This window comes from Lampetra fluviatilis, chromosome 45 (assembly GCF_964198595.1).
Source record: "Lampetra fluviatilis chromosome 45, kcLamFluv1.1, whole genome shotgun sequence".
NCBI classification, from domain to species: domain Eukaryota; kingdom Metazoa; phylum Chordata; class Hyperoartia; order Petromyzontiformes; family Petromyzontidae; genus Lampetra; species Lampetra fluviatilis.
This window is the reverse complement of record NC_136319.1, coordinates 4,880,474-4,941,421: the sequence shown is the minus strand read 5'-3', so window position 1 is coordinate 4,941,421 and position 60,948 is coordinate 4,880,474. Positions and strand designations below refer to the sequence as shown.

At 49.3% G+C, this 60,948-nt stretch overlaps 2 protein-coding genes across 5 annotated transcripts; both read left to right on the top strand.

Moving 5' to 3' along the window:
- The first annotated feature begins 1,172 nt into the window (after positions 1 to 1,172).
- Positions 1,173 to 16,940, top strand: LOC144947433 (E3 ubiquitin/ISG15 ligase TRIM25-like). The gene is made up of 6 exons (XM_078876679.1): positions 1,173 to 1,730; positions 13,004 to 13,099; positions 14,403 to 14,636; positions 15,674 to 15,696; positions 15,931 to 16,034; positions 16,396 to 16,940. Exons 1-6 carry the CDS (start codon positions 1,173 to 1,175, stop codon positions 16,938 to 16,940), a joined length of 1,560 nt encoding a protein of 519 aa, XP_078732805.1.
- A 10,679-nt stretch (positions 16,941 to 27,619) lies between these two features.
- Positions 27,620 to 50,859, top strand: LOC144947540 (uncharacterized). 4 transcript variants are annotated; one of them, XM_078876763.1, is made up of 9 exons: positions 27,621 to 28,219; positions 30,013 to 30,388; positions 31,529 to 31,625; positions 33,105 to 33,238; positions 36,816 to 36,936; positions 40,832 to 40,987; positions 41,680 to 41,840; positions 48,218 to 48,491; positions 49,018 to 50,858. In XM_078876763.1, the coding sequence occupies exons 1-8, from the start codon at positions 28,089 to 28,091 to the stop codon at positions 48,473 to 48,475; spliced, it is 1,434 nt and encodes a 477-aa protein (XP_078732889.1). In that variant the 5' UTR covers positions 27,621 to 28,088; the 3' UTR covers positions 48,476 to 48,491; positions 49,018 to 50,858. The 4 variants fall into 4 exon arrangements, with proteins under 4 accessions (XP_078732891.1, XP_078732889.1, XP_078732890.1 ...); XM_078876764.1 differs by having other exon boundaries at positions 48,218 to 48,495; XM_078876765.1 differs by having other exon boundaries at positions 27,620 to 28,219; positions 30,016 to 30,388; positions 48,218 to 50,859.
- The last annotated feature ends 10,089 nt before the right edge of the window (positions 50,860 to 60,948 follow it).

Genomic DNA, 60,948 nt, shown 5'->3' with positions numbered 1-60,948 from the left:
AAAACACCCGGCCATCCAGTTCACCATAGAAATGGAGGTAAATAACACACTCCGGTTCCTAGATATTTTGCTTGGACATGGTCTAAATGGCAAAATAACACACAGCGTTTACCGCAAGCGAACGCACACTGATGCCTATCTGAATGCAGATTTACATCATCACCCAGCTCAAAAATCCTCCTTTATCAAGACACTCATACATCGGGCTAGAACAGTCTCAGATAGTGAAAGTCTAGTGAGAAAGATTAAACATGTTAATGAAGCACTAAGGCAGAATGGCTACAATAATGCTCAATTAACAGAGCACTAAATGCCAAATCACGATCGCAAAGCAACACTGCTGAAAGCGATCAGAGTGGTAAAACAATTAAAATGCCATCTTTCTCAGGAGTAACTGACAAATTAGCCCGTGTTTAACAAAAGCAAAACATTAAAGTAAGATTGGGTACAGTACACAAAATAAAAATAAACTAGTATCTTGCACTATAGACGAATTGCCTAAATTACTAACAGAAGGTATATATCGGATTGATTGTTTATGTGACAGATGCTATATTGGTCAGCCTAGACGTAAGATCAGCGTAAGACTAAAAGAACACCAAATAAATATTACATGATTTCAAACACAACTGTTGGCAGTGGCAGAACATGATTGTCAACTCAATTTATTTTGACAACGTTGAAGTGTTGTGTAAAACATAATGATGCATGAAGACAAAAGTTTAAATATTAGTTGATAAAGATTGAAAACAATTAAAAACGATGCTGCTTTAAACATACTTTGAAATAAAAACAGATACACATGAGAAAAACAAGTTTATCTTTAAATCAGAATGTTTCTACAAGGTGCGTTTCCGCTCTGGAAATGCGCACAGCCTCACCCTACTCTGTGGGACAAACCAGCATTGCTGTCTCCCTCGGTGCTGCTGGGTTTGTATGAATGTGATACAACTTGAGAACTGGTAAAACTTAACAAAGTGCGTGACTGTGTCGCTACACCCACACAGGTGATTACGGCCGTCTTGTGGAACATTCCAGGGCGTGTCTCGTGGCGTTTATACCTCAACTGCAGGAAAAGTCAGTTCATTGCCTTGTTCGTCATTGCTGTATGAGCTGCTCACACAGCGTCTCCAAACCAGTGAACGACTGACTCCGAGGTTGAGCTCTAGATAATGGCGAGCGCGTCTCCCGGCGATGGTGTAGATAGTGAGTTGACCTGCTCCATCTGCCTGGGCACGTTTGACCGCCCCTCTACGCTGAGCTGCGGACATTCGTTCTGCCTCCAGTGCCTGGAAGCCACCTGGAAGCTGGCCGTCTCCTACTCCTGCCCACAGTGTCGAGTGACCTTTCCTCAACGACCCCAGCTGACCAGGAACGTGACGCTCGCCAACCTCATAGATCAGCTGCGAGTGACCGAGACCATGGCTGCTGCTGCTGTTATTTTCTGTGACCACTGCCCAGAAGGCAAGACTCCTGCAGTGAAGACCTGCCTCAAGTGTGAGACGTCCTTCTGCACGGAGCACCTCGCGCCTCACCTCGAAAGGGAGAAGTTTAAGGAGCACGTCCTCGTTCCGCCAGATGTGAACCCCGAACGCAAGTGCAAGAGGCATAACAAAGAGCTCGGGTTCTACTGCAAGCAGGACGCGAGTTTGGTTTGCAGGGACTGCACCATCGCCGAACACAAAGTGCACAATGTCAGCACGCTGGAGCAAGAGCACGAGACGCAGAAGGTGAGGACTTCTGTGAAGTCACTCAAAGGAAAACCACGCAGCGACACGAGCTAATAAAATCTTGAACTGGGCTCACAACAATGTCTTGGAATTAATGGGCGTGGATTGGTTTCTCTCTCCACCGTTGCTTCCCTTTCAGACTTTTCAGTCGGCACAGGTGAAATCGCTGGCCTCGTTTGTGATCGGCAGTTTTTGTTGTATGGTCGGGTGTTTGTGCGTGCCTGTAATCCAGCACTGTAGGGGGGCAGTGAGTGTTGGTGGTGGATTGCACAAATGTCGTGAAACTCCCTTCCCCAGGGTTGGGGTAGTCAAGGTGCCATAACCCTGGTTCGCGTGTGGATTAATCAAAATTTGTTTCCATCTGTATGATAATTGATTGTCCCCACTGCATCCCCCTAACCCTAAACTTTCTTCGTCTATTGTGTTTTTACCTTTACTTTCCTTTCCCAGATAAAAAATATAATCATTGATTAATGGCGTTTTGCAAACATCCCAATCATCGGGGCCACAGAGGCTGGGAAAATGTTGACGCCAGTTTTGGCTGCCTTCTCGCTTTTCTGTGGTTTCCTCAATGTTCAAAGCCACAGCTTGCAGAGATTAAGTACATGTATGAGGTTGGAACCTGCAATTTATTATCACCTCCTAGCATGGGTCATAATAATGATAATGTTTTGCATTTATTAGGCACCCTTCTTCACAATGTCGCAAGGTGCCATGCGTGAAGAGAACCAAAATAAAACTAGAGAATTGGGTGACGAGCCCGATAGGGACAAAGCAATTTCACAAACGTTGGCTGTTAAAAAGTTAATCGGTTGATGAATCTGCATTGAGTAAAGATACTTAATTCGGTTATCAGATTCACCGAGTCTATATTTATATGTTTAGCATGTGGCGGTGGCATACTATATTGGAGTTTGTCGCAATAATTATTCAATTCCTGCGATTCGCAACCCCGGTCAGAAAATCCGATGGGTTACGTCAAAGTCACTTCTCGTGATGTCGAAGCAGTCGGAACGACGAATGTTATGAGCGGCTTAACACGAAGTTTCACAGTCTGTTGCCGTATAGCACCACCCAGCCTGATGACGCTCGGCTGTCCATGTTCCAAAGGCAGATTTGACTTGTGCTCTATAGACTTGGTAAGATGGTGCCTCAGTTCGTTTCGGGAATCGTTTTTTGGCGGACGGTGGCATCACGAAGATTACGATTCATGTCACACGTTTCAATGAGAAAGCGACTGCTGAATCTAAGGCAATTTCTGATGGAGAGATTCTGCAGCAGCTCACCCAAGGGCAACTGCTACATCGTCAGAGTGTCTTATGAGGACTGGTGTGCTATGCTACCGCCAATTGGTCCATATGTAAAGATCTTTTTTTTCAGCATAGTGTGGGCAGAGACCATGTATGGGGCTTCTCAGATACCCAGGTTTCTATGTCGACATTAAAGGAGTTGACACAATGGCCGTTGCTGTAGCTTCCATGGGGAAAAGGTTGTTTCACGTAAGGCATCGACCTCTTGACAGGGCGAGAGTCATCATGGCCCCATGTCCACTAAATGTGCTCGTGTGAGAATGTTTGTCGAAGTTGTCGCTATAATTACAATTAAATATCACGAGGTTTATAATGCTGTGGATTCCGCGTATATTGAAAGCTATTTTTAACACGCAGAGATTGACACTTTTTTTTACAGGGTATTCAAAATTGGCAGCTGCAGCAATGTTAACCATGGAAACGCTACACACGGAACATAAACAAGGGACTTTCCCCAGCAATAGCGCCATTGGGGTATTAACGTCATCAAAATTATATATTTAAAATATATATAGTTTTTTTTATTGAGGTATGCGCACACAAGTCTGGAATAATGCAAGGGGGGTGGGGTAAGGGTGGCATTTTCCAGCACTTGCAGAAAGTCTAGGAATGGGGATAACAACATTCTCGGTGCCCAACACATCGGCGGCATGATGGTCAGAGTTCATGAGTTTGTGCTCTTTGCTGGGTGGTGAGAGGGGGGGGGGTTAAGGGAGGTGGGAAAAACAGTAACCAACGTTCTCGGGGTAGATCGGGGTGTAGGGAGGGGGTGACGAAGGGCCACACACACATTACAAATCATATAACATACACGCGGCTTTTGTGAGATGGGGTTACATCCTCTCCTCCATCTTGGGCCCATGCGCTTCATCCCGTCTCCGGGGCGTCTCCACCCCTCTGTCGTTTTAAACTTCCGAGGAAGGTGGGCGGGGGTTCCATCTGGCCTCAATATCCCTTTCTTTCCCTTTGTAATGCGGGCGTAAGCGACCTTCCGGATGTGACGTCACGGGGGGTGGAGTCATGTGACGTGGGGGGAAGGTTCGGGGCCTTAAGCGGGTAAACCGGAAGGGGAAGGCAGTCGGGGTGTGAGCGGAAAAGAGTGAGGCCACGCGGGCGAGTGTGGAGAGGGGGGGCGCCGACGGCCATCGGGAGCCAACCCCGAAGATAAGAGGAAGCTGCGGAGTGGTGTGCAGCTGCAGAGGAGACAGCCAGGAGGGCTGCGTGTTAGAGGCAGCGGTGTGGCTGCCAAGAGGAGCTGCGGAGAGAGAGAGAGAGGGGGCTGCTTGTTAGAGGCAGCGGTGTGACTGCCAGGAGGAGCTGCGGAGAGAGAGAGAGAGAGCAGAGGGAGAAGAGCAGCAGCGAGTACAGCCAAGGGGGGCTGTGTGAGAGAAACAGCAGCGGAGCTGCTGTTGTGGATCGGGCCGACATTGGAGTCAGCACCGTGGAGAAGCTACAGAGTAAAGACAGCCGTGTGGGTGTACAGCACGAACCGAATAATAAAGGACACTGAGCCAGACATCGTGGTCCAGTCGTTTATTACACTGGTGTCGGAAGTGCAACGGCATGTCGAAACAAGTGAGGAAGAAAGTTAATCCGGCGCCTGCATCGGCTTCTTCGTCCGACGACGACGAACTCCCTCCAACCACGGATCCTGTTGGGGTGGTGGAGGAGAGCCCGGCTGAGGCGACCACGGGAACGGGAGTGGAGGATGTTGGCGCGGTGGCGGGTCCGTCGACATCATCAGACGCGGATCAACGATGGCAAGCGATGGCGGTACAACTGGAGGCACTTAAGGACGTCCTGGCGCATCTATGCCATCTCGTCGCGCCAGGGACGATGGATGATGCAAGTGGTGCTCCGCGGGCCGCCACGTTGCCTGTCCTGCCGCCGCCATTGCCCACGCGGCAAGAGGCCGCCATTTTGCGCGCTCCGTGGCGCCAAACCGCCATCTTGGCCACGCCGCGGGCCGACGCCATTTTGAATTTGCCATCACAACCACCACCATTGGAAGACGGCGGGAAGAGGAGTCGGAGTCGCCACCTTACAACGGTTAAAGAATTTTCCGTCGGTGGGGACTGGAGCGCGTTCGCCTGCCGCTTCTTGGCGGCGGTACGCACAGCAAGATGGACCGATGCGGAGGCTTTGGAGGTGTTGCCGACTCTCCTGGACGACGAATCTGTCCGATTCTTCCGTTCCATAACGACCGATAAGAAGGCAACTTTATGTGGTGTTTTTCAAGAAATGGCCGATGCTTATGAGCCACCAGATGATGCGCATCGGCGATTCGCTCAACGACAACGAGCACCAGAGGAGTCGCCCGTGGCGTTCAGGGGTGCGGTGCTGGAGCTGGCCATGGCAGCTTATCCTGAGACGCCACAGGACCTGCTCGAGCCTCTCATATTAGGGAAAATGTTGGAGCTGTCTCGGGATCTAGGGATCCCCATGCCTGTGTGTGGGCATGAGAAGCTAACTTCCCGGACGGCTGCTAAGTGTCTCGATGCGCAATTCAACCTCCGTCGCTGGAAACAAGTGACGGCGTGGACGGGGGGGCCCGTCAAAGAAGGGGATGCGCTGGGGTGGAACCCTGCGCAGGCCGTCTATGTTCCGGATGACCGGGGCCCTCAACAACTGACGGCCGCCTCCGCTCCATGGACGGGACGCGGCGGGCCGAGACCGCGCGCGGTGCTACCAGAACGGGGCCGTCAGGAGGCGAGGCCTGCGTTTCGGCGCAACGAGGCCGAATGTTTCCGCTGCGGGCGTAGGGGCCACTACGCCAGAGACTGCTGGGCCCGCTTCCCGGCTCCGCCGCAGCAGGAGGCCTCGGCACCGGTCAAGTCGGCTAAAGATCCTCCGAAACAGGCATGTCGGCACGCACCAGACACTCGGCAAGGCTTTCCACCTCACCCACCACCTGTGTTGCGCGATCCTATTGTTGTTGTTAAAGAAAGGCCATCGACGGGGCCTTGTCATTCAGTTACGCAGTGGCGCAAATTGGCACGGAGAGTTGTCGCGGCCGCTACGGGTTCGTCCACTGTACCGGGGTCCATACAAGGTGTGGACGTGCGCATTTTGGTCGACTCGGGGGCGTCTGCGACTATTATATCGGATGTCATTTTCCATCTGTTGGGCATTCCGTCGGGGGCTGTGCGTCCGGTTTATGGGTCGTGCGTCGCTGCGAACGGGGGTAGCATGGGTATCGTGGGTCAGGTGGATGCTAAGATATCTATTGGGGATGTGTCGGCCTCGGGTGTTGTGTTGATATCGAGATCTTTGGCGGTTCCTTGTTTGTTAGGCACCGATTTTTTGGCTAAGATGCCCATTTTGATCAAAATCAATGAGAATTGTATTGAACTGCCGGGGGGCCGTCAAATCTCGTTTTTGCCGTCGCCCTGGGGGCGACCTGCTTCGGCCGTACAAGTGCAGGCGCTGTCCGTCGCATCTGTGGACATCCCACCTGGTACACAGATGCTTATACCCTTGCGGTATCGGAAGCCCCTGCCTGATCGGCTAGGAGCAGTAGGGGTCTTGTTGTCACCGTCCGCCACGATAACAACCGGGTTGGCGTTAGTGGGGGCACAGACCATCGTCCGGCCGGATCAATTACCGTTTTTACAGGTGCTTAATGCGGGGGGAGAAAACGTCCGTGTCCCGGCCGGTACGGTTGTGGCACATGCCACTACGGCGTTTGCGACCCATGATTGTCCACATAGCCGGGGAGTTGTTGCTGGGGTTTCCGAGCCAAGGAGTTCGGATGATCGTTGGGTTGCTCATTTATGTGACGAAAATTCTTCCCTGTCCATGGAGCAACGTGGTGCGCTGCGTAAATTGTTGTTGACATATTCCGATGTGTTCAGCTCCGATGATTTGGATTTGGGCCGCACTTCCTTGCTTTACCATCACATTGAGACGGGCGATGCTGCCCCTATTCGATTAAATTCGCATCGGATGAGTCCTGCGGTGCGAGAACACGTACGGGGGGCAGTGGAAGACATGTTGGCTGCGGACATTATATCGCCATCTAACAGCCCATGGGGCGCTCCAGTCGTCTTGGTTAAGAAGAAGGATGGCAAATTGCGATTTTGTGTTGATTTCCGCAAATTGAATAAGATATCGGTGGCAGATGCGTACCCCCTGCCGCGTATGGATGACTCCCTCGACGCATTGTCGGGGGCTAAGTTCTTTTCCACACTGGACCTCTCTTCGGGATTTTGGCAGCTTCCCCTTGACGAGTCCTCACGGGAGAAAACCGCATTCCGTACGCCGCAGGGGTTATTTCAATTCAACTGTCTCCCGATGGGATTGAATGCGGCCCCTGCTACATTTCAAAGATTGATGGAGCTCGTTTTGACGGGGTTGCAGTGGGAGACATGTCTTATATATTTGGACGATATCATTGTCTTCAGCCGCACATTCGATGAACATTTGACGCGGCTGGAGACAGTGTTCACGAGGATGCGTTCTGCCAAATTGAAATTCAAACCAAAGAAATGTCACCTACTGCAACGGTCCGTCCGCTATTTGGGGCACATTGTGAGCGCTGAGGGAGTGTCCACGGATCCGGAAAAAACGGCGTGCGTCCGGGATTGGCCGACTCCGGCCACCGTGGGGGATGTTCGGCGGTTTTTGGGATTTGCCTCGTATTACCGAAGATTCGTGCCGGGTTTTGCGACGATTGCGAGGCCTTTGCATCTCCTTACGGGTAAAGGACGGAAGTTTGTTTGGGGACAGCCGGAGGAGGCGGCCTTTCGGAGTCTGCGTGATCTATTGGCCACGGCCCCAACATTGGATTATCCCGATTTCGATCACCCATTCATTCTTGATACGGACGCGAGTGACACAGGTATTGGGGCGGTGTTATCACAGTCTAAAGGGGGTGTAGAGCGTGTCGTGGCGTATGGTAGCCGAGTCTTATCTCCTGCGGAAACACGCTACTGTGTCACTCGCAGAGAACTATTGGCGGTTGTTTTTTTCCTACGGCAATTTCGACCATACCTCTACGGTCGTTCTTTTATTGTGCGTACGGATCATGCGGCCTTGCAATATGCCCTTAAAATTGACCAGCCATCCGGACAGTTGGCACGTTGGTTGGACACGCTACAGGAATTTTCCTTCCAAATTCAACATCGGAAGGGAGTGCGCCATGCGAACGCTGACGCACTTTCCAGATTACCGCGGCGCGCCCCTTGTAAATGTGAGTCGGGGACGCATAGGTGTTCGCCGATTCCAAACCCCCCTCAGCCGCTCACGTTGGCCGTCGAGAAGTCGGACACTCCGATGGAACCGGGACCGGCTGACGGGGTTTTGAATCTGCCGCGGTCTGTCTGGATCCGGGAACAGATGATGGATGAGTCATTGGTGTCCTTGCGGAAGCGGTCTGCTAAGGACAATGGGAGTCCGAGTACGGCTGTGGGGCCGCAAACCGCTCTCCGAGATGGTCTGCTTATGTGGCGGGAGGGGTTCCAGGAACGTTGGCGCCTGGTGGTACCAACGTCCTTGCGGTTCGAGTTGATTAGAACCCTCCATTGTGACACTCTCTTACATTTAGGGGTGCAGAAGACCTTGTTGACGTTGCAACGTCATTATTTTTGGCACGGCATGGCGACAGATGTCGTAGGGCACGTGCGCGCGTGCCCTGCGTGTGCACAACGTAAGCCGCCGAAACATCCTTACGTGCCGCCTCTCCAGTCGATTCAGGTGTCTCGAGTCAATGAATTGGTGGCACTGGACATATTGGGACCTTTTCCACCATCGGCGAGGGGTAATAAATATTTGCTGGTAGGGGTTGAGTACCTCTCCCGTTGGCCGATGGCCTGGCCGTTGCCCGATCAGTCGGCCGCGGCCATTACCGACGCCTTTTTGTTTGGGTATATTATGGATAAGGGGGCGCCTGAGAGACTCCTCACGGACCAGGGCAGGAATTTCTCTTCTAAATTATTGGCGGAAGTGTGCGCGGGCCTTGGGACTAAGAAAGTACGGACATCCCCATACCATCCGCAGACGGATGGTATGGTTGAACGGCTGAACAGGACATTGTCTGCCATGCTTTGCCATACCGTGAGTGAACAACAATCAGATTGGGATCTGCACATCCCCGGGGTGCTTTCGGCGTACAGGATGACGCCTCATGCGGCTACAGGATATTCGCCGTTTTACCTTATGTATGGTCGGGAAAACGTGCCGCCGGTGGATGTGCAATTGGGAACTGGGGTGAAGGGACCTCGGAAACCACTTCCTGAATACATTCAGGACACGGTTCGCCGAGTCACGGAGGCGCGGGAGAATGCCCGCGTGGCTACGGCCAAAGCCCAGGCCCGGAATGAGCGATATGCGCGACGGTCTGAGGGGGAGTGCCCTTGGAAGGTTGGGGACCTAGCCTGGCTTCATTGTCCACAGGTACGTCCGGGGACCTCGCCGAAATTGCACAAACCCTGGCATGGTCCCGTACGCCTCATTGCGGTTCCCAACCCACAGTCAGCACGCGTCCAGATTGGGTCTCGTCGCTGGGTTGTGCATACGTCGCGCTTGAAACCATATGTTGCTCCCTTACATGATGCGTCATCCCCCAATGTTGCCTTGCCGGGGTCTGTTGCTGCTGACTCTCCCCTGCCTGCGTCCATTGATTTTGCTAGAGCGCCTGTCGTACCTGTTCCAGACAGGCCGGCCGTGACATTGCGGGGGACGAGGGGACCTGCTCGGAGGACGCCTGCCAGGTCTGCAGGACCTTCGAGCCCTGCAGCCCTTCCGACCCGGCTGCGGGCACGGTCACAGGACAAGCCCAAGACTAACTCTTTAGAGACACGGGACGGCGGTGGACTTCCAGCTGCGACAGGGGGTTTACCCCCTGTCGTTCCTCGACTCTCATCGCGTTCCCGTTCTGCGAGTGGGCCGCCGACCGTCCGGGACGGGCCGGCGACCCGCACACGTTCCAAATCGCTTACGTTTCGTTGATTGTTGTTGTCTTGTTATTTTCTTCTTACAGTAGTATTTATTGCATGCTTTTTGTACGTTCGTTGATGTTAATTGCGTTGTTGTTGTTGTTGTTCTTGCTGTTACATTGTATGCTTAGTGTGCTTTAGGGGGGGAAGCTCGGTTCGCCGCATTACGATTTGCTATTGGTCAGCCGAGGTCGGCTGGGATTTTTCTACGGGGGAGGGTGGTGTAATGCGGGCGTAAGCGACCTTCCGGATGTGACGTCACGGGGGGTGGAGTCATGTGACGTGGGGGGAAGGTTCGGGGCCTTAAGCGGGTAAACCGGAAGGGGAAGGCAGTCGGGGTGTGAGCGGAAAAGAGTGAGGCCACGCGGGCGAGTGTGGAGAGGGGGGGCGCCGACGGCCATCGGGAGCCAACCCCGAAGATAAGAGGAAGCTGCGGAGTGGTGTGCAGCTGCAGAGGAGACAGCCAGGAGGGCTGCGTGTTAGAGGCAGCGGTGTGGCTGCCAAGAGGAGCTGCGGAAAGAGAGAGAGAGGGGGCTGCTTGTTAGAGGCAGCGGTGTGACTGCCAGGAGGAGCTGCGGAGAGAGAGAGAGAGAGCAGAGGGAGAAGAGCAGCAGCGAGTACAGCCAAGGGGGGCTGTGTGAGAGAAACAGCAGCGGAGCTGCTGTTGTGGATCGGGCCGACATTGGAGTCAGCACCGTGGAGAAGCTACAGAGTAAAGACAGCCGTGTGGGTGTACAGCACGAACCGAATAATAAAGGACACTGAGCCAGACATCGTGGTCCAGTCGTTTATTACACCTTTAAGCAAGTGGTCGGTACCCGCGTGTGCTGACGGGGTGTTGCGCCATTGTCTCCGCGTAGGGTAGGTTCATGGTCTTTCCAGTTATCAGATCCAGAATATTTATTTATTTTAGAGTAATCCGATGAGCTTTAAAGCTTTTTTTCACAGATGTTCAGTAGGGGCACGGGGTAAGAACGTTACAACAACAAACACAATACCAAAACACGATAGTAGTGCAAAGTACAGGTAAGGTAAACAAATCACCCAAACACAGACAAATACAACACTAAACCATCCCCATCCTACCAGACAAAGTCCACTGAGGTATTAACTTATTGTTCAGAAGCGACATGGTAACAAATGATAGTGCAACAAAATATATTTTCGTTCTGTCTGCTTGTTTAAACCAAAAAAGCCTTAAATTTTGATTTAAAGTTTGTGTGACTGCAGGGATTAATATTCTTGGTTCTTTCGGTAAAGTCACGTAGAAGGGAAATAATAAAATAAAAAATATATAAAACAATATAAATTATCACGACGTTTCGACTGCAACACAAGCAATCATCATCATGTGTGAAATCCACAGCAAGAAAATTCCAAATTTCAAATTTTCTTGCTGTGAATTCACACCTGATGATGATTGCAACACAAGCTATCATCAGGTGTGAAATCCACAGCAAGAAAATTCAAAATTTCAAATTATCTTGCTGTGAATTCACACCTGATGACGATTGCTTGTGTTGCAGTCGAAACGTCGTGAGAATTTTATTGTTTGATATGTTTCTTATTTTATTATTTCCCTTCTACGTGACTTTACCGAAAGAACCAGAAAAGCCTTGCTGAGTCTCAGGACTGTCTTAACCAGGAGGATCCTGCCATGATTTGCCATTAGGGGGTGATGATTGCCGGGTGTAAAAAATCCCGATGGAGAACATTTGCAGGACACTTGGCAAATTTGGACTATGACCCACCAGCACACACATTATATCACGAGATCTTTAGTTTAGGGTGGTGTATAGTAACGCAGTGTGTAATTTAATGTTGGGTTTGTCTATGGCAGTGTATAGTATGGGGTATATCCGTGTGATGTAAGAAAAAAGTTTAGCTGGAGGCATATTTTATTTTTTGCGACATATAAGTGTAATGTATGACTTACTGTTAGTAGCTCAGCTTATTGGAGAGTATATTGAGTATATTGATGATATTGATGTGGTGGTTTGGCTGCTGCAGCTTCTTACTATAAAAATTTCCCTCCCTTTATTACTGCTAATCCTACTTCCTCCCTTTACGACTGCTAATCCGACATAATACACGAGCATAATATGACTTTGAGACCCCCCCACCATCTACACATTCCACAAATAGTGACTAATCCCATATCTGCATTTGCCATAAATATGCTAAATTCCTCTGTTGATATGTAAATTCCTTTGTCAAGGCGCTCTCTTCCTCTAACCCAGCTTAAATATACGCTGCCAAGCTTGGTGGTGTTCATTCGGACGCTGTCTTTCCGACAGCCCTGTTCTTCACCTGAGGACGGCTGCTTGCGTTGTGGCCGAAACGTCGTGAGAATTTTATTATGTTAAATTTTTATTATTTTATTATTATTTCCCTTCTACGTGACTTTGCCGAAAGAACCAAGAAGAGGTATCTTTAGTGTCCACTGTGAGTGAAACAGACGGCGCGTAGCATCATTTAATTTACAGCAGTATTAATCAGGGCAGGCACTGGACTTGAACTGTGAACATCTGCAACGAGGGCAACCATGCTACAGCGAGGCGATGTCACCATCCCGCTGTGGAAGGGGTCTGTGGAGTGGGGTTGAGAGAAGGTAATCAAGGAGCATAAACCGTCATCACGCAAACTCCGGTCATCCTTGCAGTAGTGGCTTTTTGGCTGGCCATCGTTCGAGGACAGTCACTGCATAGCGAGGCGTTTTCGGATGCATTTCTGCGGCCATCTGGAACGCTCTTCCTTCCGATATAGGGAAGCAACTGGAGCCATGCACTTTGAAATCAAAATTAAAAACGAAATTCCTTAAAACTCCTTTTTGCATTTAGTGTGTTGTCATTCCTCTGATTAACACGGTTGTCTACATATGATGCGAAAGAAGTTCTACATACATCCAGAGTTTGGAGTCTCTACTGGTGACGTATGTATGTTACACTTCTTTCGCACCATAAGTTGCCAACCGTGCTAATCGGAGGTGCAAGAGAAGGACTACAAACTAACATCTCGCCTCCTACAGGATCAAGTCGGAGAGGAGACGCGAGCGGTGGAGGAGAAGAGGAGGGAGGCGGAGGCGTCTGTTGGACGCATGGAGGCCACTCGCAAGGACGTGCAGGTTCTGTGACCCCATAACCTCCACCTTGCGTGAGATCTGTGACTCTCTGTTTAAGGACAACTCCGTAGTTTCAAGTGAACTTCGTATAACAAACTTCCCCTCAACATTAACTAATCTCCTTCACTCGCTAGTTTCCGCTCCGCACTCAAAACTCACTTGTTTTCCCGAGCTCACCAGACAACCCCTTATTTTCCACCGCATATCCGCCATCGCGACTTTTCCCTCTTCATTTTCTCATGGCTCTCACTCATTTCCCTTTCATTCAATCCGCTCATCATCACTTAGCGTAATACATTTTGCTTTCACCGATTTCACACATCACAGATTTGCCCATTGCTTTCTATCATCTATTTCAGTAACCTCATCTCCACCATTACATTCATACGTAATATTGTTAATTCTATGTAAAGTGCCTTGTTTAAGGCGCTATTTAAATTATGTTAAGATAAAGCAATACAGTAGTCCAATGGTTAACGTTTTTAATCCACTCCACGAAAACTACGGTTAACCAAAATAACTGTTAATTGAATTCACTTCTGAGTTGAAAAATACGTAAAAATCACAGAGTTTGCAGGAGAGCTGGTTCCACTGGCTAAACAGAAAACGTACAATTGTAAACAAAGGCAGTTGAGGTCTGAACGCTCATAAATGGTGCGTCGCTGATCGGCTGAGGCATGGTCAGAACCGACTTGCGATCACTCAGATTGGCCTAAATTGGCACCCACGTACATAGAACATAAAAATATCGATAGTCAACATTTTACCATTAGTCGAAACCATGGGATCCTATGGAAGCCGAAACATTAATCGAAAACTGGTTAACCGATTTCACTGTTAACTGAGGGACTACTGTATTAGTGTCTCGTTCCGGGCTTCCCCCATTTATCAAAAGAATGACGTTACATCTGAATCCACCACCCAATAATGTGGCTACAAAAATGTTTAGTTTAGCAGATTACATTTTTTGTGCATAAACGTCATATTTATTTCAAGGCTCAGATGTAATGTATATCCCTTTTAAAGAACAATTACATGTTACATCAACTCACACCAGTCTATAATACCAATTAATTAATGGGTAGCTATGAATATTTTGGTAACAATGAGGTTGACATTTTTGCTTATAAATGCATTCAGCAATGATAAATGTCCCGTATGTAAATGCCTCACAACGATTCTTTAAAGTGTCATCACCGACGCAATGATCTGTCCAGGCGTTGTTTATCGGTCAAAGGAGAGCAAATTCGCATGTTTTAGAGCTGTAGGAATAGGGAACGATTTAAATCCACGCTTGTCTCAACAGGGATCAATGACTGGTGTGAAGGAGCAAATCAAAATCAGGTGCACCAGCCTGAGAAAGGCACTGGATGAGGACGAGAGGGCGGCTTTACATCGCGCGGAACTGAAGGAGAAGGGGCTGCTGTCCCAGATCGACAAGAACATCGCTCATTACAAGCACGAGATCAGCGAGCTGCAGGCAGCAGCCGCGCGCTTGCGCACTCTGCAGGAGGAGAGGGACTCGCTCACGTTCCTACAGGTAGAGCGCTCGCGAAGCCAGGGCGAGTGCCCCAGTTTGGCAGAGCTCTCGGAAGTAGAGAGACTCCTGGCTCAAAGGTTCACGTATATTAACAAATGTGTGTGTGTGTGTTCAACTACGGTTGCTGAGCACAGGCCCCCAAGGCGTATTAAAAAGTGGCTTAACACGTATGAGGCTTTTGCGACCAATGTCATTCATAATAGAGGGTTTTTTAGGGTTGGATCGCGTAAATATATAAATGTTGTGTCGTTAAAACCCGCCACCACCCGACACAGCCAACTAGTAAGGGTTGTCAGGTTAATAAAACGTGTCAATTCGTCACTAGTAAAGCACACCGGTGTGTTGGAGAGCCAAGCCACAACATTTACAATCTGAGTAACGTCGTGCTCAGATTGGTGAAACGTCGTACTCAGATTGTAAATGTTGTGGCTTGGCTCTCCAACACACCGGTGTGCTGTACTAGTGACGAACTGACACATTCTGTTTACGTGACGACCCTAATTGGTTGGCTGTGTCGGGTGGTGGCTGGTTTTAACGACACATTTATATTTAAACTCGATCTAACCCCAAAACAACCCCTCTTACGGAAACAACTGGATTGCTGCTGATAGCATTGATAATATGTCAAATTACAACACACGCACAGTTATAGGAACTCTGGATTAGTAAAGGGGGAAATTCAAGGATGAGGAAAGGAAAAAGAGAAATGTGGTATCCTGCAATACGGTGGGTAAACAGGGTACGGAGGAAAGAGTCATTCCTGCATAATGCGTCCTTGACATTGGAGTCATCAAGACATGACGTTTATTGAAACGGTGGCTGTGGTTGTAACAAACTAATTATAATGACACTCCCAGATGAAGGGTTCAGATGATCGGAGCTGGAGAACATAGCTTCACTCTTTAATGAAAGATACGGATTTGTTTGCAATGCAACCGTTGGCTAAAACTTGATATCAATATGCCAGTCATGGGAATCAATTAATTCGAATTATGGAGATAGCATCACACTTACGCTTCTTTCTCTCTATTCCACAGGGGCGTCTGAAGGAGACGTGCAGGTATAGATCATAAATCATCACAGATAACACACGAGGTTGCGCAGTGTGTGGACCGTGGGCTATCTGATGATGTATGTGGTGATGATGCTGTGTGTGCTGACCCTGTGTGTTAGTCATGGGCTGTCCATGGGGGCATGGGTTCTATGTAACGATGCTGTATTTAAAACATCGATTACATGCGGTACTGATATGTGGGGTGATGCTGACCGATTTTCCTAATTGTTGAACACACAGGAAAGATGCTCCGAAGAAAACCCCGCCCTCAACTCCTACTCCACTGGACGCCCCCACGATCCGCTCCCTCGAGAGAGTCATGGGCAAACTCCTGCCCCTCGTCTGTGAGTTTATCACTCTTGCTTCAGTATAGACGGGTGGCCTGTGCTGTGCAAACAGCTGAATCCCAGATACTAGGATCCTGGTTTCAACCTTCAGTTTTAACTCCTATCCAGGATAGTCAATGGCCTGACTGATCAGCATGAAGTACGGTGAAATATTTTACAAGACCCGCATGGCATCAGCAGAACCTTGTCCAGCAGTGTAATTGACAAAGTAATGTACATGTTATGATTTTGACCATTATGTATTAGAATATGTATTACCGAATGCTTTATTACATACTGCGCATGCATTTTAATACACAACAGCTGTTATTATACTTGTGCTGTAATTACACATGCATTGTTATTATCTTTACTACAGATGGATGTTCGCCGGTTCTGGACCCAAACTCCGTCCACAACAAACTCCAGATTTCTCCAGACCTCAGGACGCTGACAAAAACCAGTGTCTCCCAGCGTCGCCCCGATCACCCGCATCGGTTTGATTGGTATTACCAAGCCCTGTGCTCTGACAGCTTCTCGTCAGGTCAGCACTACTGGGAGGTGGATGTGGGAGGCTCGGAAGTGTGTGCAGTTGGAGTCGCGTACGAGGCGGTCTCGCGGACAGGCAGAGAAGCATCCAGCCTGGGAGGGAACGACTCATCCTGGATTTTATTACGTAAAGACAACAGCTACTCAGTACGCCATAGCGGGGTATTTACCTCACTGCCAGTGAGGGATCCTCCCTGGAGAGTCGGGCTTCATTTGAACTGGGAGGCGGGGCTGCTGTCGTTTTACCGTGCCGAATCCATGGAGCCTTTGTACTCAATTCACCACGCGTTCACTCGGCCTCTTTACCCCGCCCTGTACGTGGGGGGTAAAGATGGTGAGACAGTGACGATTTTGGACATTAACCGTGGGTGCTGAGATCGCTGAGTGTAAACAACACAGAGCAGACACACAGCATATAAAAAATACAAAGACGCAACATAACACGTTATATATTATATAGTAGTGGCGGGTCGTTTATTTTACACCTTGGCCTTGAGTGCTATCCTCCCGCAATTAAACCGCCTTCGAATAACCTCACCATGACACTAGGGCTATAGGCTATTGTTATTCGACATAACCACCCAATATTCACAGTGACAGTAACCTTTATCAAATGGTATAACGTTATTTAGCACGAGGCTCAACACCTATGAGAGTTACAATACACTAATTGCAGAGATATGAATACATGGTGACTGAAACCAACAAGGATGTACCACATTTTGTTTCTTTCAGTAAAGTTACTTAGGTATTATATACCTACGTGACTTTACCGAAAGAACCAAAGAGTATGGATTCCTGCAGTCACTAAAGCTTAAAATCAAGATGTACCACTATTACGCTCTATGACAGGATGCTGCATCACAAATATACATCGCATAGCCCAAATCAATGTCATTACCAAAGAAACAAGAACAAACTCACAAAAACAGTCACATTTTAATCATACGACCACCAAGCAAGCAAAAATTCCGTAAAACACAAATTACATAATCAGGATTCAACAGGCTTAACCACAGAAAAAAATCCAAAGCACTACACCTAAAATATAAACGTCACGAAAGAAAGTTTAAATAAATCTTAGATGATGCTACGTTATGTGCTAGCTAGTTTTACATCAGTTAGCTAACTGGCCCAACGATCACGCCACACGAAAAATGCTAACGTAGGCGGCTAGGCCAGCTAGACGGCTCCGGCGTGTCAAAAAATACGTCCAACATGGCAAACTCGAAATATGATTGGTTAAAGAATATGACCAATCAACATCATCATCGTCCCGATTTGCTTCAATGGCAGAGGGGATTCACTCGACATTCTGAAGGCCTCAGGGTAGATTTTTCACCCGGAGAGGCAGGGACAGCCGCACTGGAAGCAGTGCAACTGAGGGAGAGAGTAGCAATGAAATTACGTTAATAGACTGATGGGAACGAACTTTGTAAAATACATATAGCATTACTGAAAAAAAATTATAAAAAAAAATTCTGATTCTGACAATCTCTAGGCCAGCAGAGAAGGACTTGCTGGCCCTGACGGCCCGCCTGTGTTATATAGAGTAGCTGTGGTAGAGTTATGGTACAATGATTGTAGTGTATTATATCCATAGTAGTATCGTTTATATTATCAATTTCAAGTCCAACTTTATTTTGATTAACAATGTGGGAACTCAAGAGACTAGGATGAGTCTCATTTTCAAGAGTGAACTGGGTATTAGTCTCCCAGTAAGGGACTATGATCGTTGTTGCTGCTGCCGTGCATAATCTAAATCGAGTGATTTGCTGTGTAATGTTCGATCTACTGTTGCGAATGACATCAGGTTATCTTCAATGTCTACTGGGAAGCAAACGGCGCCCAGAAGTAGTGTAGGGGTGTTGCGGGCGAGGAAACGGACAAACACACAGGGGTGTCTACACCCACACACGGGGTGTCTACATCCACGTCCGCAATGGTAAACCCTGGGGGGCTGTGGGTGGTCGCTGGGATCCCCCATAGCCCCACCCCTCGGGGGTAATTGGTATAAAAGGCGAGGAGCCAGAGGGCTCGGGGTCGAGTATACAAGCTGAACCAGTGAAGACGGAAGACCGGCAGATAGGCCCTGGAACTCCCATAGCTCGCTGTCCTTCTCAGGGCCGGGCAGGGCAAGCCAGAGGCGCGGCCCTAAGAGCCTTAGAGCCGATGTTCTTATAAGAGCCGGTCTGGTCGGCTGGGTGCCGTGATCCGTGCTTAACCAGAGCCGGATCAGACAGCCTCCCCTAGCACTCTTCGCGGAGGACCTGGGAGCAGACCAGCCGGGGATAGTGCTACAGGTCTTCCCTGTTCAGGACGGGTGAAGGGGCCGTTACCCCTTCAAGTGTTGTATCCTTGCCCAAGTATTGAAATAAACGTTGTGCCTCAACTACGTCGTCCGTGTCACGAGTGAACCCACTACAGTAGTATCATCATCATCATGGCTATATCACCTGCAATAATTATCAGGACGAGCCGTGCTGGCTTTCAACTGCGAACTTTCGCAAACAGGCAGAGAACGCGCCACCCCCGCGAGCCCAGGGGCCGGCAACCTGCGGCTCCGGAGCTGCGTGTGGCCCTTTGTCTGCCTGCATATGGGCAGCCGTTTTTTGAAAGAAAAAAACCTGAAATTATTATACTGGAAAATGAAGTACACATGGTCCCCGCTTATACGACACAATGAATTCTTGGAAATCCCGTCGAAATTGTTTACTCATAAATCGGACTCTATTTTCTCAAAGATGCAATTATACTGACTTCATACTACGTTTCACAGTAGAAACATCACTTGCTGATGTGTGTTTTTTTATCCATTTTATTTGCGAAATTTAACGTGTGATTAATAGATTAAGTCCACAAACATACCTGAGATCAACAACAGTTTCATGCCAAGTCATATCAAAAACCAGACTGACTGTTAATGTATTAATATAAATTACAATGGATATATATTATTGGTTGGGTTATTGACAATTATTGAACATACATTTTGCAAATAATGTATGTACATTCTGGTTTAGTTTCTTTGCTTTAAAAAGGTATGGTGCATGATGTTATTTCGTTTCACTGCATAATCCACCAGACGGCGCTGTGTGCACAAACCTTCCGAGAGGAAATTTCAACAGTGATGGTAATGTTCGTGCGGATTAACAAATTGATGGCACGTGTTCTCAATCATCGCCAGTTGTTTTCAAGCTTCTTCGAGAAGTTAACAGCCAATATTATGATCTTATCGTGTTTCACAAGGTACAGTGTCTTTCCAAAGGGGTGCAGTCCTGGTGAGAATTGTGTCATGTCGAGGAAATTAGCCAACAAACTAAAAAAATAACCCGTAAAAACAAAGTTTTTCACTATAAATCCTTTATATGCGTGGCGGCTAGAGTCCTCTTGTCCTCTGGCTTGAGATGGCTGCCACCTATGGGTCAGATGATTGTCTGCCAGCATTAAGCAATTGGTAATTAATTATTTAAACATTTTTCCCTAAACAGTGTAAAATTTTGGAGAAAAATTTTTCACGAAAATTAATTGTCACGCACAACGAGTCTGTGTGGAAAATGTCAGCTCGATTGGATCACTGGAAGTGGGTTAAAAAACGACCGAAAGATTTGCACGGTCGTAAGCAAGCAAGCACGCAAGCACGCAAGCAAGCAAGCGAACTCAATATAAAGGATTTAAAAAGTGGAGGAAAGGAAATGGGAGTAGGAGGCCATATAGTACTAGTTCTTGTGAATGAATGGCCGGTATGATGGGGGTGCCTGGGGAGATGGGATGGGCTCTGGATACTTACACCACTTCTGTTAACGCATGATGATCGCTGCTCCCGGGAGAAAACAAGAACGACAAAAATTGAACATCGCGTTTTGTGTTATTTTATTTCTGGTTCTGTTCGGTTACGATTTTCCTCCTCTCCATCTGCTCCACTCCATCTTCTTACCCCTCCCCTGCAAATAGCCTGCTCCTGACACTTAACCCTACCGCGGTAGGGCAGCGAGCCCAAACGCACCCTGCCAGACCATAATTTTGAGGGTGTATCACTTCGGATTTGGTTCACGTTACCTGTTGTTTGCTCTTTGGCCCCCTCTTTGAGGTCTACTTTGTATTATGGGTTCTTGAATAACAATAAAAACATATTGTAAGTCTGTCGTTGAACTTATTTTGCACCGTACGTAGCCAACCGTGATAATATGTGGGACACTGTGTATGTACATATGTTTAACTTCTTTCGCACCATATGTAGCTAACCATACTAATCGGTGAGTAGTGAAGACTTTAATATGTTTAATTATAATTGAATGTTATAATAGTTTTTTCAATCTTGATTTGAAGCTTTCGTGACTGCAGGAATATATACTCTTTGGTTCTTTCGGTAAAGTCACGTAGGTAGAAGAAATAATAGATCACGACGTGTCAATCGCAACACGCTCTCTGACATAGACATGCTAATATTCTCATTGGCACGCCTCCGGTGGCTGGGCCGTCTCACATTGACATGCTAATCTCTCACATTTACAGCTTCACATCAATATTTATGTAAAATTCCTTCTATAGCTCCACTCACTTACCCTTGGGTTGGACCCACCAAAAATCCTATATAAACTCTTGTTACAGCAGCTATTTCTTATACGTGAACAGTTCTCCTGCTGTGCTTGTTTCACACCTGATGACGGTTGCTTGTGCTGCGATCCAAACGTCGTGATTTATTATTCGTTCTACCTACGTGACTTTAACAAAAGAACCAAAGAGAATAGGGTTTTCCCCTGCATTAACCGCAATGCTTGTGGTCAGAATGCAAACAAAAAACATACTGTGATAATGTATGCATTGTCCTTGAAACTGGTTGGCCCACACCAGAGACAACTTTCTTTTTAGCCTCGTCTCAAACGGCGTTAGACCAGAGGGCACTAAAAGGCGTGTGTTAACGAATTTTTATTTATTGACATATAACTTGATTCAAATTAATCTTTAACATAATCTAACGCAAAGATAATATCAACGTCTTAAATATGACAGGGAATGGGTCACTTTTTGATGTATTGGAGATGAAAAAATGTACAACAGTCGAAGTGTATTGTTTAAAAAACGAAATAGACAACATTTTCATGTTAGACTTGAAGTTTTTGCTGTGGTTGTCCCCGCCTAATGACGGACGCTTGTGTTGCGCCCAAAACGTCGTGTTTTTTTCTCTTCCTACGTGACTTTACTGAAAGAACCAAGAGTATAGACAAAATGTATTCCATTACCTATCTTGTTTATTTAAGTCAGAATGTGTGTTGGCACCTGCTGTATACCTGCTGTGGTTGCGTGCAGGTATCTTTGCGTGTGATCCGGGCTCTCGAAATATTTTTGGTCAAAGACAAACAAAAGTATCTTCTCCTTCTTTAAAAGGTTGCCGACCCCTGCGTAATCCCAGGTCACCATCCCATCAGACATAAACACGGACGCGTTGGTTCTTTCAGTAAAGTAACTGGCAGCAGTTACATTGGGGAAACGAAACGACACGTCTCAGACCGTGCCCGTGAACACAAGGCAGATCTAAAACACGGTAGGATCAATACCTCTACTGTTGCCGATCATTGTTTTAATGCTGTGGGCTCACACGAAATAGATTTTTCCAAGACGGAGGTACTCTGCAAACCTACCGGCTACCTTCAAAGATTTGTTCATGAAGCCATCCAGATATATCAACACAGACACAACTTCAACCGAGTGAATGGGTACAAAACTGAGCAATCATTGGAAGGACGTTATTAACCAAGTAAACTCTTAACTGACTGTGATGTTTCCATCCTACCTGCCTATGTCAGCTTTTATTTCGACACTCTGTGTGTCTCTCTCTCTATGCCTCTCTCATTCTCACATGTCCGTTACATTGCACTCTCTTGCCTTTGGATTGCACTCTCATACTCACAGGCCCTTTGGATTACACCCGTTGGGTTGCACTTCCTCGTCAAGGAGGCCGCTTTCCTTCTTCTTTTCTACAGTTACATGCTAATTTCTCAGATTAACATCATGCTAATCTCTCACATTAACATAGCCACTTCCGTGCCCTCCAATTTCTCACAATAACATAATGCTAATCTCTCACATTAACATAGCCACTTCCGTGCCCTCTAATTTCTAACATTAACATCATGTTAATCTCTCACATTAACATCACTCGCCCGGCCACATCTTTATGACCCTTAGGCTACACCAATTTCAAACCTTTAAAACAGTCTGCCTCAGCGCAGACCATGCTTTCCCACCTGATGACGGACGCTTGTGTTGCGCCCCAGACGTCGTGATTTATTTTATTTTATACTTACGTGACTTTAACGAAAGAACCAAAGAGTATGGATTCCTGCAGTCACAAAAGCTTAAAATCGAGTTTGACACCCTGATAATATATGCATTGTCCTTGAAACGGATTGGTCCACACCAGAGGCGGTGTGGAGCCCCGTCTCAATTGGTGCTGGACCAGAGGACGCCAAAATGTGTACAGCTCAAAGACAATGCACTATCAAAGTAATGAGGGCTCAGGGTAAGCATCTACATCATTAGACCTCCACATCCCTGGCCCGGTAGTCCTTGGTAGGCGAAGCCCCAGCAGCGTAGTAGACTCGGTAGTGTGGCCGCCCGATGTAGTCGGCAGAGCGGGCCGACAGCCATACAGGGCGTTGAGGTAGCCGCGCCAATGTACCAGGCACGGAGGCCCTGGAGAGACGAGGCGGCAGTGGCATTGTGTCTTGGTGAGAGGGCCGCCCGACGCGGTTGCCGGAAGAGCCGGGCACCAGGCATCAGGGCCCTCCTGGGCAGGCGAGGCCACCGTGGCGTCATTGCCTGGCGAGAGTGCCGCGTGAAGTGTTCGCCGGTGTGGGACGGTGGCCACACAGGGCGTCGAGTTTGCCGCGACCGAACACCGGGCAGAATGGCCCTGTACAGCCGAGGAGGCAGTGGCGCCCGACACGGACGCTGGAGTCGGTCGACAGCCATGCGGGCCAGCGACGCAGTTGCGCCCACGTACCAGGCACGGAGGCCCTGGATATTCGAGGCCGCGGCGGCGTCGTGGCTCGGTGAGGGAGCAGCCCGACGTGGTCGCGAGAACCGGCCAACACCATTGGTGTAAATGCTTACCCCGAGCTCTCACTCTGATGGTGCATTGTCTTTGAGTTGTGCGCCTTTTGGCGTCATCTGGTCCAACCCATGTGAGACTAGGCTCTAAGGAAAGCTGTCTCGGGTGTGGACCAATCAACTTCAAGGACAGTGCACATTATCAGAGTTATGGTTTTTTTTGCATTATGACTGCAGGTATTGGTCTATGCAAACATGACTCCTTGTAAAAAAGGTGTCAGTTTTGTTGCCAGATAGAAGGGTAAAAAACCAATTATCAGCCGGCCAACAGTTACACAGTGTGGCGGGGCCGCAGTGCCCACCTCCCGAGCATGGGGGCCCTGGTCAAGCAAGACTGCATTGGCTGGGTCACGCAGCCCAAGCAGCTTCTTTTTGGCTGGATAGAGGGGGGCTTAATGGGCGTGGCAGAGGTTTGAGAAAAAACAGATTGATGGGTGAGTGGCTGAGTGAGTGGGTGAGTGAGTGGCATGGGCTGGAAAAGAGATGGAATGATGCGATACACAAGGATGTGGACCTGAGTGGACTTGCCAACAATTGGTACCAGCAGTGTCAGGATCGGCCTCTGTGGAGAAGACTCATGAAGGACGCTGCCACTGGGCAGTTGGAGGCAGTCGCACTGCAACAATAGTGGAGGGAAGAGAAGCAAGGCTCACAATGATGAGCAGAGCGCCGGGCGGCTAAAATGCAGCAAGTTGGCGCAGTAGGGGGCACAGGTGGTGCATCTGCCAGTCATCTCAGTCGGTCAACCTTGGCACCTGCAAGGTCTGTCCTGTGACTTCCTGCCAGCAGCGGGCTGTCGACACTTCACTTGGCATCAAAGTGCACCTAGCCTGGCACAAGTTTCGTGGTGAAGTCATATAGCTGGTGGTATTAAATGTTCTATATGTTTAAAGTACTATTAGGTTAAGAATAAAGTGCTGTAGGTTTTGTTTTATTAAATTGTCATAATGTAAATCCTTGGGGTCTGTGAGCCAAAGTGATTAATATAGAACCCTATGGGAGTCCCAGTGATTAACACTGAACCCTACGGGAAAACCCAGTGATTAACACTGAACCCTATGGGAGCCCCAAAGATTGACACTGAACCCTACGGGAGCCAGAGTGATTGACACTGAACCCTATGGGAGTCCCAGTGATTAACGCTGAACCCTATGGGAGTCCCAGTGATTAACAATGAACCCTATGGGAGCCCCAGTGATTGACACTGAACCCTACGGGAGCCCCAGTGATTGACACTGAACCCTATGGGAGCCCCAGTGATTAACACTGAACCCTATGGGATCCCCAAAAATTGACACTGAACCCTACGGGAGCCCCAGTTATTAACACTGAACCCTATGGGAGCCCCAGTGATTAACACTGAACCTTGTGGGAGCCTCAGTGATTAACACTGAACCCTGTGGGAGTCCCAGTGATTAACACAGAACCCTGTGGGAGTCCCAGTGATTAACACTGAACCCTGTGGGAGTCCCAGCGATTAACACTGAACCCTGTGGGAGTCCCAGTGATTAACACTGAACCCTATGGGAGCCCCAGTGATTAAAACTGAACCCTGTGGGAGTCTCAGTGATTAACACTGAACCCTGTGGGAACTCCGCATTCATTCATTGAAACTCAAGAACCTCGGCGGAAGCGGAAATTCAATCGCGGGCGAAACCGGAAATGAAATATTTCCGGTGACGTCAGAGTCAACCCGTACAGACGCCGCGGTGAGTGGTGATGGTGCTGGTTGTGGTGGTGATGGTGGTTGTGGTGATGTTTGTGATGGTGGGGGTGATGGTTGTGCTGGTTGTGGTTGTGGTGATGTTTGTTATGGTGGGGGTGATGGTGGTGATGGTGATGGTAGTGGTGCTGGTTGTGATGGTGGTGATGGTGGTGGTTATGGTAGTGATGGTTGTGATGGTGGTGGTTATGGTAGTGATGGTGGTGGTAGTGGTTGTGATGAGGGCGGTGTTGTAGTGGTGAGCGCTACGCTGTTCTACGAACCTGGCGACCCGGGTTCGATTCCCGCTCACGGCCAACACCGCCAGTGACGATTATCTAAACCGGTCCTGCGCCTCCCCTAGGTCGACTCAGCCTCAAATGAGTTACCTGGTGTAGCGTAGTTAACATCGCTAGCATTGAGGGAGACAAAGGCGGTCGGGCGTTGTGCTGGCCAACCACCCCCTCGTGTGCCGTGCCGGCCTTCATAGGCGCTGCTTGCTAATAGCACTTGCCCCTACAGCCTGTTACAGGCAGACACGGGGGGGATGTTGGTCTTTTCATGGTGATTGTGGTGATTGTGGTGGTTGTGGTGGTTGTGGTGAAGGTGGTGCTGGTTGTGGTGATGATGCTGTTCATGTTGATGCTACTGCTGTTGATGCTACTGCTGCTGCTACTGCTGCTGCTACTGCTGATGCTGCTGATGCTGCTGATGCTGCTGATGCTGCTGATGCTGCTGATGCTGCTGATGCTGCTGATGCTGCTGATGCTGCTGATGCTGCTGCTAATGATGCTGCTGATGCTACTGCTGTTGATGCTGCTGCTGCTGATGCTACTGCTGCTGATGATGATGCGGATGCTGCACTTGCTACTGATGATGTTGCTGATGCTACTGCTGTTGCGACTACTGATGCAGCTGCTGTTGCTACTAATGTTGCTACTGCTGCTGATGCTTCTGCTGTTGCTGCTGCTGCTGTTGCTACTGTTGATGCTGCTGATGCTTCTGCTGTTGCTACTGCTTCTCCTGCTGTTGCTGATGATGCTGGTGCTGCTACTGTTGCTGCTGTTGCTACTGCTGATGATGCTGATTCTACTGTTGCAACTGCTGCTGTTGCTACTTGCTTCTATTGCTGGCAATGCTACTGTTGCTGCTATTGCTGCCGCTGCTATAGCCATTGCTACTGCTGATGAATCTGCTGATGTTGCTACTGCTGCTATTGCTACTGTTGCTAATGCTGATGATGTTGCTACTGCTGCTGATGATGCTGTTGCTACTGCTGCTGCTACTACTGCTGATGATGCTGTTGCTACTGCTGATGATGCTGCTGATGATGCTGCTGATGATGCTGCTGATGATGTTGCTATTGCTGCTATTGTTGCTGCTGGTATTGCTGTTGCTACTGCTGCTGTTGCTACGGCTGATGATGCTACTGCTGATGTTGCTGCTGATGATGATGCTGCTGCTGCTGCTGATGATGCTGCTGATGATGCTGCTGCTGATGATGCTGCTGCTGCTGATGATGCTGCTGATGATGCTACTGCTGATGCTGATGATGCTGCTACTGATGATGCTGCTGATGATGCTGCTGATGATTCTGCTATTGCTGCAATTGTTGCTGCTGGTATTACTGTTGCTACTGCTGATGATACTGCTGCTACTGCTGTTGCTACGGCTGATGATGCTACTGCTGATGATGCTGCTGATGTTGCTGCTACTGCTGATGATGCTGCTGCTGATGATGCTGCTACTGCCGATGTTACTGCTGATGATGCTGCTGCTGGTGCTGCTGCTGATGATGCTGCTGATGATGATGCTGCTGATGATGCTGCTGATGCTGCTGATGATGCTGATTATGCTGCTGATGATTATACTGCTGATGATGATACTGCTGATGATGCTGCTGCTGGTGATGATGCTGCTGATGATGCTGCTGTTGATGATGCTACTGCTGATGATGATGCTGCTGATGATGATGCTGCTGCTGATTATGCTAATGCTGATGATGCTAATGCTGATGATGCTGTTGCTACTGCTGATGCTACTGCTGCTGATGCTACTGCTGATGATGGTGCTATTGCTGCTATTGTTGCTGCTGGTATTGCTGTTGCTACTTCTGATGTTGCTACTGCTGATGATGCTGATGATGCTGCTACGGCTGATGATGCTACTGCTGATGATGCTACTGCTGATGATGCTACTGCTGATGATGCTGTTGCTACTGTTGATGCTACTGCTGCTGATGATGGTGCTGATGATGCTGCTACGGCTGATGATGCTACTGCTGATGTTGCTACTGCTGATGCTACTGCTGCTGATGATGGTGCTGATGATGCTGCTACGGCTGATGATGCTACTGCTGATGCTACTACTGCTGATGATGCTACTGCTGATGATGCTACTGCTGATGATGCAACTGCCGATGATGCTGCTGCCGATGATGCTGCTGCTACTGCTGTTGCTACTGCAGGTGCTGATGATGTTGCTGCTTTCGCTATCACTACCACTGCTGTTGCTGCTGCCGCCGCTGATGATGCTGACGATGCTGACGATGTTGACCCCAGCAGCAGCAGCAGCAACCTTACACTCCACCAAAGGCACCCGTCCGCCTTTGTTCTAGACATCACGACGAGAGCCGTCGCGTGACCCCTGTGCTACGGGCGGGCGGGGGGGAGGCACGGACGGACCGACGACAGACGGATCGGCTCGGCATGTGGTCCCAGAAAGGGGCTTCAGATGACGGAATCGCAGCGGGAGCGGGCCCCATTGAGGGCAGGATCGGTCCCGAGGAAGAGGAGGAGGTTGAGGAGGAGGAGAAAGGGGAGCAGAGCGAGGACGTGAGGTGAGGTTTGAAACTCGGCGTAGGCCACGGTCTGTCTCGAGACTTCGCTTCGTCAGCCGGCGAGACTCCCATCGAGATGAGCACCTCTGTTACAATGTTACAGAGAGATCCACAGAGCTACATACAGTGAGGGAAAAAAATGTTGATCCCCTGCTGATTTTGTACGTTTGCCCACTGACAAAGAAATGATCAGTCTATAATTTTAATGGTAGGTTTATTTGAACAGTGAGAGACAGAATAACAACAACAAAATCCATAAAAACGCATGTCAAAAATGTTATAAATTGATTTGCATTTTAATGAGGGAAATAAGTATTTGGCCCCCTCTCAATCAGAAAGATTTCTGGCTCCCAGGTGTCTTTTATACAGGTAACGAGCTGAGATTAGGAGCACACTCTTTAAGGGAGTGCTCCTTATCTCAGCTCGTTTCCCTCATTAAAATCCAAATCAATTCATAACATTTTTGACATGCGTTTTTCTGGATTTTGTTGTTGTTATTCTGTCTCTCACTGTTCAAATACACCTACCATTAAAATTATAGACTGATAATTTCTTTGTCAGTGGGCAAACGTACAAAATCAGCAGGGGATCAAATACTTTTTTCCCTCACTGTAGAGATACACAGAGATACATAGAGACACATAGAGATACACAGAGATACATAGGGAACTATAGTGTTGCAAAGTGACCCACAGACTCACATAGAGATCTAGAGACTCACACACAGAGACCCAAAGAACTAAAACTAAATTAGAATTTATTTTTTATTTTTCCAGCTAAGGCCCACTGAGCTATGTTAGAAGCAAACTGGCTATCACGAATGATAGCTCCACATAGCGGCTTACCATCATGTGGAAGTTTATGGCAGCAGCTAAATACTGCCAACACGTGTTTTTAAATGTTGAGGGAAATAGCGGAGGAGCCCAGAGACAAATCCACGCGACCTCGGGGAGAGAGAGAGAGACACGCAAACTTCAAATATACAGCAGCAGCAGGCGTCTGGGTCGCGATCGAACCCACTGCCTCCTGCACACCAGCCGAGGTAGTTAACGTCTCGCCACGCCGCAAACTCCGAATATACAGCAGCAGGCGTGGTCAGGGGTCGGCATCGAACACACGATCTCCTGCGTACCTGGCAAGGTAGTTAACATCTCGCCGCCGCGGTGCTAATGCCTCGACCACTAAGAAACAGAGAGACACTTAAACTCCAAATATACAGCAGGCGTCATGGTCAGTATTGAACCCACGACCTTCTGCGTACCACAGAGGTCACAAACAGGTTTTGATTCCTTACCTGTACCCGGCCGCACCAGGGTCGCAAACGGGTGCCCGTACCCGTACCCGGCCGTACCCGTACCCTACCCATACCCAGCCGGGTACGGGTAGGGTACGGGTATCGGGTACCCGATTGCGAACTCTGGGATGAAGCCATGTTGCAGGCGCGGGTGGGTTGATTCTAGGAACTTGAATTGTACGAAGAGACAAGACGTTGGGAAATGAGTGACAAACAGTTACTCACCAGTGATTCACGGCCTACCCGTACCCGGCCGCACCAGGGTCGCAAACGGATACCCGTACCCGTACCCGGCCGGGTACGGGTAGCCGGGTATCGGGTAGGGTACGGGTATCGGGTACCCGGTTGCGACCTTCTGCGTACCAGCAGAGGTAGTTTACATCTCGCCACATAAACAGCAGGCGTCATGGTCGGGATCGAACCCACGACCTTCTGCATACCAGGAGAGGTAGTTAACATCTCCTAGCCTACTGTGGTCACCCTTCATTTATCGTTGCAGCAGCAGCGGCGGCGGCGACGACGCCACCACTTTGGCACTGCCTCCGCCTCCTGCGTCACCGCTGGTGGCCGGAGGTCCGAGCAACAGCAATGGCGAAAGGATGGAGGAGGAGGGGGAGGAGGAGGGGTTGGAGGTGAGCGGCGAGGGCGCTACCCAGTGGTGGTGTCGGGAGGAAGCCGACGCTGAGCCCTGGAGAAGCTCTGAGCCTACCGGAAACTCGGAGGAGGAGCGGGGGGAGGTGGTGGTGGAGGAGGAGGAGGACCCCGACTTTGTGCCGCGAGGGGAAAAGCGAGGGGTGGCGAGGAGGGGGAGGAGGAAGAGCGGTGGGAGGCGCGGTGGTGTCGCGGGCAGGAGAGAAGGTGGAGGAGTCGGAAGGGTGAGTGGGTGAGTGGATGGGGTGAGTGGGTGGGTGAGTGCGTGAGTGGATGGGTGAGTGGGTGGGTGGGTGAGTGGGTGGGTGGGTGGGTGAGTGGATGGGTGGGTGAGTGGGTGGGTGGGTGGGTGAGTGGGTGGGTGGGTGAGTGGGTGGGTGGGTGGGTGGGTGAGTGGGTGGGTGGGTGGGTGAGTGGGTGGGTGGGTGGGTGAGTGGGTGGGTGGGTGGGTGGGTGAGTGGGTGGGTGAGTGGGTGGGTGGGTGGGTGAGTAAATGGGTGGGTGGGTGAGTGGATGGGTGAGTGGGTGGGTGGGTGGGTGAGTGGATGGGTGAGTGGGTGGGTGAGTGGGTGGGTGGGTGGGTGAGTGGGTGGGTGGGTGAGTAAATGGGTGGGTGGGTGAGTAAATGGGTGGGTGGGTGAGTGGGTGGGTGGGTGAGTGGGTGGGTGGGTGAGTAAATGGGTGGGTGGGTGAGTAAATGGGTGGGTGGGTGAGTGGGTGGGTGAGTGGGTGATGTATTGTAGAACATGGTGACGTATTGTATTGTGTAGTGATGCAGTGTATAGTGTAGAGAGTGTATGATGTATTATAGTGTATAGAAGGGTATAGTGTACAGTGTATAGTAGTGTACAGGATAGTGTAGTGTTTAATGTATATAGTGTTGTGCATAGTAGTGTACAGTATAGTGTAGTGTATAGTGTACGGTGTAGTGTATAGTAGTGTATAGTGTAGTGTATAGTGTAGTGTGTAGTGTATGGTCTAGTGTAGTGTTTAGTGTAGTGTACAGTGTGTAGTGTATAGTGTGTAGTGTATAGTGTAGTGTATAGTGTAGTGTACAGTGTAGTGTATAGTGTAGTGTACAGTGTGTAGTGTACAGTGTGTAGTGTATAGTGTAGTGTGTAATGTACAGTGTGTAGTGTATAGTGTAGTGTATAGTGTAGTGTACAGTGTGTAGTGTACAATGTGTAGTGTACAGTGTGTAGTGTATAGTGTAGTGTACAGTGTGTAGTGTAGTGTGTAGTGTACAGTGTGTAGTGTACAGTGTGTAGTGTACAGTGTAGTGTGTAGTGTAGTGTATAGTGTAGTGTCTAGTGTAGTATATGCTAATGCGTGTGCCCCGTATGTGTGGGCGCGTGCGGAGGAAGAGCGCAGCCACCGCTGAGCGCAGTCACTGCTGCCACCTCTGTGACCGGATCTTCGGCTCCGTCACGCTTCTACGCAACCACATCAACACCCACACCGGTACAGATACATGCAAAGATACATACACGTATGCACGTACACGTACATCCAGATAGACACACATATACATGCAGATACAGAAATATACAGGAACATACAGATACATGCACACGTACAAAAATAAAATGACAAAGATCCCCAGTGTAGCCTGTTACAGGCTGTAGGGGCAAGTTCCGTTAGCGATCAGCACCTATGAAGGTCTACACTGTGGCACACGAGAGGGTGGGTGGCCAGCACCACGCCCGGCCGCCATTGTCTCCCCATTGGCAAAGTTTAAACCTCGCATAAGGTATGCATTTGAGTCTGAGTCGACCTAGGGGAGGCCAAAGACCGGTTCAAATAATAATCGTCACTGGTGTTGGCCGTAAGCAGGAATCGAACTCAGGAAGGCGGGTTCGTAGCGCAGCGTAGCGCTAACCGCTGAAACCACCACTTCCACCAGATACATACATACACATACAGTACATACACGCGTATACATACACCTCTGATTAGCGCGGTTGTCTATGTACGGTGCGAAAGAAGTTCAACATACACAGTGGTGGACGGCTGTCGTTGTTGTTGTGTGTGTGTGTGTGCTTATATGCGGTAGTGTAGCGGTTAGCGCGCTGCGCTATGAACCTGGCGACCCGGGTTCGATTCCCGCTCACGGCCAACACCAGTGACGATTATCTGAACCGGTCCTGGGCCTCCCCTAGGTTGACTCAGCCTCAAATGATTACCTGGTGCGGTGTGTAAACATCGCCACTGGGGAGACAAAGGCGGTCGGGCGTGGTGCTGGTCACCCACCCCCTCGTGTACCGTTCCGGCCTTCATAGGTGCTCGCTAACAGCACTTGCCCCTACAGTCTGTTAAGGCTATATGGGGGATCTTTGATATGCGACACCATGTCTGTGTGTTTGCGACACGTGTGTGTGTATGTAAATGTGACACCGTGTGTGTGTGTGCATGTGACACCGTGTGTGTGTGCATGTGACACCGTGAGCGTGTGTGACATTGCGTGTGTGTGTGTTTGAGACACCCCTTGAGCATGTGTATGCAACTCCGTGTGTCTGTGTGTGACACGGTGTGTCTGTGTGTATGTATGTAAATGTGACACTGTGTGTGTATTGGACACTGTATGTGTGTGTGACACCGTGTGTGTGTGTGTGTGACACTGCATGTGTGTGTGACACTGTGTGTGTGACACTGTCTGTGTATAAATAACGCGATCTAAACCCAAAAACGTTGATTATGAATAATATTGGTCGCGAAAGCCTACGTGTTAAACTGTGTGTGTGTGTGACACTGTGTGTGTGTGACACTGCATGTGTGTGTGTATGCGACACTGTGTGTGTAAATGTGACACTGTGTGTGCGTGACACTGCATGTGTGTGTGTGTGACACTGCATGTGTGTGTGTGTGACAATGCATGTGTGTGTGTGTGTGACACTGCATGTGTGTGTGTATGCGACACTGTATGCATGCGTGTACGCGCAGGCACGAAGCCGCACCAGTGCTCCGAGTGTGCGATGGCGTTTGTAACCAAGGGCGAGTTGGTGCGGCACGGCCGCTACGTCCACACAGGGGAGAAGCCCTTCAAGTGCTCCGCGTGCGAGTACACCAGCGTCGAGGTGCCTCCATCCCCCTCCACCTCCTCCCCCCCTCTGTCTCCCTCCTCCCAGCGTTTCCTTCCTGTATCTCCCCCCTTCTCCCCCCTCTACTCCTCCACATGTCTCCCTCCATCCTCCTCCTCTTCCTCCCATGACTTCACAACGCAACCAACGGCTTGAGATGCGTGGGCACTGAGGTCATGGTGACCCCCAACGCCGCACACGCACCTGACCCTGCTTGGCCTCCCACCGAGCTAGATTGGCGTGAACCATAGTGGCTAGGAGATGCCGACCCCTGATGATGCCTACTGTACATTTGGAGTTTGCGATGTGGCGAGATGTTAGCTACCTTGCCCATAGTACAGAGGAGGTCGTGGGTTTGATCTCGACCCGTGAGGATGCCTGCTGCAGCATATTTGGAGTCTGCGTCTCTCTCTTTCTCCCTGTGATGAGATGTTAACTACCTCGCCTGGTGTTCAGGAGGTCGTGGGTTCGATTCCGAATCTGACGATTCCAGCTGCTGTATATTTGGAGTCTGCGTCTCTCTCTCTCTCTCCCCGTGGTGGTCGCTGCGTGGATATTTCTCCCGGTCCTCTGGTTTTTACACGCTTTTTCTTAACTCACTCTGTCTGTTGTTGTCGTTGTATCCTCAAATATTGTAACTAAATTTTAACCCACTTCCCAATGTGGTATCGACTGCAAACTTGGTATACTTATGTCATACTGATGACAAGACTATATTCTATCATAAAAAAAAAAATTACATTAATTTTTTACATGTTATGTTTCGGCTTGGGTCTAACTGACGTTGGCTGTAAATCACCACGGTCCCTTACGTTATGCCAAGCTTTGCGGCCACTTCCTGGAGTCGTGGAGTTCTGCCATTACTCATACGGTACATTTCATTAAAGTGTGTTTTTTAAAAAGTATTTTTAAATATTACTTATTTGTCATACTTTGATACTGGCAAAAAGGGCCCATGATATCGCTGCTTGTCCAGAGATATAAACGCTCTCATAGTGGCATTGTCGCTGTGCCGTTTGCCTTTTGGCGTTCTCTGGTCTGACACTGGTCGTGAGACAAGGCCACACAGAATGCTGCTGTCTGGTGTAGGCCAATACGATTAAAAAACGCCATATATTATCAGAGCATGTTTTGTTTGCATGTTCACAACAATTCCTGTGTGTGGTCAATGCAGTACTTTATTCCTTGCATAGGGTATCTATTTGGTGTTTGACCATCTTCACACAACTCCTGTTTTATTGCCAGAACGGGTAAAACAAGCTAATTCTTATTTATCATACTTTGTTTCTGTAAAAAAAGGTATCTGCCATTACTCGTAGGTACATTTCATTAAAGCATGTTTTTAAAAAAGTTTTTTTTTTACTTTTTACCTCCACGTTTAGAATCTGACGTCTATACATGTGTAGAGGTGGTACGTACCGGGGTGTAGCAAGCCATTACGTTGCGGTGTCTACATGACGGTCCGTGCGTGGGGTGGCTACATCGACGTCCGCATACAGCCCCACCCCTCGGGGGGCAGTTGGGTATATAGGGCGGTGCGCGAGAGAGCTCGGGGAGTCATTGGAGCAGAAGAGCCAGTGAAGAAGGAAGACGGAGCAAGCTAGGTAGGACCCTGGGACTCCTAGCCCCGCCGCCCTTGTCAGGGCCGGGACTCTGTGTGGCTCTGTGCTGAGATCCTGGGAACCCCCGGCCCGACGTCCTTATCAGGGCCGGGTCCGATGGGCCAGTGGTTGGGACCCGTACCCTGGCTAGGTCGGATCAGATAGCCTCCTCTAGGAAATACATAGCCGGAGGACCTGAGAGCGAAGCCGGTGTCAGGCACGCGTAGCCGTAGGCTGTGTTCCTAGGCTGTATAGCTGACTTACTGTAGTGTGTTGTAAATAAATACGTGTTGCCTCCGTCAATCGTCTCCTGCACCATTTACACCGTTACACATGTTGAGAGTATTTGACTGCTGCTAGAAACTTCCGCGTGATAAACAGCCGCCCTGTTGAGCTGCTATCATTCGCGATGGACAGGTCGCTTCTAAAAAAAGCTACGTAGCAGCTCAGTGGACCTTACCTGGGTAAAAGAAAAATATATTTTAGCCTATTGGTCTCTGCGTATCTCTATGGGTCTTTATGTATCTCTATGGATCTCTATTTATCATGGATCTCTATGTATCTCTATAGGTCTCTCTGTATCTGTATGGGTCTCTATGTATCTCTGGATATCTATGTATCTCTATGGGTCTCTATGTGTATCTCTATGCATTTAGAGTATTTTGGCTGCTATCGTTTGTGATGGCCTGATCGCTTCTAAAAAAAAAGCTACACAGCAGCTCAGTGGGGTCGCCTTACACCTGGTAATAATACAAAATAGTTGCGTCGTTCTAGTTTTAAAAAATTGTAGTGCGGCGTGTAAACGTTAGGTTGGGCTTGGTGCTGGCCACCCACTCCCCGCGTTGTCCTGTGTTGCTCACTAACAGCACTTGCTCCAAGATTCTAATTAGGCCATAGGGTGCGATATTTGTCTTTGTTACCTGTGTTGAGGATTTCCCACGGACGCACTCGGAGACGTAGGTAAGTTATGGGCTTTCGCCAAGGGTTTATTAAAGACTTCACAATACACACCAGGGTACACAACTCCCAGGGGCTAGGGGTCCTACTCTGAGTCCTGGTTCCTTGCCGGCTAGCTCCGGTCTCTCTCTCTCTCGTGTCGGATCATGGACTCTGCCGACTCCACCAACCGGAGAGAGAGCACCTCTCCCGGCTACCACCGGCTTCTCCCCAGACTCACTACTCGATCCCTCTCTACCGCTGGTTCCCTCTTCACCCTGCTTACTCTACCCGTTCCCGCAGTGACCCCGCTTACGTCACGGGGTCTCCCTTAAGTACCCTAGGAGACGTGACGTCATCGCACTGAACGGCACACATGACATCACGTCCCCATTTTACTCCTCTACACCTGTGTGTACTGATATTCACCTGTAGTACATGTGTGTGTGTACTTGTGTGTATCTGTAGTATGTGTCTGTGTAGCTGTGTGTATCCGTGTAACTGTAGTATGTCCAGATTTAAAGCTTTCGTGACTGCAGGGATTCATTTTCTTGGTTCTTTCGGTAAAGTCACGTAGAAGGGAAATAATAAAATAATATTAATATAAAACAATACAAATTCTCACGACGTTTCGACTGCAACACAAGCAATCATCATCAGGTGTGAAATCCACAGAAATATGTTTTTTTCAAATTTTTCAAATTTTCTTTCTGTGGATTTCACACCTGATGATGATTGCTTGTGTTGCAGTCGAAACGTCGTGAGAATTTTGATTGTTTTATATTAATATTATTTTATTATTTCCCTTCTACGTGACTTTACCGAAAGAACCAAGAATATGTAGTATGTCCGTGTAGTATGTACCTGTACGGACGTGAAGGTGGGCGGGGATCGAAGTGGGAGGCTGAGAGAGCTGGGGATGTGCGGGGGGGGGGATGCAACAACAACGCCACTGCAGCAACAGAGCCAATGAAGCCAACAATGCCTGACCCATGTCTACCCGTTTATGTCCCCCCCCCACACCCGCACCCACACAGGTGAGCATGATGAAGCGCCACATGCGGTCGCACACTGGCGAGCGTCCGTTCCAGTGTAGCATGTGCAGCTACGCCAGCAAAGACGCCTACAGACTCAAGCGGCACATGAGGACGCACTCCGGTACGCCGTCGGAACGCGATCTCCCGCAGACCCGACTGAAGGAGAATGTTGTAACGTAAACCACCGTTATTTCGGTATTCGATCGTTCATAATTGGGGGACAATTCTACACGGCTGCCGTTTTAGGCGCACGTACACAGTGGATTGGTAATTTGCCAATCTACCGTGTATAATTTGCCACAAGCGACGTTGTTCGACACCTGCGAAACGACGACTCGGTCTGGTGAGCGTGGCGAGCGGAGCGAGCAGGGCCAGCATGGTGAGCGTGGTGAGTGGGGTGAGTGTGGTGGGTGGGGTGAGCGTGGTGAGTGGGGTGAGCGTGGTGAGTGGGGTGAGCGTGGTGAGTGGGGGTGAGCGTGGCGAGTGGGGGTGAGCGTGGCAAGCCTGACAAGCGTCGGTGCAGATCCCCGTCACTTTGGACTTTACTACCTCGTTTGTGTGCACTCTGTGCAAGAAAACCCTCTGAGCAATGTCGTCTCCACCTACATCAAGGTGTAATGGAAAGGCGCCGAAGTATAAAGGAAATCCCTTCATGTCTGTGAGACAAATCAAAAGTTTAGGATAGAATTGACGCAGGCTGTGTGTGTGTGTGTGGTGTGTGTCAATGCGCGTTGTGCATGAGCGGTGGCGTAGCGGTTAGCGGCTATCAGAGGTGTGGACTCGAGTCATGTGACTTGGACTCGAGTCAGACTCGAGTCATGAATTTGATGACTTGCGACTCGACTTGGACTTGCATAACAATGACTTTGTCCCACCTATGAGATGTGGACTCGAGTCATGTGACTTGGACTCGAGTCAGACTCGAGTCATGAATTTGATGACTTGCGACTCGACTTGGACTTGCATAACAATGACTTTGCCCCACCTCTTGCGGCTATGCCGCGCTACGAACCCGGCAACCCGAGTTCGTTTCCCGGCTCACGGCCAATACCGCCGGTGACGATTATCTGAACTGGTCCTGGGCCTCACCTAGGTCGACTCAGCCTCAAATTGATGCGGTGTGTAGTAAACATCGCCACTGGGGAGACAAAGGCAGCCGGGCGGGCATATGGCTGGCCACCCACCCCCTCGTGTACAGATCTGGCCTTCATAGGTGCTACTCGCTAACAGCATTTGCCCCTACAGTCTGTTAAGGCTATGAGGGGGATCTTTGTCTTTGGAGCATGAAGATGTTGGAAAACAAATTAGGATTTTTTTTTTCATTTTTTTATCGGGGCAGGAGCCACTGGAGATAAACCATTGTTACATAATTCAAAATCTTCTTGGTTCTTTCGGTAAAGTCACGTAGAAGGGAAATAATAAAATAATAAAAATAAACATAATAAAATAATTCTCACGACAGACCTGTTCTTCACCTGAGGACGGCTGCTTGCGTTGTGGCCGAAACGTCGTGAGAATTATTTGATTATGTTTTATTTTTATTATTTTATTATTTCCCTTCTACGTGCCTTTACCGAAAGAACCAAGAAGATAATCTCCTTCACTCGCTAGTTTCCGCTCCGCACTCAAAACTCACTTATTTTCCCGAAAACTTTAAATCATAATTCAAAATATTGGATGATTCGGCAAGACCAGAGCCCCACATGCGTCGAATTAACAAGGGTTTACTATCGATTTAATTGAGTGTATTTGTAAGCAATTTATTTATCCTTCATAGACTTTGCACTCCTGTCGTGTTTGTGGTATATTGTGTTTGTTTGTTGTTGTTGTTGTAACGTTCTGACCCCGTGCCCTTACTGGACATTTGAAAGAGCTTTTTGGCTCATCGGATTTCCTCCCGCAGGATAAATAAATAATACGTTTCGGTTTAAAGCTTTCGTGACTGCAGGGATTCATCTTCTTGGTTCTTTCGGTAAAGTCGTCACGTAGAAGGGAAATAATGAAATAATAAAAATAAAACATAATAAAATAATTCTCACGACGTTTCGGCCACAACGCAAGCAGCCGTCCTCAGGTGAAGAACAGGTCTGTCGGAAAGACAGCATCTGAATGGGCACGTCGTGAGAATTATTTTATTATGTTTTATTTTAATTATTTTATTATTTCTCTTCTACGTAACGTTACCGAAAGAACCAAGAAGATAAATAAATAATATTCTGATCCTCACGTCGTCACCTTCCAAGCTCATCACTCATTTCCCCGCATGTTACATTCATAAACTACTCAACTGATTGTATTTATTTTGTATGTTATTAGGTGTAAGTCCCCACTGCGCCACGACTGTCAAGCTCTTTTTTAGACGAGCGGACTGGCCCATCACCACAGTGATAGCAGGTCATCCAAGTGGCTGATGTCATCATTATCATCATGTGGAACTTGAGAAAAATAATCTACTTCTCTCTCTTTCTCCATCTCCTCTCTCCGTCTCTCTCCGCCTGTCTCTGTCTAATCTTAATTTTGGAGCTTTCGTGACTGCAGGAATCATTCTTTGTTTCTTTCGGTTAAGTCACGTCTAAAGATAAAATAATAAATTAAAATAATAGTATATTACGACGTTTCGATTGCAACACAAGCAATCATCATCAGGCATAAAAGAAATAGAGAAAAGGATAATCATCAGGCATAAAAGAAATAGAGAAAAGGATAAGCTACGGGGAAGTTTTAAGCTTATCCTTTTCTCTCTCTGGCTATGTGTTCTCTCTGCCTGTGTCTTTTCTTTGGAATTGTCACACTTAAAATTCTAACTTAGCAATCTTTGAAATACGTAATCAACCAGGCTATGCGTTAATTGTGTGTTAACCGACTCTCTGTGTTGTATTACATCACATTTCGATATTTTACTAGGTTATTTAATTTTCGTGTGCCTTTCTCCTAATTTTCAAGCTTGCGTGCCCGTGCCACGTCGTCATCTTACTTGCAGCAGCAGCAGCAGTACGTTGCCGTAAACTCATTGATATGCTAATTTTCTCTGCCCCCTCCCTCTCTCCGTCCCCGCCCCCCTCTCTATATTTAAGGGACCGTCACAGAAACGACCCCTCTCTTTGTGCCGATGTGATGTCTGTCTGCTTGTATGTCTGTCTATAGTTTTCTAGTTAGATTTTTGTTGCTATTTCTTTTATGCCTGATGATGATTGCTTGTGTTGCAATCGAAACGTCGTAATATACTATTACTTTAATTTATTATTTTATCTTTAGACCTGTCTCTGTCTGTTTCTGTGTCTCTCTGTATCTGTCTCTTCGTGTCCCTGTCGTTGTGTGTGTCCCTCTATTTCTGTGCCTGTCTCTCACCGTCTCCCTCTGTCTCTGCGTCTCTGCGTGTGTCTCTTTCTCTGTGTCTCTCTGTCCATCTCTCCCTCTCTCTCTGTGTCTTTCTGTCTCTCTGTCTTTCTCTCTGTCTGTCTCTCTCACCTTCTCTGTCTCTCTCTCCGTCTCTCTGTCTCTCTATCTCTGTCTCTCTGTGTTTCTCTGTCTGACTCTGTCTCTCTTTCTCTGTGTCTGTCTCTCTCTCTGTGTCTCCATCTCTGTGTCTCTGTCATTCTGTCTCTCTGTCTGTCTCTCTCACCTCTGTCTCTCCCTGTCTCTCTCCGTCTTTGTCTTACTGTCTGACTCTCTCTCTGTCTCTCTCTTTGTCTGTTTCTCTCTCCGTCTCTCTTTCTCTGTGTCTCTCTCTGTGTCTCTCTGTCTGTCTTTCCATCTCACCCTATATCTATGTCTTTGTGTCTCTCCTTCTATCTCTCTGTCTCACCCTGTCTATGTGTCTCTCTCTTTGTCTCTCTCACTCTCTCTTTGTCTGTTTCTCTCTCCGTCTCTCTGTCTTTGTGTGTCTCTCTCTGTCTCTCTGTCTGTCTTTCCATCTCACCCTATATCTATATCTCTGTGTCTCTCCTTCTGTCTCTCTGTCTCACCCTGTCCCTGTGTCTCTCTCTGTGTCTCTCTCTGTGTCTCTGTGTCTCCAGGAGAGAAGCCGTACGAGTGCCCGGTGTGCCGGGCGCGGTTCACCCAGAAGAGCTCCATGAAATCCCACGTGCAGCAGAAGCACACGGAGGAGGGGGCCGCTCCACGCTTCCCCTGCCCGCACTGCGACGCTGTCACAGCACGCAAGAGTGACTTGGGTATGAGGTGGGGGGTGGGGGAGGGATGGGGGGGCTTGTTGGGGGGGGGGGGCTAGTGGGAGCTAGGGGGAGAGGGGTGGGGTTACGGAGGGGCTCATCACTGATGCAGCCACTCAGTTGCTCACCCCGCTCGTTCATCAACCCACCCACTCACTCACACACCCACTCACAAACTCACCCACCCACTCACCCACCCACTCACCCAAGCACCCAGTCATCCACCCAATCACCCAAGCACCCACTGACCCACCCAGTCACTCACCCACCCACTCACTCCACCACTCACTCATCCACTCACCAACTCACCCACTCACCCACTCACAGACCCAGCCACCCTCCTACTCACCCAATCACTTACCCACCCATCCACCCACTCGCACACCAACACACTCACCAACCCATCCATCAACCCACCCACGAACCCATTTACTTAGCCACCCACTCACTCATCCACTCACTCACCCACTCACCAACTCACCCACCCACCCACTCATTCACTCACCCACCCACCTACCCAACCACTTACCCACCCACCCACTCACCCACCCACCCACTCACCCACCCATCCACCCACCCACTCACTCCACTCACTCACTCACTCGGAGTTACCTGTTGGCTCAACACTGCTCCTCCTTTGTGTGCCCCCCTCCCCCTCTCTAACCCCCATGCCCCCCCCCACCCCCCACCCCCAGGCGTGCATTTGCGCAAGCAGCATGCGCTGGTGCGTCGTGGCCTGCGCTGCCGCTACTGCGCAGCCACCTTCCACGAGCACTTTGCCCTCATGCAGCACCAGCGCTGCCACCACCACGAGAAGCACTTCAAGTGCGACCGCTGCCAGTACGCCTGCACGCAGGTACACAAACAGATACATACACACACATACATACACACAGGTACATACACATACACACAGGTACATACACACAGGTACACACACACACATGTACATACACACAGGTACATACATACATATACACACAGGTACACACACAGGTACATATATACACAAACATACACACACACATACATACACACACACATACATATACACACACACATATACACAGACACAGATACATACACACAGGTACATACACACACAGATACATACACACAGGTACATACACACACACAGACACACACACAGACACACACACATATACACACACAGATACATACACACACAGAAACACACACATATACACACAGAGATACATACACACACATATACATACATACACACATACAACAACAACAACAACCGCCATTCGCCACTAAGTGGCGGTGACGTCACCACGACGCTTGTGCCAGGCCATGTGCACCTTGAGGCCACGTGAAGTGTCGAACGCCCGCTGGCAGGAGGTCACGGAGCAGACCCAGGTGCCACGGGTCGACTGACCGAGATGACCGAGATGACTGGCTGATGCACCACCTGTGCCCCCTACTGTACCAACTTGCTGTGCTTTAGCCACCCGGCGCTCCGCTCGTTGTTGTGAGCGTCGCTCCTCCGCCCTCCGTTGTTGTTGGAGGGCGACTGCCTCCAACTGCCCAGTAGCGTCCTTCACGAGCCTCCTCCACAGAGGCCGATCTTGACACCGCTGGTACCAGTCATCGGCAAGTCCACTCAGCTCCACGTCCTCCTGTACCACATCACTCCATCTCTTCTCTAGCCCGTGCCGCGCCCGTTTAGCCCCCTCGATCCGGCCGAACAAAAGCTGTTTAGGCATGCGGTGGCTGGGCATGCGGGCTACATGACCCAGCCAACGCAGCCTTGCCTGCCGGAGGAGCTCACTGATGGGACTTTGCCCAGATCTTTCAAGGACTTGTGAGCTCCTCACACAATCCAGCCTGGTTAAACCCAGGATGGATCGTAGGCAGGCCAGCCTAAATGTTTCCAACCGGCGAAGATGCTCCACTAGGGGGGTCCACGTTTCGCAAGCGTAGAGAAGGGAGGGAATGACCGTGGCCGAGAAGACCTGAAGCTTCGTGCGGAGCGACAGACCAGGTAGCTTCCACACAGCGTTACGCAACCGATGAAAAGATATTGCCGCTCGACTGATTCGGAGTGAGACCTCTGCTTATAAACTGGAGCCGGTCATAAGCACACTGCCCAGGTATGGGAAACTCTCCACTCTCTCCACAACTGCCCCATCACCAATTGGGAGTTGTGGGGGTGGAGTGTCCGATGGTACAAAATACCCAGGCAGGTGCTTAGTTTTGGTGGGGCTGATGGTAAGGTATGTGTGTGTGTTTTGGCATACACACATACATACACATACACACAGATACACAGATACACACACACAGATATATACACACACAACAACAACAACAACCGCCATTCGCCACTAAGTGGCGGTGACGTCACCACGACGCTTGTGCCAGGCCATGTGCACCCTGAGGCCACGTGAAGTGTCGAACGCCCGCTGGCAGGAGGTCACGGGGCAGACCCAGGTGCCACGGGTCGACTGACCGAGATGACCGAGATGACTGGCTGATGCACCACCTGTGCCCCCTACTGTGCCAACTTGCTGTGCTTTAGCCACCCGGCGCTCTGCTCGTTGTTGTGAGCGTCGCTCCTCCGCCCTCCGTTGTTGTTGGAGGGCGACTGCCTCCAACTGCCCAGTAGCGTCCTTCACGAGCCTCCTCCACTGAGGCCGATCTTGACACCGCTAGTACCAGTCATCGGCAAGTCCACTCAGCTCCACGTCCTCCTGTACCACATCACTCCATCTCTTCTCTAGCCCGTGCCGCGCCCGTTTAGCCCCCTCGATCCGGCCGAACAAAAGCTGTTTAGGCATGCGGTGGCTGGGCATGCGGGCTACATGACCCAGCCAACGCAGCCTTGCCTGCCGGAGGAGCTCACTGATGGGACTTTGCCCAGATCTTTCAAGGACTTGTGAGCTCCTCACACAATCCAGCCTGGTTAAACCCAGGATGGATCGTAGGCAGGCCAGCCTAAATGTTTCCAACCGGCGAAGATGCTCCACTAGGGGGGTCCACGTTTCGCAAGCGTAGAGAAGGGAGGGAATGACCGTGGCCGAGAAGACCTGAAGCTTCGTGCGGAGCGACAGACCAGGTAGCTTCCACACAGCGTTACGCAATCGATGAAAAGATATTGCCGCTCGACTGATTCGGAGTGAGACCTCTGCTGATAAACTGGAGCCGGTCATAAGCACACTGCCCAGGTATGGGAAACTCTCCACTCTCTCCACAACTGCCCCATCACCGATTGAGAGTTGTGGGGGTGGAGTGCCCGATGGTACAAAATACCCAGGCAGGTGCTTAGTTTTGGTGGGGCTGATGGTAAGGCCCCACCTCTTAGTGGCACGCTCCAGTCTCAGCAGCAGCGTCTCCAACTCCTCTTCAGAATGAGCTGCTATTACCAAATCATCGGCATACATAACGTGGTTGACCAATAGGGAGCCATCCCTTGATCGCACCCGGGCGTCGATCAGCCTCCCATTATATCTGTACCAAATGGTAATTCCCCCGGTACAGCTATTGAAGGCTTCACGAACTACGCAGTCGAAATAGATGTTAAATAATGTGGGAGCCAGAGGACATCCCTGTCGCACCCCAAGGTGTACAGGGAAAGGCTCCGACTCCCGGCCACGTAGTTTTACCCGGGCCCGCTCACCATCATGAAGGTCCTTAATGATCGTGAGCAGAGGGTCAGGGACTCCGAAAGCACGAAGAACAACCCAGAGCCCAGTCCTACTGATGGTATCATAGGCCTTGACCAGGTCAATAAAGCAGAGATGTAGGTCTTTTTGGAATTCCCTACACCTCTGCTGTAGCAGACGGACAGAAAATATGGCATCTGTGCAGGACCGCCCTTTCCTGAAACCGCATTGGGGCTCCGCAAGCCTCTCCTCAGCGTGCCTAGCAAGGCGATGTTGAATAATCCTTGCCAGGACCTTACCCGGCACACTGAGGAGTGAGATGCCCCTGTAGTTGTTACAGTCGGTACGGTCCCCCTTCTTAAAGAGGGGGACCACCAGGGCATCCTTCCAGTCCTGCGGAACCCGTCCAGTGGTCCAGACTGTTGTTATGATGTCATATAGGGCAGTCTGTGCACAAACGCCACCCTCCCTCAGCATTTCGCTTGGGAGATCATCTCTGCCCGGTGCCTTCCCTGGTCTCAGACTCCGGATCGCCCTCAGTACTTCCTCAACAGCTGGTACCTCAGCCAGCCACTCACAGGGGGTGACCTCTTCCAATATTTGAGGCACCGCAGCCTCAGCAGGGTTATCCCCACTTTGTGCCATGATGTTTTCCTGGCTGAGAGATTTTCCCTCCCCCAGGACCTCACAGAAATGCTCAGCAAATCTGCAAACCTGTTCCTGGGGGTCGGAGATTGGATCACCGTTTTTTCCTCTAATGATGGTAATAGGTGTGGCGCTGCAGGTTACTTTTTTGATGGAGTTAAATAGTGATTTGTGATCGCGGGCCACTGAGGCAGACTCCATCTCCTCAGCAACCCGCGACCACCACCCATCCTTACAGCGCCTTACGGCTCTCCGAACCTCCGAGCGAAGGCTGCGGTAAACCTCCTCATTCTCTGACGTGGGATGCTGTAGGCGATGAGAGTGGGCCTGTCGCTTTTTCTCAATTAACCTGAACACCTCCTCCGTCAGCCAGGGTTTCTGGGGAGGTCTGGACCGCGTACCCAAAGCAGCCATTGCAGCTGCATGAGTCACAGTCTTAAACCTCGCCCATTTACCCTCGACATCAGGTGGAGTGGGGGACGATGCCAACCCCAGCTGCAAGCAATGATGAAATTTTCGCTTGCAACTTTCATCAGCTAGCTGAGACCAGGCCACTTTTGGTTGGAATGGGGTCCTGGGTGTACACCCACCACCGGAGTGGAAGAATGGCAGGCGCATCTTACAGATGACTAGTCGATGGTCAGAGGTCAGATCAGCTCCACGGTAGGTCCTGGTGTCAAGGACATGGGCTCGCATCCGCTGGTCCGTCACTATGTAGTCCAGCAGATGTTCTTGCTTGGACCCGGCATGTATCCATGATGTTGTGTGGATGCGCCGATGCCGGAAGAGCGTGTTGGTAATTACAAGCCCATGGGCTGCACAAAAATCTAGCAGCCTCCTACCGTTATTATTGAGCTGATCTGGCCCATGCCTTCCAATCACTCCAACCAGGTGCCAGCATCATGACCAACTCGGGCATTGAAGTCACCCAACAAGATGACTCTGTCCCGAGTGGCCACTTTAGCCAGCACCTGTGACAGGAGGTCATAGAAAGCGTCTGACTCATCGGCTTTGCCTGCATCCCTCCACGGATGTTCGTCTTCGGTGGGGGCATAAGTAACCACGACCACCACTCCTCGCCTCTGGTTGATGGGAAGGCGAGCCCAAAGTATCCTGGGGCTTACAGCTTCCCACACCTCACCGCCACGCTCCCACGCCCCCTTCATTCTTTTGTTCAGAAGAAGAGCCACACCCTGTTGTTTGGCAGTCTCCTGCCCCGAGTAGAGGACTGTCCACCCCTCATGGTGGCAGGAGCCAGAACCGGTCCACCGGACCTCCTGAATGCCACAGAGATCCAGGCGGTACCGGTCCAGCTCCCGACAGAGGAGTGGCAGCCTCTCCTCCGCAGTGAGCGTTCGAACATTCCACGTGGCAATCCGCAATGGTTTTTCGTTGTTTCTGGAGGAGCCCCGAGGGTGAAAATTCAATCTCCTGGCTCCGCCAAATGGGGTTTGGCCAGGAGACGTCATAAAAGCCTGACCCCCCGGGGCCTCCGGCACAAGCTTATTAATTACAGGTTTATGTTTAATTCGTAGTTTAGTGGTGGTTAATTGAAGGTGGAGGGGTTACCAGCCCCTCGCACCCGTCCAGAGCCCCCGTTTAGCCACTGTGGTGGTCACAGACGCCATGAGGGGAGAGGCCAATGGGCATTGGCCCTCCCCCTACAGCACTGCCCACGACAGTGTTGCCCGTCCGGCACCGCGAGGAGGTAGGAGGTTGTTTTGCCGGACTATATATATACACACACACACAGGTACACACATACATACACACACATACATACACACACACAGATCCATACACGCAGGTACACACAGGTACATACACACACAGGTACATACACAGATACATACACATACACACACAGGTACACACACAGGTAACAACAACAACCGTCATTCGCCACTAAGTGGTGGTGACGTCACCACGACGCTTGTGCCAGGCCATGTGCACCTTGAGGCCACGTGAAGTGTCGAACGCCTGCTGGCAGGAGGTCACGGGGCAGACCCAGGTGCCACGGGTCGACTGACTGAGATGACACACAGATACATACACATACACAGGTACATACACACAGGTACACATCCACAGGTACACACAAGCAGAAATGCAAAGACAAATACATACACACATTGGCAGTACGCCTGCAAACAGGTACAAGCATGCACTCATACATACAGACAGACAAATACATACGCACACAACAATGAAATAGACAAAGATTCCCTGTATAGCCTGAACAGACTGTTGGGGCAAATGCTGTTCGCGAGGGGGTGGGTGGCTAGCACCATGCCCGGCCGCCTTTGTCTCCCAAATGGCGTTGTTTATGCACCGCCCCAGGTACTCATTTCAGGCTGAGTAAACCTAGGGGGGGCCCGGGACCGGTTCAAATGATCGTCACTGGCATTGGCCGTGTGTGGGAATCGAACTCGGGTCGCCGGGTTCCTAGCGCAGTGCGCTGACCCCTACAACTACCACTCCCCACACAGGTACAAAGACAAAGATCCCCCGTGTAGCCTTAACAGACTGTAGGGGCAAGTGCTGTTAGCGAGCACCTATGAAGGCCGGAACGGTACACAAGGCGGTGGGTGGCCAGCACCACGCCCGACCGCCTTTGTCTCCCCAGTGGCGATGTTTACACACCGCACCAGGTACTCATTTGAGGCTGAGTCGACCTAGGGGAGGCCCGGTACCGGTTCAGATAATCGTCACTGGTGTTGGCCGTGAGCGGGAATCGAACTCGTGTCGCGGGTTCATAGCGCAGCGTAGCGCTAACCGCTACACAGGTACACACACATACACACAGGTACGGACTGTACACACTACAGGTAGTATATGCTACTTGCTTCCCAACAGCCTTTGTCGGCCACATTGGGGGAACTTTTTTTCCGTGTTTGACCTTTGCGTGCGTGTGTGTGTGTTTTATTGTTTTAAATATGTGCCTCTCTGTGTCGGCCAGGAGCGACACATGATAGCTCACAAGCGATCTCACACGGCCGGGAAGCCGTTCGACTCGGCCCAACTCCCCATAGACGACAAGGAGGAGGGGAGGCGGGAGGAGGAGGAGGACGAGGCTGAGGAGGTGGTGAAGGTCAAAGTAGAGGTGGAAGAGCAGAGTCAGGAGGAGGTGGAAGATTCCGAACCACCCTCTGCGAAGCGACGGCCCACCCCGCCGTCCAAAGCCAGACGAGGCCGACCAGCAAAGTCCAAACAGTAACCAGGCGAGACCTTGGGTGGGTAAATTAGTGAACGGCTTTGTGACGTGAGGTGGGGGTAGGTGGGTGAGCTTGTGAGTGGGTGGGTGAGCTTGTGAGTGAGTTAGTGGGTGACTACTGGGTCAGTGGGTGTTTAATGAGCGGGTTGGGTGATTGAGTGAGTTAGTGGGTGACTATTTGATCAGTTGGTGGTTAATGAGTGGGTGAGTGAGTGAGTTAGTGGGTGACTATTTGGTCAGTGGGTGGGTTAATGAGCGGCTTGGGTGAGTGAGTTAGTGGGTGACTATTTGGTCAGTGGGTGGGTTGATGAGTGGGTGAGTGAGTGAGTTAGTGGGTGACTACTGGGTCAGTGGGTGGGTTAATGAGCGGCTTGGGTGAGTGAGTTAGTGGGTGACTATCTGGTCAGTGGGTGGGTCAATGAGTGAATGGGTGAGTGAGTTAGTGGGTGACTACTGGGTCAGTGGGTGGGTTAATGAGCGATTTGGGTGAGCTGGATTCATGAATCCCCATCCTCCTTCTGGTGACCGTGTTCTGCTGTTGACAGCAGCACATCTGGAAGAACGCTGCCGCTGCAGCTGTGCAACCAGAGTGGAACGACGCAGACGTCCAGAATGAACTGAACTAAAAAGTATTAAAACTTTTTTTTATTTTACCAGGCGCGAGGCCTCACTGAGCTGCTGTGTAGTTGCTCTTTTTTTAGTAGACGTGACCTGGCTATCACAAATGATGACAGCTCAACAGAGTGGCTGTTTATCATCATCATCATCACGTGGACATTTTTTAGCAGCAGCCAAATAACTCTATAAACGCGTAGAGACGTTGACTCTGAAAAGTGGAGGGGAAAAGAAACCGGTGGACCCCCTGGAGAAAAATCTACGCGACCACCACGGAGAAGGGGAGAGAGCGCGAGAAACACCGCCAACTCCAAATATACAGCAACAGGCGTCGGGGTAGGGACTGAAACCCACGGCCTCCTGTGCACCAGGCAAGGTAGTCAACATCTCCGAGCCCACCGTCGCGCTCACCCTCGGGACCTGGACATCCAAGGGCACCTCCTGGCTCTTTGACATTCCACCTCACCTCCTCCGCGGGGATGCCGGTCGGCGGGAAACATCGACCTCGTCGGAGCGTCGACAGGCTGCTTGTGCTGCTGTGGTCATGCAACTCCTCCGAGCCTGTGGACCTTTGTCGTTATATAAACCTCTGTGGGTTTGCGCTCCTTCGACGGAGGAGGAATAGCAAAACTGCACAAACTCTCCTAAAAACGCTGAATCGGCACGGTTGGGGCGACGTACGGTGTGAAAGAAGTTCAACACACTGTTCACGCATACACAGAGACCCACATACCCAGACCCATACAGACACCCAGACCCATAGAGACCCACAGATTAGCACGGTTGGGCTATGTACGGTGTGAAAGAAGTTCAACATACTGTACACACACAGCCACTCACACCCATAGAGACCCACAGATTACTACGGTTGGGGCCACGTACGGTGTGAAAGAAGTTCGATGTACATATATCATAGCTAGCAGACCTCGACATTGCACTCAGTTTCCGAACATATTGCTGCCATACGCAAGAATAGAATCATGAGTAAGTGAATGCATTAGGTGTGTAAGCTAATAAACGAGTGAATGGGTATTTGGGTGAGCTCCTGGACGAGCGAGTTGAGTGAATGGGGGAAGGGGAGTGAGTTGGTTGAGGGGATGAGTGGATGGGTGGTTCATAAAATTAGCGAGTGGGTCCTTGACAGCATACCGATAGAAGAGGGGTCATCAGTATCCATAATCGAGCTTTTTTTGGGTAAGATCGTGTTAAGTATAAATGTGTCGTTAAACCCGCCACCACCCGACACAGCCAATTAGTAAGGTTTGTCACGTAAACAAAACGTGGCAATTTGTGACATGTTTTCTTTATGTGACAAACCTTCATTATTTGCCTTTGTCGGGTTTAATTATATATTTACGCGATCTAACCCAAAAACACCTCGATGATGCATACTATTGGTCGCGAAAGGCTTCCGTGTTGAACCAACTTTTTTGATTTTCATCAGGTAAGGCCCACTGAGATACTGTATGTAAAAGCGCTTTTTTAGAAGCAACCTGGCAATCGCAAATTATAATAGCTCAATCAAGTGGCTTATCATCACGTGGGCATTTATAGCAGAACACATCTATCATGCAATACTGTTGGTCGCGAAAGCCCTACTATTACTACATACCTGTCAACCCCTTATCAGTGCCCTACCTTATCACAGACCAATTCAGACCTTATTGGTCACCCCGTGCACTTAGAAATCTCAACGTTCATCCTACAAGGGAGAAACACAGACATTTTTTGTTACCTGTATTGAAATGACACTATACCGTATGGACCTGAAAACTCAATTTTCCTGTGCAAGAAGAATACGGGGTAAACCGTATGGTATGACGGGTATGCCAATCAGTTTCTAAGACGATACATATCCAGTACAGTGGTCCCTGGGTTAACAGTGACATCGGTCAATGTTTTTTTTCCCGTTAATGTTTCACCAATTGGACCCCCATGGGTTTCGACTCGCGTTAACATCCCTGACTAACGGTATGCGTGGATTAGGTTATGCACGCGGTGGCGATAATTTCAGCCAATCCGAGTGCTCATAAGTGGAGTTGAGCCATGCCATCGACCAATGGCGCCGCACCATTTATGAGCGGTTTCGACCTCGACTGGGCTTTGTTTACATTGCACGCTGTCTGTTTTGGCCAGTGGAAAACGGCTCTGTTCTTGCAGGCTCCGTGATATTTTTGTTACTAATTTTCCAACTTATATAAGTTAATTCTGTCGACAGTCATTTCGATTTACAGTCGTTTTAGTAGTACGGATTAAAACAAAACGTTAAACCGAGGGACCACTGTAATCTCTTGCCAACCCGCGAATTTACCAACCACGAGATTTGAGTATTACGCAATCTTGACTTATGTGTATGCGTGTGTAATGAAGGATTGCAAAGGCGACACTTTTTGGATATGTTTTATTGTCCTTAACAGCAACAACGTGTCCACTACCAGCCAACACCACTCCCTTGCTTGCCCCTCCCTCCTCGCTCTCATCCTCCTCTCTCCCCCAGAGGTCGCAAACGGGTTTTGATTCCTTACCCGTACCCGGCCGCACCAGGGTCGCAAATGGGTACCCGGCCAGGTACGGGTACCCGTTCCCTACCCGTACCCTACCCGTACCCTACCCGAAATGAGTGACAAACGGTTACTCACCAGTGACTCACGGCCTACTCGTACCCGTACCCGGCGCACCAGGGTCGCAAACGGGTACCCATACCCGGCCGGGTACGGGTATCGGGTAGGGTACGGGTATTGGGTACCCGGTTGCGACCTCTGCTCTCCTCCTCTCCAATACCTGACCAAGCCTCTTCTAAACAATTCCTATGCTCCCCTTCTAAGAGTCCCCAACGGAATTCACCCCTTTGCGCCTCTTTCAAATATTCCCACCTCCCTCTTTCAAACCTTCCAACCAATCGCCATCTAGCAATCCGCGTCCGAGCTGTCATGCAGTGGAGCCACCTCGTGGCGGTTGTGGTGTTCGTGATATCCATGCCCAACCAAGCCGCTATCCCAGTGATATACCTGTCAACCCCTTATCAGTGCCTGCCTTATGGCAGAGCAATTCAGACCTTATTGGTCACCCCGTGCCCTTATAAATCTCAGCATTCATCCGACAAAGTCCCATCACAAGAGAGAAACACGAACGAATAGACAATCACCACTACTACACTCACCACTAGTACATCTGTAATGGATTCAACTGAGTCGTAGACTTGGAGGCAACACATCTATTCAATTCCAACACACGGGTTACTTTCCCCTTAACAGAATAACAACCTATGGTGGTGACCACCAGGCTAACTACACTAGTTACCAGGGACGTGCGGTCAGGGGAGGCAGCTATCACATCTGCCTCACTGAGGGGAACGTGTCCAACACGCCCCCCTCAGTGAGGCCACGCCCCCCTCAGTGTGTGAATCTGGCTCTGACACGAGCCAGTGCCTCCCCAGCCATTGACCTCACCGCACGTCACTGCTGTGTGATGACGTAACTGCTACTACGGACCGGGTCCAACGACTTCGGCCCAGGTCCTCGTGTTGGAGACTCGTTGAACGGAGAACGTCGATGAAGGTTTTCTTCCAGGATGAACAACAACCCCGGTCCCTGTCGGGACCCGGCTTGTGGCGTGGCCGGCTCCGCCCTTGGCCACGTCTACCTTTTAGAATCCTCGGGAAGAACCTGGGTCCCAATCACCTGACCACCACCCTAGCCCCTTCTTGGGGCCCCTTTGTAGACTTAACTGGTCACGTGTCCTCCCGGGTCAACCAGAGTGCCATGGCCTCACATAACCTCATCCCTCGGCCGGCACCCACACACCATGTCCTGTAGGGTCGGCACTGCACGTAAAGCGTGGTGCCATCTAGCGCTATTATTCAGCGCTCACCGGGCCCCTCTAGGACCGGCACTTCACCCAGAATGTTGACATCCAGCGATGTCACTCCACACCCACCAATTCAAACCTCCAGGGTCACCCTGTGCCCTTTATACATCTCAACGTTCATCAAACAAAGCGCCATCACAAGGGAGAAACACAAACAAATAGATACTCAACACTACTAGTACACTCGCCACTAGTACACTCACCACTACACTCACCACTACATACCTGTGAACCCCTTATCAATGCCCTACCTTATTACAAACCAATTCAGACCTTATTGGTCACCCCCGTTCCCTTTTAAATCTCAATGTTCATCCTGCAAAGTCCCATCACTAGGGAGAAACACAAAAAATAGACAAACGTGTTTTTTTCCCCCGTATTGAAACGGCTGTACGCCGTATGGCCCTGAAAACTCAATTTCCCTGTACAAGAATACGGGGTAAACCGTTTGGGTTGACAGCTATGCGTGACGTCGTTGCAAATTCCCTCGGGGCCGTGGCGATGCCAATCAGCTGCACCGTCTGCTTTGTTGCACGGTACTGTAGAGTGCGCATTCATTGTGTCCCCCTTAATCATGGACCAGTAGCGAGTGGCGAAGGAGTGCGTGAGTGATTTGCGTCTGTGGCCTGGAGGAGGGGAGGGTGGGCTCAGCCCCTCCTCTCTTTGGGTCCCTCACCTTGGGTCTGTAAGGGTCTCTAGGTATGTTTCTCACGGATCTCTGTGGGTCCTACCAGTCTCTATCTACGTGTCTCTTTGTCTCTGTGTGTCTCTCTGGGTATCTATGGGTCTATCAGTCTACGTGAGTCTCTATGGGTCCCTTTGAGTCTCTCAGTCTCTCGGTCTATGCGTCTCTGTGGGTCTCTATGAGTGGATCTCTATGGGTATCTATGGGTCTTCTTTCGTACGGCCGCAGATGGAGATGACGGAGACAACGACGACGATTTCACATTCAGGTGGTCAAGGCAGCAGTCAACCGCGCCAGGACGAAGGAGAGTAGTGATTCATCATCAACATCAAATGGGGCCTTTTTGTCAGTATCAAATGATACTGGCAAAAAGGTCCCATTTTGTAACTGCTCACCCCGAGCTATAAATGCTCTGCCTTGTGCTGTTCACCTTTCGGCGTTCTCTGGTCTGATACTGGTAATGAGACTTGACTGAAGAAGGCTGTCTCTGGTGTAGGCCAATCAGTTTCAAAGACAATGTATTATCAGAACATGTTTGTTTGCATGTTCACCACAAGTACCGTGTGTGGTTAATGCAGTCACTTGATTCCTTGCAAACGTTTTCTATTTTGTGTTTGAACATCTTAACACCTGTTTTATTGCCAGAAAGGGTAAAACCTATTGTTATTTTTCACACATCATCATCATCGCTGTGATGTCGCCGTATTTATGGTATGAATTTTCACGGATCATTGTGAGTCTCATTGCGTCGTTATATGTTGTTACCGTCTCTGTTCTGAATGATCACAGTCACACGACTACCACGGGAGAAGTTTTAATTCTCCATTTGTGCATCAGGATATCATCCGCACCTGCCATGGTTTATGCAGTGGATGCAGTTCATGGGTGGACTGCGAGCAGCTTCGTGGAAGATCAAACCCCAGGTGATCTGCGTTGGGTCTTTCACAACCAGTGTGTTTGTTAGTTATTTTGAACTGCATTTGGTGAGTGCTGGTGTCGTGAGAGTGGTGAGGTGTCTGGTGACTGGTCAGAATAAGAATATGTATTTGTACTGCAGGCAGTGCCGGATAAAGCTAGTGCGGGGCCTGTAGCATATGTTTTAAAGGGACCTTAAATAAATAAATAAAACTCATGAATATTAAAATATCACATGTTTTACTTGCATAGTAAAGCAATTGTATTTTCATTTGCTATACAGCCAGATGATACGACAAATCGCTAACCTTAAACACACAGTCGTTCATAAAAGTTGAAGGCAGTATGGTACTATAGTAATAGAGCAAGTGCAGAATCACTGAACCGGAATTGATAGCTTTAAAGCATTTAGCGCGGGGCCCTTGAAAGTGTGGGGCCCGTAGCATTTGCTACTTTTGCTACTGGGATCATCCGTCACTGACTGCAGGAGTGAATCCGATGAGCTGTGCAGCTCTTTATTTCACAGATCTCCAGTAGGGGGCGCGAGTTTAAAACATTACAACAACAAACACAATACACAAAAACAGAAGTGCAAAGTAAAGGAAAGATAAGCAAATTACTACGAACTTGAAAATAAAATCAAAGCATCATCACCAAGACCAACACCACCACCACAATCATCACCCCTACCTTCATCGTCACCGCTACCTTCACTATCATCATCAACATACCACCACCACAGATGTTCTCATGGCTAACGCACGCGCACAGAATCATAATATGTTTTACTGGAGGAATCCGATGAGCAAAAAGCTTTTTCACAGGTGTCTAGTAGGGGCCACGGGGTCATGACGTTACAACAACAAACACCACAATACACAAATACGATCGGAGTGAAAAGTATAGTTAAGGTAAGCAAATCACTACAAACATACACATACTATTTACAAAATTGGACCTTTTTGCCAGTATCAAACTATGGAAAACTAAGAATAGTTTTTACCCATTCTGGCAATAAAACTAGTTGTGTTCAGATGTTCAAACACCAAATGGAAACCTTTTGTAAGGAATCAAGTGACTGCATTAACCAAACACGGTACTTGTGGGGAACATGCAAACGAACGTGGCTCTGATAATAGTGTAATGCATTGTCTTTGAAACTAACTTTTAATGGAAGCCAGCACCGAAGTAAGTATGGAGGCAGATGAAGGGATATCGGACTCAATGCAAGTAAATTTGAGTGACGTCCGCATAGCAATGAAACTTTAGGCCAAGATTTCGGAGCAAATGACCCAGTCGGACAATATAAATACAAAAGAGAAGAGGGCCAGGAACTGAACCCTGAGGAACCCCAAATGAAACAGGGCTGGGAGCAGATTTCAAATCTCCCATGGATATGAACTGTTCCCGATTAGCGAGATAAGATCTGAACCAATGGAGAGCAGGTCCTTAACCCCCCATGATACTTTCCAAGCGATCACTTAAGATGTCACGATCGATGGTGTCAAAGGCTGAACTCAGATCCAGCAAAGCGAGAATACTGGGTGAGCCAGAGTCAGCAGCGATCAAAATGCCGTTCACCACTTTAACCAGAGCTGTGTTGTGTCCGGCCCTGAACTCAGACTGGAATCGATCCAGCAAATCATTAAAAGGACAAATGGTGGTTCAGCTGCAAGGCAACCAGGCCTTCGGGGACATTGGATAGGAAGGGGAGATTGGAGATTGGGCGATAATTATTTGGAACCTCAATCAAGGCCATTCTTTTTCAGAAGAGGGGTAACAGCTGCAAATTTGAAGGTGGAAGGAACAATACCAGAGCTGACAGATTGATAAAAAAAAATGTTGGTTACAAATAGGCCGAGTAAATGGACATTTACTTGAATTAATTTGGTAGAGAAGGAATCGAGGGAACAAAAGGTGGTTCGGGACCAAGCAACCATAACAGTAATGGCTGATGGAGGCAACCTTGGACAAGTCCAATAATGGAGTCCCCATGAATGGCGGGGACATTTTTTGAATATGGGCCGGGTAAGCATACGAATTAAGTCGGAGTTGGATGTTGTAAGTTTGAACCTTATGACGGGACCCAGGGGTCCAGAATAAACGGAAGTCAATCGTAATTAATTTATTTTTGGCGACTCCGTCCCACTGCGCACATGAACGCCGCGACCCACCTGGCGCGGATCATTGTTGTCATTTCGTCCAAGCGCAGCGAGAACGAATGCGCAGAAGAAACACAACTTTTAAACTTTGATTAGCGCATCATGTAGAGCTCGTCGAGAGGAAAAGATTGCCGCATCGTTCACCTTCAGACATAAAATTACGTTGCAACGCAGTTTATGCGAGAGCCAGGGGCTTATGGGACCCCGGGGTCCCGCCATATCATTTATTTAAGAAACATTTTCAGACATGTTTCGCATTCATCTTTGACTTGGGAAGAGGACTGCTGAGATGGCGACTTTAACATCCGATTAATTATAGCAAAAAGTGCTCTGGAAGTTATTAACATTGTTCGCAATAAAACATTTTAGAAGAAACAAGCACTAGCCTGGTATAAGGCATCCCTGTAAGTTGACTGATGATGTTTAACAATCTGTAACATGGACTGTAAGACTGGATTTCTTCCAAGTCCGATATAATTTTTGAACGGTTGCCTTTAAGGAGTGAAAAACGTCACGAAACCTAGGCGCAGATTGATCAGTAGAGATTCCCTTGCATTTAAGTGGGGCCAATATATCAAGGATGGATCTGAGATAATCATTGTAAACCTTCATGTCATCTAAAGGTAATTAACCAACGTCACTGAGAGGATTTTGTTCTATTGCATTTGAAAAGAAAGCTGGGGTGATATTCTTGATTGGATGAAACACGATTCGCCTCCTGAAGAGATTAGGTGGAGGCAATGCCACAGTGAAAAGTGCATCCAGATGATCAGAAAGGCGAGGATCAACAGGCTGCATATCTAAAACGCCAATCCCATAGGAAATTAGAAGGTCGAGGTTGTGACCATGGCTGAGTGGGTATATTCACAAAGTGGATGAGACCAAATAAATCAAGTAGAGCCAAGATGTCCCCAGACAAGGAGCAATTATGGGAATCGACACGGATATTGACGTCACCCAGAATAAGCATCCTTGTCATAGGTTGGGAACAGCACTGTGATGAGCTCGGCAAACTCGTGAAGGAGCAGAGTGGTTGACTTTGGAGGACGATATCCCGGTGCCAGAAGTACTGCACGGACACTTCTCCACTCAAAAACAAAACACTCAAACGCTTGGCAAGGAGGGATTGGTCACAGGCCACAGATTGGCAGACTTGCGGTAAATCATTGCCACACCACTTCCCCTGCGAGTTGTGCGTGGTTTCTCGAAATAGGTGTACTCAGAGGGGGAAGTCTGGTTTAACAAGAGGGTCATGTTGATGAAGCCAGGTCTCAAGTCAGGAACAGCAAGTCGAGGTACTGATCAATAATGAAATTCAACAAAGCCTCATTGTTCAAATAACGCAGGTTGCAAAGCGCGAACTTGACTGGCTTAATGCCTCTGTCAGTCAAACATCGGATGATAATGGCATAGTGATAGACACCAAGGGGCGCATCAGGTAGTTCAGATTAACTCTAGAGCACCTGGCAAGTGGGCTGCGAGTGTGAGATATCATCACAGAGATTGGATTGTACAATTTGGTGGCAGGGGCCCGACAATGACCTGAGCCACGGTAAATGTACGGTGAGCGATGAGTAATCCCAATAGAACGAGAGAGGGGCTGAGAGGGAGCATTATGGACGTGAGCTGTGGTGCATTGACGGCTGAGGAGGGCCATGGCAGAGTACGAGATGATTGCGTAAAATCCCACGAAGATGCAGTTCGCCGAGGCGGGGCGATACCACTGGCCTACAGCCAGAATGCTTCCGAAATAAATGCAGTCCAGCTTTACTAGTCCTGGGTCACTGAGAATGAAAATTATGTTTAGAATTGTCAATTGGCTCCAGTTTTCGAGATATGCAACTGGGTCAGTATATACGACCCTTGAACATTCACGCTGAATATCTACGCTGCAGGCTCCGACAAGCAGGTCCGGCTGTGGGAACTGTGTAGGCCAGGGCCAGTGTTGAACGCTGGTGAGCGGGGCGGGTGGCAGGCGATCGTGAAGCAGGCCACAGGTCGCTCTGTCGCAGAGAAGCAGCCAGACGCAGTGGAACGCCCGATGGCTGCTCTGGGCCTTGGCGATCCGACAACGCAAAGCCACCACCACCACGGACCAAAGGCGGGATGGCATACCAGCCGGTATTGTCAGGTTGTAGTGATGTTATTCCCAAGCGTCCCAGCACGACAGAGAGGCAAGGCGCCACACAGGGGGCACAAAAGGCCTGACAAACCACCCGTGGCTCCGGTGGATAGCGTCGGATGGTGAGGCAGCATACCGGTCAGCACCGGGTTTGCGGATGTCACCCAAAGACCCAACCGACGACGGAGGGCCACAGCCGCGGCACGACGGCCAGCTGCAGTAAGCGCCACCTCGTCGTGAACGCGGCGGCCAGCGACGAGGGCACCGCCACTGCACCACGGTAGCCAATGCAGGAAGCTAAGACGACGATGCCGTACTTCGTATGCTGGGTCACACCAGTCGATTCTGTAGACACTGCAGTGGCAGATTTTTTTTAATGCAAAAAAAAAGAATTCTGCCCAATCGTGGTGGCAGTTGTTATGGAAGCACATTTATTGTGGCAAGGGGGCGGGGGGGTAAAGCAGGTGATGATAGTGACAGTGGCGGTCAGTAGTGTTGGTATCTGTGTGTAAGTGTTTGTGTAAAAGTGCATGGGCAAATGTGACAATGTATGTTTTAGTTGCGTGAGTAAAAGTCTAAATATCTATGTTATGGTGTATGGATATCTGAGTGCATTTATGTACATATGTGTATGTTCATGTAGTATAAGCCTATATGTGCGTTTGTTTGTGTAAATATGTGTGTGTAGGAATGTGGGCTATGCATGTGTAGTGTGTTAAATTGATGCGTACACTTGATTTTGGTGGCAACACGTTTATTTACTAATCCCAACAGGGTAACTCTCTACTTAACCGGATAATGACTTAGGGTGGTAACCACCATGGTTGACTATCTACACACTGGATGGGATAACTACTAAATCGGACCAGGACAGCCAACACGCTACCTAGTCCACGTGCGCGAAGACCCGATACCGAGGACCCAGAATCGAAGACGGCGGATTTCTTCCCAGAGATGAACAGACACGATCACCCTCGGGACTCTGCTTTTATCCGCTGCGGTATGACCACGCCCCTTTTCCAGATCCTTCTCGAAGATTCAGGACCCACATCACGTGTCCCTCTCACCTCCTCTCTGGCCCTCGTTACCACCTCCATCCGGTCACGTGCCCCCTCGGGTTCACCCAGACTGTTATCTCCTCACCCGACCTCTCTCACACTGCCACCGGGACTATGCCCTCTATCGAGCCCTTCCATGGCATACTGACTCTGGTGCTAGAGAGAGGCTCCGCACAGACATTACCACTCTTCACTCGATACTGTCGCTACACTATAGTGCCTTCATTTATGTCACTACACATGCGTATATTACAAAGTAAGAATATATTTGTACACTGTATGTGTGTTTATTCGTGTGTATGTAAATGCAAAATGTGTGTACGTGTGTCAGTATTTATGTGCATATAAAAACATAAATACTGTATGTTTCAGAATGTGTGCGAATGTATAGTAAAGTTTATGGGAATTGTGTATATGTGTAATTGTGTTTGTTTTTGTCTGTACACAGTATAATACAGCACTGCAGATACGTATATGTGTGAATGAAAAAAGCAAGTGAAAATATGTGTTAGTCTGAAGATTTGTACGTATGTGAAAATATATTATAATGAAAATGTGTGTATTTACACGTGGGTGTGTATGGGTCTGATTTGTCTGTTGATCTCTGTATGTATGTATACTGAACTTCTTTTGCACCGTACGCAGCCAACCCTGCTAATCTGTGAGTCTCTATGGGTCTCTATTAGTCTGGATGTCTGTTGATCTCTGTGTACATACGTGTGTTGAACTTCGTTCGCACCGTACGTAGCCAACCCTGCTAATCTGTGGGTCTCTATGGGTATGGGTTGTCTGGGTGTCTCTGTGTACTGTACCTATGTGTGTTGAACTTCTTTCACACTGTACGTATCTAACGTGCTAATATATGGGTCTCTATGGGTAAGGGTTGTTTGTGGGTCTCTGTGTGTAAGTATGTTGAAGTTCTTTCACACCGTACGTAGCCAACCATGCTAATCCAAGGTGCGAAGTTGGACAATAAACAAAAAAGAAAAAGTAGTTCTAAAGAAATTGGTTTGTTAATCTATATTTAAAAGTCAATATCTCCCGGTGGCTTC

What these genes read in the sequence shown, in the direction of transcription:
- LOC144947433 (XM_078876679.1), top strand. Translation starts at nt 1,173, where the DNA reads ATGGCGAGCGCGTCTCCCGGCGATGGTGTAGATAGTGAGTTGACCTGC. An exon ending in ACTCGCTCACGTTCCTACAG is followed by an intron (nt 14,637 to 15,673) that starts GTAGAGCGCTCG and finishes TCTATTCCACAG; the next exon opens with GGGCGTCTGAAGGAGACGTG. An exon ending in CAAACTCCTGCCCCTCGTCT is followed by an intron (nt 16,035 to 16,395) that starts GTGAGTTTATCA and finishes TCTTTACTACAG; the next exon opens with ATGGATGTTCGCCGGTTCTG.
- LOC144947540 (XM_078876763.1), top strand. Translation starts at nt 28,089, where the DNA reads ATGTGGTCCCAGAAAGGGGCTTCAGATGACGGAATCGCAGCGGGAGCG. An exon ending in GCGAGTACACCAGCGTCGAG is followed by an intron (nt 33,239 to 36,815) that starts GTGCCTCCATCC and finishes GCACCCACACAG; the next exon opens with GTGAGCATGATGAAGCGCCA. An exon ending in AGCACGCAAGAGTGACTTGG is followed by an intron (nt 40,988 to 41,679) that starts GTATGAGGTGGG and finishes CCCCACCCCCAG; the next exon opens with GCGTGCATTTGCGCAAGCAG.